Source organism: Lissotriton helveticus, chromosome 2_1 (genome assembly GCF_964261635.1).
Source record: "Lissotriton helveticus chromosome 2_1, aLisHel1.1, whole genome shotgun sequence".
NCBI classification, from domain to species: Eukaryota; Metazoa; Chordata; class Amphibia; order Caudata; family Salamandridae; genus Lissotriton; species Lissotriton helveticus.
The window spans coordinates 1462827000-1462899088 of NC_136059.1; positions in this window are offsets into that span (position 1 = coordinate 1462827000).

The window sequence follows — 72089 nt, forward strand, 5'->3', positions numbered from 1 at the left end:
GTTCACATATTTCCCATTACACCTCCCTCTTATTCTCTCACTTCTGTATCAGACAGGTTCTCGCTCTTCTTTCTCATTTCTCTGCACACCTTCCACTCTAATTTTGGTACAAAATTTGCCTCTTCCTTCCAGCTTCATCGCTCTAATTTGCTTGATTTCTCTCTCCTTATTTCACGTTCACCTACATCTTTCCCATTTTCCTTCCCAAGTCTACCTCTCTCATTATCACCATCATACCCTGCACTTTTAGACCAGCTATCTTGAGCTCACTCAGTTTGCTCTCATACAATCTCATTCTTATCTTCGACAACTAATTGTAGCTATCTCTTGATTCGCCCTCTCTCTAATCCTCTGATATGCCTCCCTCACTATCCCACCTACCTCAAACATTCTCTAATGGTTGGATGACTTAACAACGCATGCATTTTACAACATGTCTTTACCATGCTTCTATTACCATGCAATGCCTTTACCACACCGTCCCTGTACAACACAAACTTTTGCCATGCATATGCCTTTGCCATGAGTGCTGTTACAACACAAGGTAAGTGGTTAGAGCCTCCACACAACTTCTCACACCTGAGTGATTTATTGCCACGAAAAAGTACTGATTATGGGTTGAGTTGAGCAGACTTCCTGTATGGGATTCTTTCCACACAATTAAGAGTAGTCTGTTTTTACAACACCTGGATATACCACATGCATCAGACCATATTTTACCAAATAAAAAATTCTGCTGGTAAAATCGCATAAGGAAAGAACTGCATTGCAGTCTAGACCTATTTACCAGCTCAGCCTCACTCTCAAGCTAATTGTAGAAGAAACATGTAGTGATCTTCCACAAGCCAACATCTTCCATTGCCCCTTCCACCCTTCCCATCACGTTATCGCCCACACTGGAACCCCTGCACATATTTTCCAACTGCTCAGTGCAGTTGTTAAGTGTATGTGTTACACCTCTCTGAATAGGAAATACTGTGGATAATTATGCCTTGTAATTCAGGGAGTGCACAATTATTCTCCATTCCAAGGGGTTTAACACAGAATTGCATTGTGCGGGGGAGGTGTTATATCCGTATATCGGAATTTACGGGCGTAGAGTTTGCGCCCTAATAGTACCAAGCAACTCAGAGGTGGAGATATAGAGTCATATATAAGACCTGGAAATGTCACACAAATACACAATTAAGCAAACATAACACTTGGCAGTAAGGCTGGACTGGCCGTACCGGGCATCAGGCGATTCCCCAGGAGGCAGGGCAGGTGGGGGGTGGGGGCGTTTATTTAACTGGTAGCTGATTTTGTAGCAGAGCAGCAGTTTTAAAAGCACCAGCTGCAGAGTTCTTTGAATATATAGCAGTTTTCAGGCAACAATAAAAGTGTCAAGATAACTCTGGTGATTAATGTACCCGCTAGAGAGAGATCCAGTTGTCTAGAGGCAGTTTGGACTAATCTAATGAAGGGCAGAGGGTTAATATGCCTGCTGAAAATAACATGTACCATGCAGTTCACAGAACAGTATTTTATTTGCAAAGCTCAGTGGCTTACTGCTTTTGGCATAGAGATCCCTCTTTTACTGTGCAGTTCTTAAGTTACAATCGTAATCTAGAAAAGTGAGCTGTGAACTGCCATCAAAATGCTGCATGTAAGCTGCATGTCACATGTTAGACAGTTTTGTTTATTCCTAGTCTTTCATTATCCTAATGTTGCTAAAAAGGATGTGTTTGAATAGAAATAAGTGATAACACTACAGATGGACACAACACAGGTTTTATAAAAATAATTTTTCTTTATATAGACTTAACATAAGACCACAAACGACAAAAATCAACAATACTACACTTAAGGTTACTTAAAAGATGATTAAAGTCTCTTAGTTCAAGTTGATGGTAGATGCGACAAAGTTCTCAACAAAGTACCTGGATGCGTAACGCAAAGTAAACAAAAAGAGTCGCAGAAGGGAAGATGCGTCGGTTCCATGACCCGGGGGAACAGTTGCGTCCTTCCTCAGTGCTTGCACAGAGTAGGGGACTCGTCGTGAGCCTTACCGGTGCGGAGATGATGCTTAGATTCTCGGCCTGCGGGCGCTTTGCGGTGCGCAAGATGGCACTTTGAAGCGATGTGATGACGATGAGATGATTCAGTTGCGATGCGAGAAGATGGTGCCCTTGATGCGGTGATGCAATGACGGTGACGCCCTGGCAGCCTTGCAATGACTCTGTACTTTGGAGCTGCGACATGCGCTGCGACACCCTTCTCCGGCGATGCGATGGCGACTCTCTCGATGGGGTCACACTTCTCCGGCGATGCGACAGCAGACAGCTTCAATGAACACACGCTTCCAGGGAGATGCGTGGAAAGCTCTCCTCTCCGGCGTTGCGATGATTTCAGCTGCAGGCGGCGACACGCTTCTTCTCGATGTGTCGCACTTCCAGCTCCCAGCGGCACGCAAGTGTCTGGAGTCAGAATTCACAGCAAGGAAATTCAGGAGGGAGCTGGGGGTGAAGTCTTTTGGCCCTGAGACTTCAGCAGGAGGCAAGCACAGTTCAAGCCCTTGGAGAATATTCTGCAGATGAAAGTCCTTAAAAAGTTCAATTTCCTCCTTTCCCTTGGCAATGAAGCAACCACTGCAGGCCAACCCAGCAAACAGCACACTGGCAGGGAGGCAGTCCAACTCCTGCAGCTTCCTTGGTTCTTCTCCTTGGCAGAAAGGTTTCTTGTTCCAGAAGTGATCTAAAGTCTGTTGGACTGGGTCCCAATATTTATACCCCAAAATCCTTTGTTTTCTGAAGGCAGAGAGGCCTCTGCCTAGTTCAAACCAGTTCCTGAGCACTTTGTTGACATGACTCTCTTCTTCCTTTCACTGTGCAGGGCAGAGACATCAGCCGCCCCACAGGAGGTGGAGCCAGCACAGGGGAGGGAAGATACAGCTCTGGAGCACGCTGTTGACATGATTCCTCCTCTCCTTTCACAGTGCAGGGCAGGGACATCAGACAAGCCACAGGGGTTGGAGCCAGCATTGTAGAGGGAAGGCCCAGCCCTATTCAGGTCCCAGGTGCACTCCTCCCTCCCATCTGGATGTAAATCTCTCTATTCACCACTGGGCTGTCCCAGCCTGTCTCCTGGAATTTCCCCAGCCCTGTCACACACAAACCCAGACAAGGAATACACAACTCAGCAGAGGCGGGCTCAAATGGTTAAGCAAGCAAATACCTGCTTTCTAAAAGTGGTATTTGCAAACACAGAATATTAAAATCAACTTTACTAAAAGATGTACTTTATTATTCTGAGTTCAGGCATACTAAATTCAAATTTCTACCATGTTCCCTGAATCAGTTAGGATTGTAAGAATGTAACAACCTTAATAGCCCTTGCTGGCCTATGAGAACAGGTCGCATTCAATAGGGACAAACGAAAATGGCTGTAATTCACTATTAGAACATGCTACACACACCAGAGCATGTCCTACCTTATACTTACAAAGCACCCTTCCCTTGGGCCTACCATAGGGGTGTCTAATATGAAGCAAAGGGAACGTTTAGTGACTGGCAATTAGGTGCACTTGGCCAAGTCAACATGGCAGTGCTAGACTGCACACAGGCCTTGCAATGGCAGGCCTGAGACACACTTTACAAGCTGCTTCTGTGGGTGACACAACCAGTGCTGCAGGCCCACTAGCAGCATTTGATGCATAAGCCCTGGGCACACATGGTGCACTGTACTAGGGGCTGACAGTGAATCAAATAACCCAATCATGGAATAACGAATCAGTACATTATTTTAACATAGGGAGCACTTGCACTGTGGCACTGATTAGCACTGATTAGCAGTGGCACAGTGCCCAAAGCATAAATCCAGCAAAAACATATCAAAACAGAGGAGGCAATCTGTCAAAAAATGGAAGGGAGACTCACGCCAATGATGTCAGGTCTATCAAATTCTTAGACAAAGACAACCCTAAACCCTGTGTAACGTTCTGAATCATGAATTTGTGCTTCTCAAGGATCAAGAACTCCTAGAAAATGCCTACAAGTATGGATGACATGTGATTCCTACCCCTTGTTAGTCCCCTTAGTGTTATGTAACATTTTCTATACACTGATTTGCACTCATATGATTCATTATCTCTATAAAACAAATTAAATATTTGTGAGATAGGGGATATGGAGAAATGAGAAGCACTGTTGGAGGGTGATGGTGAGGTAATCATTCAAGAGCCCGAACAAAGATTGTTGTATCCTGGTGTACTGCAAGGTCATCATTTACTATACTGTACAAGCTAATACAACTCAATATATATTGAAAAATGTTCTGTAAAATGCACTATCTTTGCCATTTGTTCCCAAACTTTTTTTGGGGGGGGGCATGCCAAGCCCCATTTGTGGTGCTCAGGATCGCTCACTATGCACCATATGGGGTTGGTCTGAGAAAATTTGCTAGGGCTGCTTTGTGTTCCCAGTCCGGCCCTGCTTGGCCGATGTGTAATGCAGGAGAACAAACAAAATCACATATTGGTTTGCAAATATGAATCAAATCAAACAAAAAGTAAAATGAAACCACTTACTTAGACTACCATACTGTGATTCCTGGCAGGTTGCAAAAATGCTTAGTTTTGCAAAAGTGCAGGTGTAACATACCAGGAAGAAAGCTGGGATCCAGCAACATGAGGAACAATACATGCCACTCTAGAAGCACAGCAAAATCCACAGCCTGCAAGCCAAGCAAACTCATGCTTGGTGGAGGCTGGATGCCCCAGAAGGTGTTGCTAAGCAAGAACTTAGCTGTTCCCACAAGTTGAAGTATTTAAATGTTTCTATTTTGCTCTGTGCGCAGCAGCCTTCAGAAGCTGCTTTTTTAAAGAGAGATGAATGAAAATGCCTGTTCATCAATACCTGCTGGACAAGTTACTTGCTTTAAGTAACTCCTTATCTGGAAGAGACATGATCTAGCCATAGGTTCCTTACCTTTGAACTTCCAGGTGTCAGGCTTGATCCTGAAGATTTTTCTCAGCAGTACCCCTGGGCGCTGGTAGGTGGCGTCAGTCGACTCCCACGTGACGTTATCAGCATTGTGTTCGTCATCATCGTGACGTCCGCGAATACAGAAGCAATACCATTCCCTGAAGAGAGACTGTGAAAAGGTTTAGACCAGAAAATCCTGCAAAAGAAAGCAACGAAACAGGCCTTCTCTGCTAATCTGGGAATTCAGGGAGTAGTGTCTGTGAAACGTATTCAGCAATGTTCACGTGGCTGCTTGGCAGATATTGGAAACAGGAACACCACGCTGTAGAGCGGTGGTGGCCGCTTTTACCCTGGTGGAATGGGCCCTATGCCTTACAGTGGGATCTTTCTTTGCTAGGAAGTAGACATTTTTTATACAGAGGATAACCCAGCAGGATGTAGTCCTCTTTTGGACAGCACGCCCTTTCTTTCCACCCACCAACCCTATAAAGATTTGGTCATCCACCCGGAACTCTTTGGCTTGATCGGGCTAGAAGGATAATGCTCTTTTTAGGTCCAGACTATAGTGACACTCCTCTTCTTTGGAAGGGGGCAGTGGAGCAAAGAAGGTGGGAGGAGTTCCCGACTGTCCCATGTAAAAGGGTGTCACCACCTTAGGGAGAAAAGATGCCCTTTAGTGGAGCACCACTTTATCCAGGAAGACTGTCAGACAAGGAGGCTGTGATGACAGTGCCTGCAATTCGCCCACCTTCCTGGCATATGTTATTGCCACAAAGAAGGCTGTTTTGATAGTGAGCAGCTTTAGAGGGCAGTTGTGCAGTAGCTCAAAAGGAGCGCACATCAGAAAAATGAGAACCAAATAAAGGTCCCACTGTGGCATAATAAAAGTTGAAAGGTGAAACAAATGATATAACCCCTTCAAGAATATCTACACCAGAGGTGATTTGAACAGAGAAGGCGGATCAGGCTCTCGAAGAAAAGAGGAAAGGGCCTAAAGATAGCCCTTCAAGGTGCCAAGAGCAGATCCTTGCCTGGTCAAGGAAAGTATAAACAGGAGGACATCAGATAAGGATGCAGATAGAGGGTCATTAGACAGGTCTGTACAATATTTACAAAATGTCTTCCATCGGCATGCGTATACCGATTTTGTGGAGGGATGCCATGCTGCCAAAATGACTGCACAGACTTTGGGAGGGAGGTAAAAAGCTGGCAACTGTCGCCGGAGAGTGGACAGGTTTGGGTGGACAGAAGAAACTCCAACGATGCAACCTGACCGGATGACCAATGCTCATGTCTAGAAGCTTGGGATAACATATTCTCCGTGCCCAGTCCGGAGCCACAAGAATAACTAATGCTCATTCACTCCTGGGCCTCTTGATCACTCTGGGCAGGAGTGGTATGGGGAAAAGGCATATAGGAGGCCTGAACTCTACACTTGTACGAGCCTTCCCTTTATCGACGGCAAAAATGCTTTCAGCATCAGTCGGATTGCCCAAGGCTCCAACATATTGACTGGAATAGGGTTGCTGCGGTTGATAGCCCCTTCTGTAGCAACAAAAAGAGAAAAAAGTAGATCCACCCGGGGAGTTGTGGTGAGGCCCAAGGACTTGGCCGTGGCCCGTAAGTCCTTGAAATGCTCGGGCAACATCTGCCTTGTCTACAAAGTGATGGGAGTCACCTAAGGCATGTCCATGAGGTTAGCTTGGACATCCCTCAAAAATCCAGACGTTCTCAGCCAGACATGGTGACAAGCTGCCACTGTTGTGGAAATCCTTCTATCCAGAGTGTCTGTTGTGTCCAAGCTACATCTGATGGCAAACTTTGCTGCGTCTCTCCCGTTGGAAATTCCTTGGAAGAGTAGAAGCTGGTCCTCCTCCAAGACCCTGGGCAGCACCTGCACAACCGTGTCCCATATAAAATGGGTATATTGGCCCAAAAGGCAAGCCGTGTTCACCGACCACAATGCAAGAGTGTCAAAATAAAAATAAAAATATCTTTGAAATCCTCCAGTCTCTTGGACGTCCTGTCCAGGGGTGTAAGGGTGTAGAAGGGAACATGCTAATGGAAGTGGAAGCTTAGACCACCAAGCTTTATGGGGTGAGTTGGGTGGTGAGGAAAAGTGGGTCACCCAGCACTGGGGGATGGTGGCGGGCAATCATCCAATTTACAGGAGCCCCTTTGCTTTGCTTGGAACAGGTCCCTAAAAGGAAGTTGGTTAAGGCCTCATTAAAAGGCAGGAAGGGTTCCGAGCTGGAGACCCCAGGCTGCAGGACCTTTGTCAAGACTTTACTTTGATTGCTTGATTCCCACTGTAGGGAGCTACAGGTCCAGGACTTATGCCACCCAATGCACCACCATAGCAAATGATACCCCCTCCTTCACAGCCAGGGTAGGTGGAGACAGCATGCCAGCGGAGATGTCCAAACCACTTGCATCACCCGGTTCCTCATAATCAGTCCAGTGAATTTCTATGGGATCCTGCTCCCCCTCCCAATCCTCTTTACCCATCGGAGGATGACAGACTTGCCCTGTGTCATCGAGTAAGAGGATTAGAGAGGCGCCACCGGTGGACACTAGCGCCGCCGACCTTCCCCGGCGCTGCCTCCCGCACCGGGGAAGGTCACTGTGGAGGTGTGACCGGCGCCAGTCCGGACCCCAGAACGGGTCCAATCAGAGACCGTTGCTCTGGGCCAGGCCCGCTGGCACGGTACCCATGGGGACATCTCCATTATCCGAGCCTGCGGGCCTGAAGGAGTGCCAGCAGGGTCAGACCGCCCAAATATGGTGCCCATTGCATTATAAAAATCTTTTAGCAGGGTGGGGTCTCTCCCGGAAAGGCAGGGAAGTGTGCCGCCAACTCTGGTACCCACTCTGCGGAGCGGGGCCTTGAACGCCGAGGTTCCTTTGTCACGTCGTGAGACTGGCATGGTTAAGTCGTAGTACACTTTGACTTCTTGTATTTTTTGTGGTGCCTCTTACCTGACTTTGACGACATTGACAAAAAGGACTTGATTTACCGGAGCGATGCTCGGACCACCCTCTCAATCAAGACCGAAACCGGGGTCGAGACCGACGAGACGACCTCCACCATGCCTGGTGCTGGGCACGAGCAGCTTTAGGGACCGCTCCCTAAAAGCCTTCGGCACCATGGCCCTCCAGTCAGAGCACGACTTTGAGCCGTGTTCGATCTCAAGACACAAGAGACACACTAAGTAGTGGTCCATGACCGACATGGCGCAGTGACAGGCACCACAAGGCTTAAATCCCAAAGTCTCATTACTCGACATGACTCCTACACACCAAAAGAAGTCGACAAAAAGTTGAAAATGTCTGTCAAAAAATGACAAGGGGTAGTTCTCTTCAATGGATCGGCACTGGCTGGGGAGGAAAGAAAATAACTGATGTTAGTGTGCAGGAGTGGTGGTTATATTGACAACACGGATATCATGATGATGATGAACAAGATGCTTATGATGTCACACCGAGTCGAATGACACCACCTACTGGAGCGCAGGGGTATGCTAGGAAAAATCTTCTGGATTCAGCCTGACGCTCTAAGTTCAAAGGTACGGAATCTGTTGTTAAATGTCTTTACCAGATGCGTCCTATGCAGCCTCTGAGGCCAGGGGTCACAATGGAAGTGCTAGGGGTTGCAAGGGGCAAGGTAGGAGACACTAATATGACCTGTGGTGAGCCCTAAAGGATGTCCTTGTGTTCCTGTCTTTTTTCCTTGAAAAGAGCATTCATGTTGCCTGTGACTTGTTACTGCTTTAGGATCATTTATACCTTAACTTGCAGTTCTGAACACTATTACCACAGGTAAGCAACTTATTTATGACAATTCGCAAATCATGTAGCAAAATTAAGTATTCCTCTATAAAATATGAAGGATATAATTTCAACCTGAAACTTTTTTAATGCTTCATGCTGGGCTCAGTCTAAGCTGTTTCTGTAATTTGTTTGCCTCAAAGGGTTCATTCAGAGCTCTACCATACTCCCGCTCTTTGACGCGCCCATCAGTACCTGGTGAACAAAGGTATGTAATTAAGTAATTTTTCAATGTTCATGTTATGGTGTTATATATTGCTGGTGTAAGTCAATCTGTTCTTTCTTAGCAAACAGATGATAAAACTGCTATTCTGGTGTCATGTGCATTTGTAGTGTGTTTTTAAATAAAATCAGTATTATATCTGCCACTGATACTGTAGTAGCACAAATGAAACTTTTTTTTCTCCAATCAGGAGAAAATAATTATTGATTTTTCTTACCGGGGTTCTTACTTTTTTTCCACAACCACTACATTTATAGGGCTGAATGATAATTTTCAGACAGTTACTGGTCACTGCATTGATATGTTACATTTTGTCAAATTGCCCCACCATGGCAGGGTATGATGATATTTGTTTAAATGTGGCTTGATACCACAGCGATGTGCAATAACTATTGTTTCCAATAAACAGAGAGTGGGGTTAGGGTCAGCCCCTTTTAGCCATTAGCTTATTTAAGTCGGCCCTCTTTTGCCATTGCTTTTAAACTTTGGATACCACATTTTTGTCACCTCAAAGGAGTATGCATCTATGCATCTGTTTCACCTTGTGCTGTTGACTGTTAGGAGTTTCATTGAACATCCTAGAGAGTGTTTCATTTGCAGTACACAAAGGACTATTTTACATCTGAAAAGTACGCTCAATCACCACACATTCCATTCTTTTCCTCATAAATGCAATGTAAACAGAAAGCTATCTTCCTAATTCATATTCTTTTTGTATATACCCTTCCGGATTGAAAATGGCCTTCCCAACGTCTCGCTAGATCCTGGATTACGCTGTACCCAGACATCCTTGCCACTGTGGCTTCTGGAAGTCCCAGCTATTCTAGAGAGTGTTTGTTACTTTGTTATGATGTTGTCTTCTTTAAAGAGGGTGCCTTCATAGCTTTCTTAAAGTGGAGCAGGCTTGGGTATCCCTGTTTGTTAAAGGATTGTTTTTCCAGATCCTGACTAAATGCATGGGGAAGGACTATTGTCTTGTTTTTTCTTTTTTGCAAATCTTTGTTGAAAATGGCCCTATCTGCAGTGTTACCCCAAACCTTTATCTTCCTCCTCCTCTTTTGACCTTGTTTTTGTTTGTTTTAGGACTTTTTCACTGCTAAACAGTGCTAAAGTGTTTGTGCTTTCTCTTTCAAATGTGTTAACTTTGGCTTATCAACAATTGGCTTATTTAATTTACTTATAAGTCCCTGGTAACGTTCACTGCATGTGCCCAGGACCAGTGAATTAATTGCTACAAGTGGGTAGCTACATTGATTGTGCTACCCACTTCAGTACCCCTATAACATATCTCAGGCCTTTCGTCGTAGAACCTGTGCATGCAGTTTTACACTGCCATTTTGACATGGCAAGTTACCCTACTTACAAAAATTGAAGTATGCGGTGCACACCTAAACTTAATTGTTTAGACAACTGGTAAATTGCGATTAAACAGGGGATTGGGTGTATAAGTGTGTTTTCTCTGTGCTACACAGCTGCCTGTTCCACGTATCGCTAATCATCTAAAAATCAAGAGAGCTCTCACTTGAGTAACTGTGTGCACTACAATGTACTGTTTACATAAATTTAGACAGCCTATACAAGCTTATATGGAACTCATCCTGTTAGGCATGATTAAACACAAAACATTCCTTACACAAAGTTGTTATCCAATGAAGATTGTTTGTTATTGACACAATCAATATGTAAATGAGGACAACCTTAATGTACATCATTCAATAATATAACAAAAATCTTTACATTGTATCAATGAGCTGACATTCTGACTTTCCAATATTTGTACAGAGACGCAAAGCATTCCAGGGTGGCCCGATGCATTTCGGGACACCACATCCCTTCTTCAGGGGCCACTATAAAAGGAGGAAGTGGATAAATGCAAAGCTGAAATGCACGAGTGCAAACACTGGAAGAAGTCAGTTGATGCGTGTTCGAGCTTTGGGATCATACTTCTACTTTCAGCGTTCTCCGACTTGGTCGTAGCCTGTGTTTACAACAGTCCCTACCAGAACACGCATCAACTGACTTCTTCCAGTGTTTGCACTCGTGCATTTCAGCATTGCATTTATCGACTTCCTCGTGATATAGCCTAAAAACGTATTTGTTTAGGGGTTTGTGTTGGTCGTGGTTCCTGCCAGTGTAATGCCAAGGCGCCGAGATCCCCCTGGGGATGATTCGCTGCACCATATAAATATTAAATAAATAAATAAATGAATACATAAATGAAACATTTGCATGTCAAGTTTTACTTATTGGATTTTTGTCGTTTTTTTCTTGTTTTACTTAGATAAATAATCTTTATGTTTCTAAACTATTGGGGAGTTTTTTTGTGGTGTTTTCACTCTTATTATTGTAAATAAAAAGTTGCACAAATACTTTATACTTCATTTCTTAAGTTAAGCCTACCTGACTTATGTGAGCCAAGCTACCAGAGGCTGAGCACAGGTTAATGTAGGGTCTGCATCTGACTTACCCTGAATAGGATTGTGGTTCCTGCTTTAACAGGGTGCATACCTCTTCCAACCAGAAATTAGATAGTGACTTTGTCAGCCAGAGGGCAGTGATCCTTGTCATGATGGCTTTGGAGATGTTGCAGCTGCTTTTGGAGATGTGCTGACTGACAAGAGGGGTATGTGGAGTTCCATCATGGTGTAGGTGATGCAATCCTATTTCTTCAGGCATTTAATGAGGTGTTGTGTGGCATGTAAGGATGTCTTTAAGAGGGCCAGTATGGAGTCTGCGAGCTGTGAAGTAGGGCGTTGCTATCATCGAAATGGAAATGTACAAAGGCCTGGGTGACACTTACAAAGCCGCTTTCTTGGGTTAATGTCTCACTTTCTTAGTAATAAGAGCTGTCATCAGGCCATCCATCTTGGTTATCTTGTTAGTGCACTTCACAATTGTGTGGTTAGTGTTCCGGATTCATTTGAATAACATTTACTTTAATTAAATGTGGTGGTTAAATGTGTTTAGATTCACAGCATTGTGCGAGGTTTTGACTAACTTTTGTTGCAACCTCTCTCAGTCAAAAGCAAACTAACTAAGCAGGAAGATTGAGTGTGACACGCTTTTCCATCATGTCGGCGGCTGTTGGGTTGTGGCTTGGTTAAAAGGCACTGGGCAGGACAAAAGAAAGTTGTTTTCTTTTGATGTTTTGTTAGAGCTAGGACGTGGAGGAAAATTACTCTTCACTCTATAAGCACAAGAGGGTGGTTTTGGTGTTGAAATTTGGTGGTAATGTTGCCTCATTCAATTTTTCATGCTAAGATAGATATTGCTATATTTAATGTACCCAGGCAGTAATTGTATTGCTTTTAAAGCCTAATTGTTGTTCAGAGTGAAAAAACTTCCTTTACAACTAGGGTTTGTCCAGGGAACTAGCCACCAATATTCAATTTCTGTATCTCAGGGCTACCATTCTATTGATGTTAGTACTCTGAATTTGTTAGTGAGAAAACGTTGACAGTATTACTGTGACAGTGTCCCTGATTTACCTGAACAGGATAAGCATTAACCCAAACGTTTATCTGATCCAGCTCCTGTCATTTGTATAGTTATCGATCGTAAGTAGGGGAAAGTTGGGTTTTTCAACTATCAGTGTCGGGTGAATTCCTATCAGCCTGAAGTTTCACCGAAGGTTCATTGTCATGTTGAGGATGTCAGTGTAGGTCCAACACATTGGTGGTATTCACTGGAGAATAGCATTAAATGGGATGAATGAGCAATGCAATTGTTGCCAAAATTGTATCCCATGCAATATGTTGCTGGATCTGCCCACAGGAGTCACAAGTGTCTTTTTCAACTATTGTCTTCCAAGATGTCACGTTTTTCAAAATATTTGACTGACAGTCGTATGTTTTGACTTGTATCTCCAATCTTACATATATTTACTGACATGATATAGCTGCTTATAGAACACGCAATTACAAAATCTATTTGGTTGACTTTTTATATTACTGGTACTCCATGTGAACTACGACAGTATTGCAGCTCATGGCCTTTTCATATGACAAGCTAATACTTTCTCAGGGTTGAGGTTTTGGTATGCTTGAACTCCCCAACTATTTTCTTAGTGAACAAAAATATTTAAAATCTAACTCATAGTCTATGTAGCTGTGTTATTTCTCATTGAGCACTTTCTGCAATTTGCGCCGCCGGCACTGATTTTGCTACTTTGGTGTTTAGATGTTATGAAAATAATGTATCACCTTGGTATTGTACTCTGGGTGTAGTGTTGCACTTATTGATACACTACCACACCCATAGGGGATCAAGTACCAGTGGGTTTATTGATAAATCACCACACACATAAAGGATTAGGGACCAATGGGGGTGATCAATACACTACCACACCCATAGGGGATCAGGTACAAGTGTGGTTATTGATGCACTAACACACCCACAGGGCATCCGGTACCAGTGGGGTTATTGATACACCACCACTTCCACAGGGGATCAGGCACAAGTGGGGTTATTGATACACTAACACACCTGTAGGGGATCAGGGGCCAGTGGGGTTAACAATACACCACCACAAACCCATAGTGGATCAGGTACAAGTGGGGTTATTGATATACCACCACTTCCATAGGGGATCAGGTACCAGTGGAGTTATTGATACACCACCACTTCCATAGGGGATCAGGTACCAGTGGAGTTATTGATACATACCACACCCATAGGGAATCAGGGGCAAGTGGGGTTATTCATACACTACCACACTCATAGTGAATCAGGTACCAGTGGGATTATTGATACACCACCATTTCCATAGGAGATCAAGAACCAGTGGGGTAATTGATTCACTACCACACCCATAGGGGATCAGGTATCAGTGGGGTTATTGATACACCACCACTTCCACAGGGGATCAGGTACCAATGGAGTTATTGATGCACCAACACAGCCATAGTGGACCAGGTACCAGTGGGGCTTTTGATACACACCAAACCCATAGGAGATTAGGTACCAGTGGGGTGTCAGATCTTTGGCAAACATTTGATCCAGAGGAACATTGTGTATTTGTAGTAGAGTGAACAACATTACAAATCTTGGAATTTGCAGCAAGAGTTATGAACCATCGGGAACAATACGTTGTGCGTGAAGGCGATCCCTCCAATTTATCTGCAGATATTTAGACGAGGGGTGCTAGAATTAAAATGAGAAAACACAGCTGGGCTTCGAGGACGGTTTGAAATGTGCACAACTCCTTAATAAATTATAGTGCTTGGTACTGGGGTTTGGAAGAAAACCTACAACGATTTAATGAAATGTGTTAATGGAGTGCATCTACTGGATATATTAAAATGTATATGCCTGTTATTAATCGAGTCAAAGCGTTTCTAAAAGTGACATTTCATGCTCAACACCTTGTTTCTGTATTAATGTGATTGTTTAACTGTCTCTCGAGATTGCATACCAAATATCCATCCTGTAGTAGGACTTCAGGATATGCACTGCACAACTGTTTCACGTGCCAAAAAAAGGGGTAGATTCATTTGAACCTTGTGCAATATCTATGAATACAGGATGCAATATCTGTGCATAGCACAGCACATTAATATGTCCTGGGGATTTGTTGCTCAGCCATTGCAATGACCGTGCATATTGGATACTCCATCAACTGATATCCTGATGCATTTATGTCGATTGAGAGCATTCTCTAGAATCACTCTTTATCCTTAGTCAAACCATCCTTGCCAGGGGATGAAGTGCAATTCTTTAGAGTTACCAGGCACACGTGATCCCTGTCTGTACCATTTCAGATGATTAGTGAGGACTAATCAGCAACAGTGATATCTTCAGATAAAGATAGTTGAATTGAGAACATACTGACTGGGTTTCTTGAATGATGGCTCTTTTTCTTAATTGAGGAAAGGCTTCAGTTATAGAGGAAACTTTGTTTCAGTATGAAGGTTACAGATCCACACCATCCTTGGACTGTTTTTGTTTTGCTGGAAATTTGAAGGTCTTGATAAATTCTATAACAATTGGTCTTATTTTCTAAAGATTTGCAGGATTTCTAGAAAGTTACTATGATCTTCCTTTCATTATTCATCCTAAACTAGGCACTCATATTTTCCACAAAACGTCAATCTCATTTTTACAATCAGATTTCTAATTTCAAGGATACACTCTTTTCAATTTCAATTTCAATTTCAATTTCAATTTATTTATTTATGGTAACGGAACTCGATTGAGATCCACATAACAATTCTGTGAGAAACAACAAAATTTCATTAAAACAGATAAAAATATCAATATAATGCTAAGAAACATTTAAAGAAATAAAACAGTTTAAAACAAAACATTTCGTTTGGAGGGTTAAGCATTGCTGCGATAAAGTCAAAAGCAGTAAAAATACCCAATTGAAGGCACATAGGTTTTAACCATTTGCGCCTATATGCCATAAGGGCCGGACAAACAAAAACAACATGGTACATATCCTGGCAATTAGAATTACAAAAATCACAAATATCTGAACCACCATACCATTTGGACAAAAGACAGTTCAGAGGGAGTAAATTATGCCTTAGCAAAAGGGTAAATCGCCTAACTCCATGTGGGAGATTCCAACATAAGTATGGCTGGGGTTTTTTTATTTCACAAAATTTACCAATAGAGAGCATTCCTCTCTTTGCTTTACTTGTCCTACTATCTAATCTGAAACTCAGCTCCCAAGACGCAGTCTTTGAAGATAACTTTAATTGGGCTGTAGATAATCAAAAGAGGCTTTGTTCATCTAGCTGTAATAAAGTGTCAGCCTGTCGAAAATTCCTTACAATTGAAGAATAGGCATTAAAGGAACCCAACAGCTCATTTTTTATTAGGTACCTCAATGTGCCAGGCATTCCTCCAGCTATATTAAAAACCCAACGCACCACACTCGCAGCTGCCTGAGCCCTGGAACTACGCAGGCCAAATTCTTGTCTTAATGAAGACGTAGAATTTGCAGTATTTACAGAAGCTAGGTTACGTAGTGTTGGACAGGCCGCATGTTCAGGCGGTCCCCCCTCCCCGCAATGGGACCGGGACCCTGGCTCTCCCTGCATCCCCAGCCAGAGTCCCCAACCGACCACCCAAAGTACCCTGCAATCCCTCCACTACAAGACACCAGCTCCGGACCCAGCTGGCCCGGGTCACCATCCACACCACGACATCGACCCGGCCGCCATCTTGGGGCACTGCAGCACGAGGCCGCGTGGCCTCAACTCGACCCTAACCCTGGGCCCGGCCGGGCCCGCCACCGAGGCACCAACCTCCCCCCAGGAGGCAGAGTGACCACTTGGCGAGTCAATGGGAGAAGGAATCGTCAACGGCTCTCCTCCGCCAGGTGTCGATCACCCCAGGCCGCCCTGGGCACTGGCTCCACCCCCCTGCTGGGTGTCTGGACTCCCTCATCCCGGACCTCCCGGCCCCCAGGCGCGAGGGTCCGGACATCAAAGGGGACCAGACCTATAACTGGGGCAGTGCCAGACCAGGAAGGCAGTTGTATCCTGGAGTCGAGAGACCCGAGAAGAACTCATCCGTGACTGGCCTGCTGGCGCTGCCGCGGCCCTCTGCCTCGTAAAACCATCGTCTCGGCCTGCTGGCGCTGCCGCGGCCCTCTGCCTCGTGAAACCATCGACTTGGCCTGCTGGCGCTGCCGCGGCCCTCTGCCTCGTGAAACCATCGACTTGGCCTGCTGGCGCTGCCGCGGCCCTCTGCCTCGTGAAACCATCGGCTTGGCCTGCTGGCGCTGCCGCGGCCCTCTGCCTCGTGAAAACCATCGACTTGGCCTGCTGGCGCTGCCGCGGCCCTCTGCCTCGTGAAACCATCGACTTGGCCTGCTGGCGCTGCCGCGGCCCTCTGCCTCGTGAAACCATCGACTTGGCCTGCTGGCGCTGCCGCGGCCCGATCCACAGACACTCCAGCTCGAGGATTGTGAGCTCGCCTCTTACCCCTACCTGTACCTATCCGGTACCAAGACTGTCCCGCTACCCCCTTTCCCTACAGAGACTAGAAGTGAGAGGACCCCCGGGTCCGAGATATCCTGTATCGCTGATATCCTTGCCTGAAGAACCTTATATAAAGCATTGAGCTCGACTTGGTGTGGTGCCTGTTTGTGGGGAGGGAGGTAACTTGTCTGTACGATCGCCAGGAGACGGTCCCCCTCGGGGATCTCTTCCTCAGTATCCGGCCGACCCTCAGGGTCCCCGTCTAACATTGGTGGCCAGCGACGGGATCCGAACCTACGCATAATCGTACAGAAAGTCACCCGACCCACGACACACGACCACCATGACAACAGAGAGCGGAACAACGGAGAAATTCCAGATGGAAAAATTGGAAGACTACAACCACCGAGAACTGAAGCAATATTGCATGGAACTTGGTCTCCCAACCACGGGTCTGAGTACGAAGGAAGACTTCAAACGAGCCCTAGAAGCCTGGGCGGAAATGGGTACGGCCGTACCCCGAACACAAACAACCGAAACGAGCCCCGCACCAACTAAAGAAAGAGCGGGTCTCTCCCTGGAAGAGATCCGAGAAAGAGAAAACACCAGACTCCACAAATTAGAACTAGCCCGACTTCGCTTGGATGGAGAACTCAAGCTGGCAGAACAAAAAATAACCCTGGAACACTTACGGCTCAGGGAAGAGCGAGAAGACAAGCAAAGACAGAGAGAGCTAGAGGAAAAGAAACTAGAGTACGAACATGAGCGCAATCTCAAAGCACTGGAGATCCAGAAACAGAATAAAGACCTCGGGCTCCCCGAACGACCGACCCCGTCTGCCTCGACCGAACCCAAGGTTCACATCCCCAAAGATGTCATCCGGGAATACCACAAGAACGATGATATACAGCAGTGGTTTAAAGCCTATGAGGTGGCAATGACCTCCCACCGGATTCCCCGAAGCGATTGGGGAGCCGGATTATGGGGGAGGTTTGTCAACGAAGGGCGGGACGCCCTGCTGCAACTCCCGGACCAGCTGATGACCTCCTACGACCACATGAAGGCCGCCCTCCTCACTCGATACGGGCTCACACCCGAGATGTACCGCCAACGGTTCCGCGACTGCAAACGGATTCCGGGTACAACTTGGGTGGAGTACGTGAACTTTTTTAGCCGAGCCTTCGAGGGGTGGATCAAGGGCAACAAAGTAACCACCTACGAACAACTCTTTGACCTTATCGTATGGGAACACCTGTCGAGCAACTGCTTCGTGGAGCTCCGGCAACACCTCCTGGACAGTAAGCTAACCGACCCTCGACAACTCGCCGTCGAAGCTGACCGGTGGGAAAGCACCCGAGTTGGCCGGAACGCACCCAGCGAATTATCCAGACCGTATCGCCCCAGAGGGGGAGGAGGAAGTCAGGGTCGGGGGAGAGACCCCGGCCCCTCGTCACCCCCCAGAAACCCCTCGACCCCGGTTGGCCGAGGAAGCCCTGCCGTCCGGGCCGGTTTCCGGGCCAACATTACGTGCCACAGGTGCCAGCGACCCGGCCACTACGCCAGTGATCCCAACTGCCCAAAGAATCCGAACACTACCCCCCGCCAAGTTGCCGCGGCGGCCCTAGGGGAAGAACTAATCCCGGAAGACCAGGAAGAGTACGAGACCGATCCCTCTGAATGGGCACCCGCCGCCATGGCACTGGTCTGCTTAGGGGAGAGAGACATGATTCCGCGGGCCCCCCTTCCCGCCAACACACAGAAGTACGGTCAATGGGTCAACATTAATGGCCGCCGGGCGGAAGCCCTCCGCGACACCGGGGCCAGTGTAACGGCGGTCCGACGCCACCTCGTCACTCCAGACCAAATCTTGCCGAACATTCTTTGCCCTGTCCGATCAGCCGACAACTCCGAAAGCCTATGCCACATGGCCTGCGTCCCCTTCGAGTGGGGAGGAGTAACAGGGATGTTAAAAGTAACTGTCCGCGATGATGCCCCCGTGGACTGCCTCCTAGGAAACGACCTTGAAAGCTCTCCCTGGGCAGCTGTCGAACGGAGGGAGCACCTGGGGATGCTTGGCCTCCCCGAATGGGTCTGCGTCACGACCCGGTCCATGACCGCCCGCGCGGTCCCCAGTCTAGAAGAGCCCGAGTGGCCGGAACCTCCTCCCGCGCTCATCCCAGAGGAGGCCGCCCCAGAAGCCAGTCCCTCGACCCAAACCGAAGAAGGACCCGACCAGCTTCGGGACGTCCCTGACCTGGCACAATGGCGGCAGGAGGGAGGCCCCACTCAGGAACAATTCCGGGCCGAACAGAAAGCATGTCCCTCTCTTGAAGGACTCCGGCAGCAAGCCCTGGCCCAGAGCACCGGGGATACCTCGGGGGCCCACTGGATCTACTGGGACCAAGACCTGCTCTACAGCGAGCAGAAAATTGCAGAACTAGGAGCCAGTCGGGTGCTGGTGGTGCCCCTTCGCTTCCGAGACTTCCTCCTGAACTTAGCCCACGATGTCCCCCTTGCCGGACACCTGGGACAGGATAAAACCTACGACCGCCTGGTGACCCATTTTTTCTGGCCCCAAATGCGAAAGGATGTCACCAACCACTGCAAGGCCTGCCCCACCTGCCAGGCCAGCGGAAAAAGTGGCCGAAAAATCAAAGCACCTTTACAACCCTTTCCGGTCGTCACCACCCCGTTTGAACGAGTGGGAATAGACATTGTGGGGCCCCTCGACCCTCGAACAGCCCAAGGACACCGGTTCATCCTGGTCCTAGTAGACCACGCCACCCGCTATCCCGAGGCCATCCCTCTCCGGACTGTGACGGCCCCCGTGGTGGGCCGAGCTCTGATGGGGATCTTCTCCCGGGTGGGGTTCCCCCGGGAGGTCGTCAGTGACAGGGGCACGAACTTTATCTCCAAATATATGAAGTCTCTCTGGCAACAATGCGGGGTCACCTACAAATTCACGACCCCCTATCACCCGCAAGGAAACGGACTGGTTGAGAGGTTCAACCGCACCCTCAAAGGGATGATTATGGGCCTAGAAGAACCCCTTCGACGCCAGTGGGACGTGCTACTTCCATGCCTCCTGTTTGCCTATCGAGAGGTCCCGCAGAAATCCCTCGGCTTCAGCCCTTTCGAACTCCTGTACGGGCACCCCGTCCGGGGCCCCCTCAGCCTAGTCAAGGAAGGTTGGGAGCAGCCCCCCCAGAAAACTCCCCCGGACATCTACAGGTACCTCCTGGCTCTCCGCAACCAGACCCGGCGGTTCCGAGACACCGCCAAAGCCAATCTCGAGGCCAGCCAGGAGGACATGAAGAGGTGGTACGATCAGCACGCGTCCTCCATTGAGTTCGAACCGGGACAACAGGTCTGGGTGATGTCCCCGGTTGAACCCTGTGCACTCCAAGACAGATGGTCCGGGCCCTTCAAGGTGATCGAACGCAAGGGGCCCGTCACCTATTTAATCGACATGGAGACTGCCCGAAACCCCCTACGGGTCCTCCATGCCAACAGGCTCAAACCCCATTTTGTGCGATCCGAACTCAGCCTCCTGATGGCTACCGATAATGGGACAGAAGAAGACTCCGAACCCCTTCCGGACTTACTAAGGGTCCTCGAACGGGATGGCTCAGTGGAAGGGGTCCAGCTCTCCGAGGCCCTGTCCCCGGAGCAACGCCAAGACTGCCAAACGCTCCTAAGGCGGTTCGCCTCCCTGTTCTCCCTCACCCCCGGAGTCACCCCCTGGTGCCTTCACGATGTGGACACCGGGGACAGCCCTCCTATTCGACACCGGGCGTACCGCGTACCCGACCGGGTGCGCACCTGCATCCAGACCGAGGTGTCCAAAATGCTGACCCTGGGAGTGATCGAACCCTCAGACAGCCCCTGGGCGAGCCCAGTCGTCCTGGTCCCCAAAGCGGCCGCCCCGGGCGTTGCCCCTGAGCTCCGGTTCTGCGTGGACTATCGGGGGCTGAATGCAGTTACCAGGACCGACGCTCATCCCATCCCCCGGGCAGATGAGCTAATTGACCGGATGGGGGCCGCCCGCTACCTGAGCATCTTCGACCTAACAGCGGGCTACTGGCAGATCGCCCTCACCCCTAGGGCCCAAGAACGTTCCGCCTTCTCTACCCCGGACGGGCACTACCACTTTAAAGTAATGCCCTTCGGCATGAAAAACGCCCCGGCAACGTTCCAACGGCTGGTAAACCAGGTACTGGCGGGCCTGGAAGACTTCAGTGCCGCCTACCTGGACGACATTGCTGTGTACAGCCACCAGTGGACCGACCACCTCCGCCACCTGCGGGAGGTTCTACACGCCCTCCAGCAAGCCGGGCTCACCATCAAGGCCAGCAAGTGCCAGGTTGGCCAAGGGTCCGTGACCTACCTGGGACACCAAGTGGGAAGCGGGCTGGTGGCCCCTCTCCAACTCAAGATTGCTGCCATCCAGGCCTGGCAACCCCCTACGACCCAAACGGAGGTCCGGGCCTTCCTGGGGCTCACCGGATACTACCGGCGGTTCGTGAAGGACTATGGTAGCATCGTAGGGCCCCTCACAGAGCTCACCTCCAAGAAGGGCCCCAAAACCGTCAACTGGACCCCGGACTGCCAATCGGCCTTCGAGAAACTAAAGACCGCCATGTGCACGGCCCCCGTGCTCCAGGCTCCCGACTACAGCCGGGAATTCATTGTGCAGACGGACGCCTCCGATCATGGTGTGGGGGCCGTCCTCTCCCAACTCAACGCCGAAGGGGTCGACCATCCGGTGGTCTTCATCAGCAGACGCCTCTTGCCCCGAGAACAGCGCTGGAGCACCATTGAGAGAGAGGCCTTCGCCGTAGTCTGGGCACTCAAGAAGCTCCGGCCATACCTCTTCGGCACCCACTTCCGGGTGCAAACAGACCACCGACCCCTGCAATGGCTGATGCAAATGCGGGGGGAGAACCCGAAGCTGTTGCGCTGGTCCATCTCCCTGCAGGGGATGGACTTCACGGTGGAACATCGTCCAGGCCAGGACCACGCCAATGCCGACGGCCTGTCACGCTTTTTCCGCCTCAGCGAGGAGAGTCCCCAGGAGGATGGCTGACTCTCCCCGCCTTCAGCTGGGGGGGACGCATGTTGGACAAGGCCGCATGTTCAGGCGGTCCCCCCTCCCCGCAATGGGACCGGGACCCTGGCTCTCCCTGCATCCCCAGCCAGAGTCCCCAACCGACCACCCAAAGTACCCTGCAATCCCTCCACTACAAGACACCAGCTCCGGACCCAGCTGGCCCGGGTCACCATCCACACCACGACATCGACCCGGCCGCCATCTTGGGGCACTGCAGCACGAGGCCGCGTGGCCTCAACTCGACCCTAACCCTGGGCCCGGCCGGGCCCGCCACCGAGGCACCAACCTCCCCCCAGGAGGCAGAGTGACCACTTGGCGAGTCAATGGGAGAAGGAATCGTCAACGGCTCTCCTCCGCCAGGTGTCGATCACCCCAGGCCGCCCTGGGCACTGGCTCCACCCCCCTGCTGGGTGTCTGGACTCCTTCATCCCGGACCTCCCGGCCCCCAGGCGCGAGGGTCCGGACATCAAAGGGGACCAGACCTATAACTGGGGCAGTGCCAGACCAGGAAGGCAGTTGTATCCTGGAGTCGAGAGACCCGAGAAGAACTCATCCGTGACTGGCCTGCTGGCGCTGCCGCGGCCCTCTGCCTCGTAAAACCATCGTCTCGGCCTGCTGGCGCTGCCGCGGCCCTCTGCCTCGTGAAACCATTGACTTGGCCTGCTGGCGCTGCCGCGGCCCTCTGCCTCGTGAAACCATCGACTTGGCCTGCTGGCGCTGCCGCGGCCCTCTGCCTCGTGAAACCATCGGCTTGGCCTGCTGGCGCTGCCGCGGCCCTCTGCCTCGTGAAAACCATCGACTTGGCCTGCTGGCGCTGCCGCGGCCCTCTGCCTCGTGAAACCATCGACTTGGCCTGCTGGCGCTGCCGCGGCCCTCTGCCTCGTGAAACCATCGACTTGGCCTGCTGGCGCTGCCGCGGCCCGATCCACAGACACTCCAGCTCGAGGATTGTGAGCTCGCCTCTTACCCCTACCTGTACCTATCCGGTACCAAGACTGTCCCGCTACCCCCTTTCCCTACAGAGACTAGAAGTGAGAGGACCCCCGGGTCCGAGATATCCTGTATCGCTGATATCCTTGCCTGAAGAACCTTATATAAAGCATTGAGCTCGACTTGGTGTGGTGCCTGTTTGTGGGGAGGGAGGTAACTTGTCTGTACGATCGCCAGGAGACGGTCCCCCTCGGGGATCTCTTCCTCAGTATCCGGCCGACCCTCAGGGTCCCCGTCTAACACGTAGTATTTTTCCTTCGGTAGAGTCCAAAAAATTCCAGCATGCCATGTCTACTATTTCTAGTCCGTAGAATAGGGATGCGGGGATTTTTGCTCGGAAGACCTCGAGCAGTATGGAAAAGTGCCTTCTACCTGTCGCCTTGTAAAGTGAGATAAGACTCTTCCCTTGAGCAAGAGCTTTCCTGCTATTGTTCTCAGTGTGGGTTTTTCCATTTAAATTACTCGTCACTATCTTTCCAAGAAAGGGATAGGATTTGACTACTTCTAGTCTTTCACCCCCAACGGACCAGTAATAATTTTCATATTTGGATTTTCTCTTTCCCCGAAAGCACATTATTTTGCTTTTTAAAATATTTATTTTTAGAAAATGAGCCTCGGCGTAGAAGAACAGAGCTTGTAAGCGGCCATTCAAGCCTTTTGGGGTAAGGTCCAAAATTAAAATATCATCTGCGTACATTAAGCACGCTATTGGAGATCTCCCCAAAACAGGTGCAATACCATTACTAGATGATAATAGAGCCTTGGGGAGGTCAGCAATATATAAAGAGAATAACAGGGGAGCCAATAGGCAGCCCTGTTTAAGTCCATTATTTGTGGGTATAACCCTAGATAGTCCTCTCTCGCCACCCATTAATACTCTGCACCAAGTGTCTGTATGTAGTGCAATAACTAATTTTAATAAGCTGGGGGGCATCCCTAATTTAATTAACTTATTCCGCAGTAAAGATCTGTCCACCTTATCAAAGGCTGTACAGAAGTCAATGAATGCCCCATATACACCTCCTCTACGAACTGTGACATATTTCTCAACCAGGATTTGAAGAGCAGTAAGGTTGTCTAAAGTACCATGTTGTTTCCTAAATCCAGTCTGCTCTAATGGAAGTATTGCGGACACAGACATCCAGTCATTTAAAGAATTCAATAAACATTTAGTAAAAACCTTGCCTATGGCATCTAAGAGGGCTATTTGTCTATAATTTTGGGGTAGATCTCTAGCCCCCTTTTTGTATAGAGGGATTAACAAACTCCCTTTCCAAGAATAAGGAACAATGCCATTGGTATAACAAACTTTAAAGACTGGATAAAGGATTTTCCCCCATAAGGTACTATGTAATTTTAATACTGAAATCGGAATTTCATCTGGACCTAATGCGCCGGAAGAGCGCAGAGCTTTAATAGCAGCAACGATTTCCAATTCAGAGGGAGGATCATATGGAAACAAGTCTTCCTGCAGCTTACCGAAATCAAACTTCTCACCATTACTGCTATAAAGATGCTGGATAAAATCAACCCAAGTCTGCTCATTAATAGATATCGGAGAGTGTCTGGATCTTACCCCACATCCCTCACCAATTAATGACCAGAAGGTCTTTGAATGCACACTCTTAGATGCCTCCCGAAGTTTAATCCAAAGAGCATCTTCTTTCTCACGTTTTAATCTAGCCTTCATCCTTTTTCTCCTTCTACTTAAAAGGGATATTCTTTGTCTACGTTCAGGGATAAAGGAGAGATATTGGGCCCTAACCAATTTATTTATTTCTGTATTTAGGTGACGAAGATCAGAGGGGATTTTAGGTATTATCTTTCCTGAAGGAGGCTTTTGAACTTTAGATTTTAAGGTTTGTAGAAGGGACACAAAGCAAAGTAGCTCTCTACCTTCCCATAAAATTAAGTTCTCTGCTGTGTATTCTAATATATTGGTCAGACTTCTAATGGACCCTGAATTCCAATAGCATTTCCCTTTTTTATTATTGAAGTTCAATAAATCATCCCCAATATTCCAGAGGTCCCTTTGAGGAGATGTTACATTCAATTTTACAAATAAGACATTATGATCACTAAGATCAGTAACAAATACAGATAAGTCCTTCAGAGAGCTAAAAAAGGTACTGTCAACTATCACATAATCCAGGATCGAACCACCATTCCCTGATTTGTGTGTAAGATGAGCAGGACTATCCGAGGGAAGCCTTCCATTGATTATTATACAATCTGCTTCAGCTAAACTCTCCAAGATTAGTTTCCCTCTTTTATTTGTTTTAATATTCTCTGGAAATATAGCTTTAGGAATCAGGAACGTTTCCTCCTTTGCCTTATTCCTAAATAACTCTAAGGCACCATTAGATATTTTACCATTTAAGTCACCTAATAATAAAATGTGAGGGGGAAAGTAGATTCCTGAAGATTTAATATAAAAGAACAAATCATCTTAATTCCATAATTATAATTTGTGTCTGGAGGTAAATAGGCATTTATTATTACAATTGATTTCTTGGGGGCATCCTTAGCAAAATTTATTAAGGTTATTGCCTGAAATAATTTGTTCGGATCTAAATAATGAGTATAATTCCAATTGACTTTGTTTGACAAAAGACAAGCTAGCCCGCCCTTCGCACGGCCTCTTGTAGAGGGAGTAGCATTACTCGCCAATACATAATAGTCTTTTACAACCGGAAAATTCCCTACCAGCCAAGTTTCCTGCAAGCAGATGATGTCTGCCTCTAAAGAATGCAAAAATGGCAACTTTGCGGCGCTCTGGATTAATCCAGCAGTGTTCCACGATATTATTTTTAGGTTATCGTTAAAAATCTGAATTCATTCTAGGTGTAAAACCAGATTTATCTGACAGAATAGCGGGCAACCAACTCCACTCCAGATCGGCGTCCTTTACCCTAATTTGTTTTATAGATAGCGGATTATTTACTGTCACCTGTCGCTTATTTTTTGATATACGTATTTTTAACTCTTCAGTCGCTACAGGGAGACCGCCTGAAGAATAAGATTTTGTACCCTGGTAGATTAAAATTTTTTGGGATCTTTGGTTTTCTATTTTAACCGGAATAAAAGGATCGACATCGATTCCTCCTATTTGAAATTCTTCTGCTCATTGTAGGATGTGATTTATTACCAATTTGGAATACAATTTTACCCGTGCTATCTTTCCATTCTCCGAGTTTATTAATGTTACAACATCTATATCTGCAGATTGGATCAATTTTAAGCTCTCTATTTCATGAAAGCAGTTAACTTATGCAGATCTATTTAAAATAAGATCTGGATCGAAAATGGGTATAAAATCAAGAAAAAAAGTATCCACATTTTCTCTAATGTTAGACACTGTCTTAGATACATTTTCAGATGCAACTACTTCTGAGAATGGAGTAGCCAGGGGGTTAAGAATTAATTTTGGTTTAGAATCAGAAATTGGAATTAAGTTTTGATCATTCACCAATTTGATCTGATCATCAGAGTACTGTTGGTTTGTATGAGATAATAATTCTTGTTGTATCACTGTGGGAATCAGCTTTGGAGTTCCCACTTGCTCATAAGATGAATTAGAGTCCAAATCCACAGGATTGGAATTATCCAAAGAAGGCTCTTTTTCATATTCAAAAGTAATTTTCCTTTGCCTTTTTTTTATAGAATCTACGATTTGGTTTTCTTTTTTTGCATCGTTGTTTTTTTGATACTGTTATTTCGGATTTCTTCTCTTTTAACGGAGAAACTTTATCCGATGAAACAGGGAAGTTTAATGTTTCTTTATTTGTTTGGGAAATGAAAATAGGGAAAATAGGAGGTAAAGTATTAGTCAAGTTATCCTCCGTAGATGGTAATACCTCGATCTCCTGGCTAATAAGAGCTACACAATTATTATTAATTGGATTCTCATTCCTATATACGGAAGATTTAGCAGGGACTACAGTATCAGTGTTAGTTTTAACCAGGGGATCAGACGGAAAAGATACATCAAGAGTTGTTTTTTCCTTTACTTCCTTATTTCCTCCCTTACTTGAATTTTTAGATGGAGTAATTATCTTTGAATGGATGACACCTTCCAATCCTGTGTTGTGACTCAATAGTGCCTTTAAGATCAAGGTTACTGTATCAAATACGTTATCTGACCCATTAACTAATTTTTCCAAAAGCTGTAAAATAGATGAAATAAGCTGCTCTAAAGAGGTTAGAGAGTTGGATATTACATTATCTTCTCGCGTATAAAAGTTTAGGAGATCTTTATTTTGAATATGAGTGGGGCTAGGGAATAAGTTCATTTCAGGGGTGGAAAACTCAGAATTTTTTGAAGGGGTACTGCTAAAAAGATGTAGCCTAGGAGTAGCTACAATGTCCTGTGAGATAATAGAGTTCTGTGCTTTAATTAAACCTTTCTGGGACTCAAAGTTTATATCAGGAAGGGTATAGTCCTCTGGGGGGATATGCAGAGAGGTAGAGGTACCGGGATAGATTTTTTGATCAGCCTTTAGAGGAGGGGGAAGATTATGAACTGCAGCTATAACAGGAAAAACGGAGGAGTTACCTCGATCTACAACGTTTATAGCTATTTTTTGGGCTTCCGGATGATGAGGAAGGTCTTCCTCGTGGTTCTTATAAGATATATCTTCTAAATGGGGTAGGGCAATGATACCTAATAAGGTACTGTCACTTTTAGTAACAGAGGGGTCTCTCACCTGTTCTTTACTGCTGATATTAATATTTTCAGTGAGGGCCCCTTCCCGATCTACTTTATCTTTACCCTTATCCCATAAAGAATATAGTTGACATTTACTTTTTACTTGTAAGGCTGACCCATCTCTGTTTCGCAAGGGGTTGGATTTAGTTTTGGAACAAGCTCTACCGACTACAACTCTTCCAGATCTCAATTTCTTAGTAGTCATCTTGTCTAAAGGGGCAATAAACAATGGCACCCTACAACTAATCAGTTTGTATCAAGATATGAAAAGAAGGAAACACAATATAGTCCATTAGTTAGCAGAAAACATTAAATACTCTATCGGTTTTAAAAATGAGAGACTAAAGGGGAGTGGCCCAGCCCAGCCTCAATCGGTCTCTGTCGGTCACAGTCGGTCCCGCCCTTGTCCCGGGCTTTTCCCGGCGCCCTCCCGCGCGCTCCCGCGTAGCGGGACTCGGCAGCCGTAAATGAGCTAACTGGGATGTAGGGGGAGGAGCCTGCAGGGAGAGCGTCCCAGCTGGTGACAATTGGGGGTTGCGGGCGCTCCTGGGACTAGTAGTCCTGCGCCAGCAACGCGCTCGCAGCCCTGCACGACCAAGCTCCCACGACGATGTTCACGTGATGTCCTTCAAAGTCTGCCCCACACGAAGCGGGACCCGCGCAGCGGGTTCCGCGAGCAGTTTTCCAGAGATGCAGGGAAAAGTTCAGAGGCATAGCAGACCCAGCGTTTACACAGCTGCAAGGTAGAGGAATCCACAGATGAACCTGGGGCGAGGGTTTTTACCGCAAGGTTGAGCGAGGGAGGAGCCTGCAGGGAGAGCGTCCCAGCTGGTGACAATTGGGGGTTGCGGGCGCTCCTGGGACTAGTAGTCCTGCGCCAGCAATGCGCTCGCAGCCCTGCGGCCCTGCAGCCCTGCACGACCAAGCTCCCACGACGATGTTCACGTGATGTCCTTCAAAGTCTGCCCCACACGAAGCGGGACCCGCGCAGCGGGTTCTGTGATGTATTCCTATAGGTTCTGTATCGATCCCCCTATTCCTGACCCTGTTCTGGTTAACAAGTTAACTAGCAGCCATCCCATGATGCAGAAACCGTTATCTGATTAAGCCACACCACGGCACAGGAACGTGTTATCTGATTAGGTCATAACGCTTGCCATCTAATTAGACAAGCAATATTCCTCCAGCCCCTGATAAGGCATACGGAGTTCTCAAAACAAATCAAACCTATGACAACCTGGGAAAAACCCCGCGGCCATTGTTTTGATTTCACCGAGAACTTCAGCAAAAGAATGTGCTAACGACCAGTTCGTATGACATCCTTATTGACGTATCTATGTCCATCCTTACGTCAATCTCGGCACCTTACAGGTATAAATATTACCGGTATTGCCTTAAGCAAACACACGTGGTGGTGACGAGATCGGAGCAGCCAGAGCCCAGAGCAGAGCAGACCCCGCTGGCGCAGCCCCGCCTTCCTGACGCGCTGAGAACGAGGCGCTGCTTTCTCCTGCCGAGAAATCCAGCTCCGGCGCTTCCGGGCAGCCCTTGCAGGCAGCCTGGAATATCGAGACCAAAGACGAGAGATACCATCCCTCAACCATCCTAGATTCCAGGTACAGAACTGAATAACCCCTTGCAGAGAATTCTTGAGTCAGTCACTTGGCAAAACAAACTTAACTTAAACTGCTACTTTCTATTCCCGCCCACGTATTAGGCTTAGGTCAGGTACACTGGGGTAGGCGTAGTTAGAAACACCAGTTGAGTACGATTAGTCAAATGTATATGTGTATGTATCTATTTTATCCATTTTAAACCACCATATGGCTTAGAAACCATATAAATGTTTATACAGTATTATTTTATACTTCTGCTTTTATTGTATGCACTTTACTTAACCATAAGTATTGCGATAATATCGATCCATTTCTCTTGTATGAGAAAAGAGACTGATCAATAAATAACATCTTTTATTGAACATGCCCGTCTCTTCCTTTTCTCTACAATCTGGTGAAACTAAGAATGCACGTACTGACTGAGTAAAATAAGTTGTCTTTTGTTTTCACACGACTCTAGAGATACACTCTTGATTAGGGGAGAGCAAAGTTGTCATGTTCTATGGTTGTCAGAAACTAAATCCCTTCTTGTCTATCCAGGGAGGTTCAACTCCTCCTTGCCTATTCGAGAAAGTTTCTAGTGAACTCTGAGCTAGCTGGCAAACCCAAAACTTTAAGTCTAATATCGACAGTAGAAGACCTAGTTAACGTCTGGTCTAGGCCTATACTATTGAAGGTATTATTCCAATGCGCAGAGCCTATTGGGATAATAGGAACTACACTACATGGCGCCCAATCGTTTGGAAAGGCGATAAAACTAACGCAAGACATTAGAGTAACTCAGTCGTGCTTTTTCACTCAGACCCCTTTTTTCCCATAATACTCCAAAGACGTCTGGAGTGGGTGAAAGGACATATCCGCCAAACCTCGCAGGAGGAAACTCCTATGTATGGTTCTTGGTTTAGTCAACGTTGAAGGATACACTGTTCCAAAATATTGTGCATCTAATCTTTGTTTCCATAAGAAACCTGATCTGCAAACAAACAGAATAACCTTCTTGACAGTACAATGTCAGACAGTGAAGGAGAAAGAGAGGCAGCTAGATTAGCAGCTGAACTCGTAGCAGCTGATACTACTATGCAAGCAGCAGACCCGGAGATAATACTCATCCCGGTCAACATAATAAAATCTATAACTTTAAAACTTATAGAAAATGGACTGACACCGAGAGGTGGCACAGTCATATTCGTAATTGAGGCACACGAATATCGGCAGACAGAGGTATTCTATTCATGGATAAACTTTCCAGCAGCAAATGCTGTAACAAAGCACTTCCACTATTACAAAACAGAGGAACCTCCTAATGAGTACACTCCTTTCGAGGAGGTGGAAGTACCACTTAAATTTCAAGAGCACCTGCTCTTGTTTAATGGCGCCCTAAAACATAATAATCACATCACCAGGCTCGGTCCATTAGGTAGACCAGGAGCAACGTGGCCGGTCCTAGCCGGATACACACCACATCCAGACATCGAAATAATGTCTGCAGCAGATCTTTTAATACAACTAAAACAATTAATAAAAGTACATAGACAATTAGTCCAATATGTAATGCGGACTTCAACAATCCAACCAGCAATTAAAATTCCACAGCTGACCCCTCATCAGGGGAACACAAATAAAATTACACCACAGAACATACAGTCCTGCCTAGGTAAAGTACCAGCTAAACGGGAACAAATACCATTCTGGTTAGCACAAAAAATCACCCAAATAGAGGCGGTGTTTCCAGACACCACCCCGTTAGAAAAACACAGGATTCTGACTATCTGTCTTCCAATGGGAATCGCACCACACGTGGAGGACTGTGACACTTGGGGTACAGTCTTTGCTTCCATTTACACAAAAACGCATGGTGTTCCATCCATCTCGGTAATACCAGATGTGCTAAAACAAATTCAAGATGAATATGGTCCAGAGCCCGCTTTAACTCTTGGTATGAAATTACTAAAAGACTTCAAGCAGGTCTCGGCAATACTACTAGCCAACATAAAGGGAGAAGCAGCAAACGTGGCGATTCGCCAAAGGTTAAAAGAGACAGATTTAGCAGACCAACCAGCTGAAATTGCCAGAATTATAGAAAAGTCCTATGAGGAACTAGGTAGAGATAGTCTAGGTGGAATACCAGTAAAACCCCGACTGATTGAAAGTCCTGAAAAAGTATTTTTTAATAATAATTTAACATCACAAAAAAAGAGCTGGGATGGAAACAAACAATCCAATCCTAAAGAAAAGAAATTCCAGTCCAGAGGAAGGTCTCCTCGGCGGAGAGAAAGATCTCCGAACCAAGGACGCAGGTCTCCCCAAAGTGAGCCCTCTGGGAAAAAATACAACCTTAGAAATAGGGATAATATAAAGAAGCCTGATAGATATCAAGAAATTGATACACGCCCCTCTCAATCTTTTCAGACTTCCTCGCAGAAATCGGAAAGAAGAGGACGATCAGAAAAGAGAGAAGAGCACGTCAAGTCCAAAGACAAGGAACCTGCTCATCTAAAAAAGAAATTACAATTTCCAAAAAAGAAGGTAGCCAGTATTAAAGTAATTAACAATGCCGAGAATACTGAGGACACAACTGAAAAACGGAGAATGGGCTCAGACAATGCTAGACAGCGCAGCAGAAGTGAGCATAGCTCGCAAAGTCCTTATGAATCATCTGGAGACAGTGGACACGAATGAATACCTTCAAGTGGAAACTGCAGACACCAGAGTTAGCAAACCTCACAAAATATATGAAATAACTTTACGTATAGAAGGGGATAAGACTAGGAAAATAAGGGGCCTATTTTGGGATAATCTCTCCAAGGGCTATGACATCCTTCTAGCTGAAAAAGACTGGCCACCAGAGTTTGTCAGGGACTGCCCTCATGGCGAAGAAATAATTATGCCTGCCTTCTCAAATCATATCCCAATTCTTAAAAAATACACACTTGCTAGAAAGTGGGCAGTAGCTCAAGCTCCTGCTTTATATAAAAATCATGTAGGATGGGATGAGGACTCTCCTCCTCACAAAATCCAGTTAAAATCACAACCTACTGCACAAAGACAGTACCCAATTAAGCAAGAAGCTAAAAAACAGGTAAAAGAAATCCTAGATCAATTAGAATACCAGGGGGTGATTGAAACTTACACCTCACAAATGAACAACCCTTTGTTTCCTGTCTCCAAACCAGACAATTCATATCGTCTAGTTTTAGATTACAGACACCTTAACTCATGTTGCAAAACTTTTGCAGTGCAAAACTCGCATAGTGCTGCACTAATGAATAACATAGTGCGCAAAAAATACAAAACAACATTAGACATCTCTAATGGATTCTTTTGTCAAAATATAGCACCAGAGAGCAGATATTTGTCAGCGTCCTCAATAAATGGCGCTCAAAAACAATTCTGTCGGTTACCCCAGGGGTACAAGAACAGCCCAGGATTATTCTCAGCGAGAGTAACAGAGTTACTACAAACATATGATGACGAAGCATTATCTTATGTCGACGACATATACTTGACAGATGATGACTTGGATACTCACTTGAAGAGAGTGAACACCATAATACTTGGGTTCGCAGCAGAGGGTTACAAATTCAACTTTAAAAAATCTAGAATTGCCCATCTAACAGTCCTGTTCTTAGGATATGAATTATCAAGTGAAGGCAAAAGCCTGGCTGACAATTTCCTAGAGAAATGTGCCGTACTCCAAGCACCTGGAACACTAAAAAACCTACAGTCAATTCTAGGTTTCCTAAATTTCGGAAGAACATACATTGCAAATTACGCAGAAAGGGTCAAACCCCTTTATGATCTAATAAAACCAGATTTTAAAAGAACCAATTGGACTCAAATACACACAGAAATTCTGAGATCCTTACAAACAGACATGTTAATTAAAACAAAATTAGAAACACGTGATAACACACTCAATCTTGTGATTCGAGTCATCCCAGGAAGATGCGGATTCACATACCTGACCTCTAATGAGGGAGAAAAGGTACCAATTGCATTCAAATCACACTTGTACACAGAAGCTGAAAAGAAGTTCAGCATTAAAGAAAACATTGTTCATGCAGTTCAAACCGCAATAGCTAGAGAAAAAGATAAAGCTGACGGTAGACGTATCACAGTCAGAACAGCAGAATCAGCCTTTGAGGCATTAACAACACTGTGTAATTTACCAACAACAGCATTGAATCCGGAATGGGTACAATGGGTGAATTCAATTACAACGGACAGAGTAAAGTACTATTTTGATCCAGAATTAAAAGAATTGAAAAATCTAGAATATGAAAGAATATTCCCTCTGCCAATCGACATTCTGCCATTACGACAGTACACTTGTGTAATCTATACAGACGGACATGCTCAACCCTCCGTTTGGGGAGAACAAGCATACAACCCCACATGTGAGATTACAAAAGAAGTGTGGCGCGGAGGTAAACTAAGACCTCTATTAACAAAAACACACTCAGTAGAAACTAATTCAGAACAACAGACTGAAATAATAGCATTGAAAATGGCGCTAGATAATGCAGATCGCGAATTCCCGACACTTATAGTGTCCGATTCATATTACTGCGTCAAATCATATAACAACGATTTGCAGAAATGGATTCAAAACGGTTACAAAGATGACACAGGTGCAACAATACAGCAAAAACTGCTTTGGAAACAAATAGTTCTGTTACAGAAACAACTACCAAAGACTCACGTGATACACTCACTGAGTCATCAGCGTGATGGCGTTCACGTTGCAGGGAATTCATTGGCTGAGACAGCCACAACGGTAGCAATTAAATCGGCTTCCGTAGCTAGAAAAAAGCGTACAGTGAAATACATTGATGGTGAAACAGTGCTGGCGGTGAGAACGTCATCAAAAGGCGACTGCTCAGCGCTACCGATCAACTATCCACTCAATTATACATACATAATCGATGCAAACTCCGTTCCTTTTGCTCGAATCCCTGGAGTGGGGGATAGAGTAATTCCAAACATGGACAGGAGAACTTTGTTAATTGTAGACACACATATAGGTGAGGGTCTTAGTCATCTCAAACTAAAAGATTCTCTGGAAGAACTACAATCAGTGTACTGGTGGCCAGGCATGAGCCTGCAGCATCACATTTTAGTAAAAAAATGCCCAGACTGCAACAGAGATCGCAGCGGCGAGAGAAACGGTGTAATACCATGGCGTTTCACTCAAGAAGGGCTAAGCAATAATCAATAAGACCAGTGTGAATAAGGCGTCCTATTAACAAACAAAGACTAGTTTCCACTTATAATGTAGACCCCAGCACTCGGCTGACGTCGGGACTGTTATACAAAGATTTGCGAGTCTAAATGGCATATACGCTAGGAGCATGCTACGTTTGACCAATGTTCTCACTTTAGCCCTCAAGCCTGTGGGGAAGCATGGCCAAATGAGCATAGCACAGCGGGATTCTTCTCACTTCCTTCCTGAGGGATACGGGATGGTGTAAAGAAAAAACCAAGACATAAAGCAATCTATAACAGAAAGGATATTAGGTTCGGGAGCTGGGTGGGTCAAACATCTAATAAGTGTCCAACGTAGTCTAAACAACCTGCCAAGAAATTCTCTGAAGGGATTCAGTCCGTACGAATTATTGTTTGGAACTAGGATGCTAGTCTTAGATCTTGACAGTCAGACTTCAGTGGTGAAGGAAAAAAGCTTTGATATCAAAGATCGTTTGGCTATTTTGCAGGACTTAAACGAAACAAGAAAAGACCTGAGCAACATAAAGTTGAAACAGCAGCCAACAACCACTGAAGAACCACCACCTGTCCCAGCAAGACCTGTCTGGATTCCAAAAGTCGGGGATCTAGTCAGAGAAAAGATCGCGGTAAAGAAGGAATTTGGGCCTTCTTACAGAAAAGCAGTTCCTGTCTTGTCTATCAACGGGACAAGATCAGTTGTACTACCGCCGCTTGCTGGTAAAAAGGAGAACCGAGTTGTATCCATCGACCTGGTAAAACCACAATCATGTGGCCGATAACAAACAGTAGGCCAAGTGGACTCCCGATAAGTAGTAGAACACCAAGGTTTGCTACAAATGCAGAGGTCCTAACTAAGAGGCTAATCACATTCGAAACGCCTACAGAACAACAACAAGGACTATGCAACAATGCATTGGAACTCACACCTCTGAAAACCCAAATAAAAACATTTAGTAGAGACAAACCAACCTACAATGAAGTAACAAACGAATATGCAAGAAACAGTAATCCTGAAGCAATTGGAACAATTGACAGAACGGCATCCGGCTACTTCATAAACTTCGATGATTCCTCTGAAGACCTCAGTGAATCAAAGACACAGCCATCAACAAAAACCTTTAAAGATAAAGCTAAAGAACTTTTGAAACAACTGAAAGAAACCTATCTGATTTCTCCATGGATTGAATTTTGGGTGGCCTTTGGTGCATTTATCCTCATACTTTGGCTCATCATGGTACTAACTTTGGGACGCTTCATTGAGGGAAAATATGCTAAAATGGACACAGCAAGCCAGAAAATCAACTTGATCCTCAAGCCACACACGTCTTCACACGTCGAGAAAAGAGAACTTTCTTCAGTCAACTTCACAGCCAATCCCATACCGGGTGGGGTAGCATGGGACAACACTGACTATGAAATTTATGGTCCGGTTGAAATCCTGAAATATCCACACCAAACCAAGATCTCGTTGAGTGACTTTGTAAAACCAAGCTCATTTGCTGATGATTGGGACTTTGAAAGCGTTAATGATATGATGTCTGACCTAGTGATGTCTGCTAAATTTACCAAACATGATTATTTGCAGGGTTCGACTAATTATGATAGTATGTACTGTTACAACCACTATGGTAACCATTTTCTACATAAATCGGCACAACCTAGAAATGTTTTAAATTATAATCAATGGGAACATTGTGCAACCCCTCCAAAAGGAAGCTCAAGAACCTTTTATGACAAATATTCATACTTTTCAGGGTTCAACACAAGTAATGCTGAAACATTTTATTTCAAATTGTCAAATAAGACAGGGACAAAGACCATGCTTACAAATACGAAATTGATATATTCAGACTCATTTTTTGAACAAATGAATACTTTTGGTTTTGAGTATTGGGACAAACATGTTGAAGTAAAAAGTGTTTGGGGTACAAAAGAATGGCAAGTACAAGGGATAGAATCATTGTTTAGAGCCTGCATGATCCCAGAACAAATTATATTTTTGAATGACACTGTTCAACAAACTACCTGTCTTGGCCTAGCCAAAATCAAAGACTTAAATAAACCGTCTATTCCAAAGCCAACAATGAACAGCAATAGCTCTACAGATGAAGAGATAGACGTAAACTATGTATTAAACCAAAACAGAACACATCCTGATTGGAAGCAGTGGTTGATCTGGCCCACAGATACTAATAACTGTCAAGACAGATTCCTGAACAAAACACAGGGGTTCACATTGACCAGGCCAGAACCTTGATATTCCCAAAGACAACACCCAGGGATAATCATCACCTACAGTGTGGGCAAACTCTGCCTTCAATGGCTACAAACTTCCACACTGACAGAAATTAAGCAACACCTAACTTTACTTACTGATGGTGCTGACTTGCGTGATTTCATTATGGGACCACGCAAACAGCGTCAAAAACGCTTCATAGCAGCCTCTATATATGCAGCTTACAACGAGGCCTGGAAGGTTACTCAAATTGAGACAGCAGAAAGTATACGGGAAATTGACCGTATTAATTTGGAAAAATCACTTTCTGTAGTGGACAATGGGTTAATGACTCTGTCCTCCAGAATTTTTTCTTTGGACAGCATTGTGTCTTCAGCAATCGACATAATATCGCAAGACTTACTGTTGTTACAACACGGTCAGTCTCAATTGCGTTCTATTGTACAGCTTGGCTGGACGTTACAAAATCTGCGTTCAGGCTATGTGCCTTGGCGTTTAATCAACACAACGTCACTATTCAATATCTTTAACCTTACTGATAAACAAATCAGTATGGCACAGAAGGGTGCTGATTATACAATCCTGAGCATTGAGAAACTCGAGAGATTACCAGTGACAATGTCAGAACGACCTGTCAGTGAATGGATAATACATGGGATAATTAATATTCCAATATCAACCTTCAGGTTTCAATACTGCCAAAAATATATACAGGCTGGCATGTACGAAAAATTGGGAAAAGGGTACATTAAGTCAACATGGAACTTGCCCTATTCACATGCATGTGTCAGTAATAAAGGACAGAAAGTGTTTCTTAGTGGCAATAATTGTGCGATGTCACTAAGCGGTACACTTCTGTGTAATGGAATTAGTTTGCATGGAGCCTGTGAAGGGAACTCAAATAACCTTTCATGTCACCAGCTAGGCGCACCTGCAACAGAGATAGAACCATTCTTTAAAAGACTCTATAACGGGAGTTACATTCTAATTGTGGATCGCAGATGTTGTAGTCTTCTGCCCGGGATTCCTTATCTCATAACTACGACTGCGAAGGTCATGTGCTGTGGACGCTTATTGTTCCCCAGCTCCTTTCCAGACAGGGAGGCAAGGGCATGGCTTAACTTGAAAATTACTTCTATTCGAATAGATACTTTAAGCAGAATGAAAACAGTGCTTCTTCAGACGCCGACCAGGCTCACGTCATCAAAAGAAACGTATGATCTCCTGGTCGCAAGGACGACTGCAGAGATTCACTCATTGTTATCAACTAATTCCCCCATACATTTCGCAGAAATCCTGAATGAAATCTTCAATATTTCTGATACCAGTGGAGTCTCAAAAGTATTTAAGACAGTATTTTCGATGGCATTAACACCATTCAAAGCCATACTGGGTATTTTTCCAGATTTCGTCCATTCGATTTTTGGCGGACTTCCCCTCATTTTGGGACTAATTGCAGGAATCCTATTCTTGGTCCTTATATTTCGTTATGGCAAACCATGTCACAGACAAAACACCTGCGAGAAGGGAAGAAACAATCCGAGCCATTGGATACCGGGACCGGATATCAAAAATCCTGGGACTATCCCGGCTTAGAGACCTGAACATGACTTGGTTTCCTTCATTTCGACCACTGTGGCATCGATGTGTTTTACCTGTATTAAGGTGCTTGCTGTGCGGAGAAGAATGCGTGTTGGACACCTGTCTGACGCTACAATCGGATGCGCCAATGGATGCAGAAACATTGTTGGGTCCGGTAACGGCTCATGCTTTGTGCTGCCCTCAACGGCTGCCAATCCTGATGACGGCATTCGTGGAAACTTCACCACTACGATTAAGGGGTAGTGAAGTTCAAGATGAAAGCAGCATCGATCAGGTACGACCTTCTGTCAGCAATACTAATCAAAACGTCAATGGAGACAATCATGCACACGAATGCATGGTTACACCTTTTTCCGAGTTAGTGGAACTTTCACAGGAAGCTGTTGACAGCTTTTTCGACAGTCTCAATGATATGATGTTCTCACCAGAGCAGAAATAAAGCCTTTTGAGCAAGCTAGCACACCGCGTTCCCAACACCCTGAATTTGGCCTTCAACTTTAATAATAAAGTAGCATGAACAATTTTTCCTCCAGTCACGGACAGCAATTTTTTCAGCAGCCCCAAAATATTTTTACGATTTTTCGGGACACTTATCTTCTGCTTAAAGTAAGAACTATTCTTAGAGAACTAACATTTCTATTTTTAGAAACTTTATAGACATTAGCTGCCCGCTGGTATGTTCATAATTATTTTTATTCTGTGATGAAATGGTCTCGAACTTTTTCTTCTGTATTAAGAGCCATTTCATGTGTAATTCTCATATTCAAATAGTAATAATGTATACATATGCGTGATTACTTTAGCATTATTCTACAGCTTGAGTGCATATAGTATATATGACTGTTTTTTCCGTATATTACATAATTTCGAAATGCATTATATGTATTTTGGGGTGGTAAGGTATACACGATACTCTACAGTATGTTTTACTATGCCTAGATTCGTAAATATGGCCATAGTTAGCGTGGAGTGGGTGTGATGTATTCCTATAGGTTCTGTATCGATCCCCCTATTCCTGACCCTGTTCTGGTTAACAAGTTAACTAGCAGCCATCCCATGATGCAGAAACCGTTATCTGATTAAGCCACACCACGGCACAGGAACGTGTTATCTGATTAGGTCATAACGCTTGCCATCTAATTAGACAAGCAATATTCCTCCAGCCCCTGATAAGGCATACGGAGTTCTCAAAACAAATCAAACCTATGACAACCTGGGAAAAACCCCGCGGCCATTGTTTTGATTTCACCGAGAACTTCAGCAAAAGAATGTGCTAACGACCAGTTCGTATGACATCCTTATTGACGTATCTATGTCCATCCTTACGTCAATATCGGCACCTTAGAGGTATAAATATTACCGGTATTGCCTTAAGCAAACACACGCGGTGGTGACGAGATCGGAGCAGCCAGACTTGCCGAAGCCCAGAGCAGAGCAGACCCCGCTGGCGCAGCCCCGCCTTCCTGACGCGCTGAGAACGAGACGCTGCTTTTTCCTGCCGAGAAATCCAGCTCCGGCGCTTCCGGGCAGCCCTTGCAGGCAGCCTGGAATATCGAGACCAAAGATGAGAGATACCATCCCTCAACCATCCTAGATTCCAGGTACAGAACTGAATAACCCCTTGCAGAGAATTCTTGAGTCAGTCACTTGGCAAAACAAACTTAACTTAAACTGCTACTTTCTATTCCCGCCCACGTATTAGGCTTAGGTCAGGTACACTGGGGTAGGCGTAGTTAGAAACACCAGTTGAGTACGATTAGTCAAATGCATATGTGTATGTTTCTATTTTATCCATTTTAAACCACCATATGGCTTAGAAACCATATAAATGTTTTTACAGTATTATTTTTATACTTCTGCTTTTATTGTATGCACTTTACTTAACAATAAGTATTGCGATAATATCGATCCATTTCTCTTGTATGAGAAAAGAGACTGATCAATAAATAACATCTTTTATTGAACACGCCCGTCTCTTCCTTTTCTCTACAATCTGGTGAAACTAAGAATGCACGTACTGACTGAGTAAAATAAGTTGTCTTTTGTTTTCACACGACTCTAGAGATACACTCTTGATTAGGGGAGAGCAAAGTTGTCATGTTCTATGGTTGTCAGAAACTAAATCCCTTCTTGTCTATCCAGGGAGGTTCAACTCCTCCTTGCCTATTCGAGAAAGTTTCTAGTGAACTCTGAGCTAGCTGGCAAACCCAAAACTTTAAGTCTAATATCGACAGTAGAAGACCTAGTTAACGTCTGGTCTAGGCCTATACTATTGAAGGTATTATTCCAATACGTTGAGCCTATTGGGATAATAGGAACTACACTACAGTTCCGCAAGCAGTTTTCCAGAGATGCAGGGAAAAGTTCAGAGGCACAGCAGACCCAGCGTTTACACAGCAGCAAGGTAGAGGAATACACTCTTCAATTTCCCCTCTTTTTTGATTTGCACAGTTCAAGCAATCTTCTGCTGAGGATATAGTGTCAGTCATATGTCAGCATTCAAGAAGCCTATTATATTAAAATGTGTACATCACTGATGAACCTTGCTTACTTTAAGTTCTATAATACACTGGTAAATAAGTCTCAGATTTCAAATCTCATGAATTAAACAGCAACTGTCTCCACGTTTGCTAAATTCCAAGCAAAATGTGCAAAAAGGTGGCATTTCATGTTTCAGAGTAGGTTCACCACTGTCCTCATCATTTAAAAAAAAAAAATCCAACTGTCTATAAAAAAGCCGACGTTTGGAAGGTTGAAGTGCGAGGTACCGGAAGAACTGAGATAGTTTATCAGATTTTGGTTGTTGAAATGGAAGGTCAGCCAGTGCTAGAGCAGCTGTGTCCTCTGTGCTGCAATTACTCGAGACTGGTTGAATATTTAATATCGATGTTGATCTTTTCAACGTGCTGGTTCCAGCCACTACATCCAAAGCACCCTGACAGGGTCGTTGCCACTACTTCCTTTGTACAGAGATCATGAGTTCAATTCAAGATAAACTTTATTCGGTTTTTCACAATTAAAAACCATAAAAGTATTCTAAAACACAGCCCTACAGTACAAGTGTAATCATTAATGCATCATTTAAAAACGGGGAACATGTAATCGTTAGCAGCCCTACTACATAATGATTATACTCACATTGGTTATTTATAGATTTTAAAATCAGGACATGAATATAAAAACAATTAATTATAGCTGACCCTCGACTTGATTGCAGACTTTAGAAAACCAACAATAAAAGGGCACAGTCTTCCCTCGATAGCTGGAGAAACAAAAGAGCTGGCCGAGCCTGTATAAAATTCAGCTTTTTTAAAACAGGAATTAAAAAATGTTTCCAGGGGACATAATAGAACTCACATAAAAACATAAAGTGTAATATATCCTGTGGGGACATCCCGTCGCAACCACAGGGTGCTAGCTGTTGGCCTTTCTGCTGCCCCTTGGTACAGCAAGCAGGAGATGAAATAGATCTAATCGAAATCTGGTCAACAGGTAGCGTTCATAGTTCGTAAGGGCCCCCAATAAATATGGTTCAGCCCCTAGTGTGGTTTTCAACATTACAAATTTACACACACTAGGTTTCAAGAATTCAATCTCCTCCCTTTCCTGTGATTTCAGAGTAAGGAATGCTTCCTTAATTAATCATATATATTTTTTACAAATAATATCGAGATTACTGAAGTGATTTGGACGATTGAGTTTTCCCAGTATTGGTTTTATGTACTGAAACCACAGGATTCTCAGCATATTGTCAAGGTTCATACAGTCTTTTAGAATTTGTTGCATCATCAACAGTTGCTCGCTTGTCCAAATCTTTAACCAAAAAATAATAGGACGGAGGGCCAGGGTATCACACAGGAAGGGTATGCCTAGTTCTTCATGCACTATCAAGTTGGCTGTGCCTCCCGGCACTCCTAACACACGCTTTAAACATTTATTTTCCGTCACCTGCAATCTATCCAGACTACTATAGCCCCAAATTTCGCTCTCATAAGCAGCAGTTGCAACACTTCTGGCTTGATATATTTTCATTAGTCCCGCAATTGGTCTATTATCTAATTTCAATGCGAAATCAAATGTAGCACCATTCAGTCTCCTCAAGTCTCCTTCTTTTCTCTGTTTTAACGGGCCCCAATTAGGACCATGGCCAGGTACGAAAATACATCCATGCGTGGAATCCTAGCAGCTCCTGCTCTAAACCGAAAGCAGGATTTTTTTTATGATCCCCCAACTGCATAACAAATGATTTCGAATTATTGACTGTCAAATTCCGATCTCCCATAAATGTGATCATGAGTTGTTTCTGACTGTATGGAACAATTCCTCATCAGGGAAGGGAATTTTCTCTGTAATGCCCTCTAGTCTAAATTCCTCTGGGTGTTCACCTTTCTTGACTAAATATATGTTTGGGAGGGTGTCTTTAACTTGACTGAGCTAATCTGTATGTGAGGATTTCTATTTTTTTCAATCACCTCAAATTGCACATGCCACTTGGCATACTTTTGCACGAGGGAAAGGTACCAGAGTTGTATCCCTTATTTGTAGGGCATGCAATAATTATTTCAATTGCAAAGGCTTCTGTGAATCTCTTAGGGCTTTTGCAATTGTTCTGTAGCTATTTTACGGTTTGCTTATAAGTAATCATTTACAGAAATGACATTCTCTAATGTGAACATTGTCTTCTCTCGCGGCTAATTATTTCCTCAAGATGTAAAATAGTTTAGTGTTTTCTCTAAATACTAACTGAAAGTGAGAGAATCTATGAAGGCCTTAAGAACTCCTCTAAGAGTGAACAAAATTAAAGGTAAGACATTATTGCAATCGCTTCTACACACACCATCAGCTTTTCATAGCATCAACTTGATGGATCTGTTAAAATACTTGACCAAGACATCAGTCTGGGGATGAAAGCCGCATTTTGTAAGTGATGTATCTTTAGCTATTAACATAATTGAGCCATAAGTTCAGACGCAGCCAGTGCAGGTAAGAGCGGTGGGGTTGGGTGGGGGGATTTCGATAGACGATGACGAGTGAAAACTTTATTTAATTTTCCCTTGTGGTTGTCATTCGAATCGCCCCCCAACCCGGCCCCACCATCCCACCGCTCTTACCTGCACGGTCCGCGGCTGCATGAGTTTAGACATTTAATTGGTAGTCTGTCTGTTAGACGCTCTTCAGGCAGTTCTACTCTGGTTGTCAAAATATAGAATAAGACCACCTCATAACTTAGCAGGTGTTTCTCTTAGTGAAAAAGCTTTACTGTATCTTGTAGCATAATCTACTAATACTAATATGTGTTTACGACAACTGACACATTTTTCTAAAAGACCAATGAGATCCATTCCTATTCTCTGGGATTGTTTGGGGATAATGGGGTTAAGAAGTCGGTTTACTGGTTGAAGAGGATGAAGTCCTCCTCAGGCAGAAACTACAATCCTTGTCAGGCTGAAGTGACGCGCAAACCCCAAATTAACCTATGCTCAACTCCCTGGTAGCTTGGCACAAAGCAGTCATGCCTAACTTAGAGGCAATGTGTAAAGAATGTATGCAACACTTTAAACAGTAATAAAGTTAAAACACACCAAAAAAGGATCCCAAACCAGATTAGAAGAGTAGCTCTTTAATAAACAAAACCCCAATTAATAAACTGGAGATCTGCAATTTTAAAGATTTCATGGAAAATAGCTCAGGCAAGCTCAAACTGGCAACTGTGGAGATCTGGTCGTGCAGACCGGCCACGATGGAGCTTGGGCCAGATACAGGGACCCAATTGAACAAGAGTCCTTTAAATCCTGTTTGCCGAGTGCTGCGAGGTCCCCTGCCCAAGATGTGCTGTGCAGCAAGGTGATACATCAGTTCTGAGGAGCTGCAAAGCGATGATACGAGGTCCTGCATTGTCATCGAGGATCCGGTTGACAAGGGTTTGCGATGCAAAGTTCGGCATCGAGGATGTTGGAGTGATGCATTGGGTCTAAGAAACTGTGAGACTGCAAAGTAAGACCTTGCATCCTCGTCGAGGTTACTGTCGATGAGATATTTGTGATGTGAGGGCCTTCGTTAAGAAAGCTTCACACAGGCGGTGGTTCCAGTACAGGCTGCAAGGTTATTGTGAAGTCCTTGCATTGAGAGAACTCCTGCAGCAGAGGCAATGCGTTGGTTCTGCTTGGGATTGTGCTGCACAGCAGAAGAGATGCATCAGTTCTGCTGGGTCCATAGATGGGCTGACAAACGAGCTTCAGGCCCAATTCCAAAGGGCCTGAACTGAGGTAGCACCACTTGGCAGGGTAGGGCTCACAGATGTCAGAGTCCAAGTGTTGGTTTCAAGGTTGTTGGAGCATCTGTCCCTGAGGCTCTAGTCAAGAGGCCTGCCAACTACCCCCTGGAGTCATTGTAGGGTATTGGATTCAACAGATGCATGTCCAGTCTTTCTCACCCAGGCAAGAGGGCAGCAGGTCAGCACAGCAGGGCAGCAGTCCTTTCGAGCAACAGCCTAGCAGAGTGGCACTCCTTTCAGCAGCACAGCAGTTCTTCTTCCTGTCAGAATATCCATATTTCCAAAAGTGCACTGAAGTTGGTGTTTGAGGTCCAATATATATCCCTGGGCCTTCCTTTGAAGTGAAGAGAAGCTTCTAGAGGTGTCCCTTTAAGTCCTCATTCTTACTGTATTTCGTGCCCTGGGACCACACTAACTACAGGGTGTATGCAGCCCTTTGTGTGGCGGCAGAACACAGCCTATTCAAGTGTAAGTAGGGCTGTGCCTAGCTCCGCCCTCCCATCTTGCCAGTGATGGCTCATCCAGTCACACCTAAGCTCTCCATTGTGTGTAGCAGTGTAGGAGGAACACACAAAGCCCAACTGTTAGCAACACCTTCATGTGACTCAGAGACAGGCTACAGGCACTAAGGGCCATATGTATGAAATTTCCATTTTTCATTTTCTAAATATTGAATCCTAAGAAATTGCTATTTAGTAAATGCAAAATGGAATGTAGATAAATTGTGATTTCTTAATAGCCACTTCCTATGAAGTCGCAATTGTTATCAGGAAATTGCAATTTAGAAAATGCAAAACCATTAATACTTTAGGGCCTAAGATCCATAGGCATGAATGGGTTTCCATTTCCGAAATTACGATTTCTTAATAGGAAATTGCAAACACCACTTTAAAAAAAACCTTTAGGGGTGCCTTTTTAATTTGCACATGGCTATCAGTGCATTGGATCCAATAGTAATAGCATGTCCTAAATGCTTTGTACATGTGCCTAAGAAATAAAAAGTAGGAAATCCCTATTTGCCATCTCTTATTTTGGTACTCGCAATTTACAATTTCTTGGGGGTAGAAGTCACATTTGGGACCGCATATATGCCTTAGGAATAGAAGTAAAGTATTTCTTAACGACCCAAATTTGCGATTTGGTCTATTAAGAAATTCTACATTCTTTCTTCCATATGGCCTTAATGGCTAAGGCAGGAAAATGCAAAATTTCTAAAAGTGCCATTTTCAAAATTGTAATTTAACGTCCGACTTAAAAGAGGATTTTTCATTACAATTCCAAAGACATCAAACACGACTAGGTTACCTGTTCCCATTTGGAAAATGCAGCTTATTAAATGTAATAAGTTAACTCAAGTGTTATGCTAGGGTAGAGGTAGGCCTGCAGTAGTGAAGAGTTTTTAACTATCCGGACAAGTAAATCTAAAATTTACAAGTCCAATCTTGTAAAAATACTGCTCCCTGCCCTCCAGGCTGTTCAGGGCCTACCCTAGAAGTGACATACATGCATTACAAGGAAAGTTTGGGCGTGGCAAAAGGTTTATTTATCCTGGCCAAATATGCAGTTTAAAACTGCACAAAGAGGCTACAATGGCAGACCTGAGACATGTTTGGAGTGCTAATTAAGTAGGTGGCATAATCAGTGCTGCAGGCCCACTTGTACTATGTAATTTACAGGCCCTGGGCACTTGTAGTACCACTTTACCAGAGGCTTACAAGTAAATGTATTTTGCCAGTGGGTATCAGGCCAATGTTCCAATGAATAAGGAATGAGCACCTAGACTTTATCATTGGTTAGCAGTGGTAAAGTGGACAGTCTTAATCCCAGCAAAAACAAGTACAGCAAACAGAAGAGGGGTGATGGCAAAACATTTGGGGAAAGACCACCCTACAACTCATGAGTGTAAACATGGGGAAATGTTGTAATGGAGCATTTGGTATACTCTTGTTTACTGTACCTGTCCGTTTGCGGATAGTCACCCACATAAAGAAATCTATGCAGAATGGCTTGCTGAATCTTATCTGGTCCCATTTGTCCCCCACAAATATGGCTATAGATCACACTTCCATATATTTTTATTAATTCTTTATTGTTTGATTATTTAAAATCTTACAATATTACCAATTCCAAACATATACTATAATGTTAAAACCGTTAAAAACAATTACACCATAAAATTAATTACAACTTATTCAGCCTCATAATTTTACAACTTAGTCTCCCAAGTTTGCTTTAGCTATCAGTAAAAACCTTACTTAAGGCAGTGTTCATACGTATATCATTAGAGTGCAGACTCCTTATCAGTGCGTGCCTACATGTCCTTATTCCTCGTATGTTAAAAGGTAGTTTAACCCCTTCCATGCTATTGACGGAACCGTTCTGTCATGCCCCTCGGGTGGGCTGTGCTCATGACGGAACGGTTCCGTCACGGCCCGGACACAGCGCCTGCGCGGCGGGTTTCATTAAGCGGGCGAGGCCGTGACGGAACTGTTCCGTCACAAGCACAGCTCACCCGTGAGCCATGATGGAACGGTTCTGTCACCAGCGCGGGAGCCCATGCGACCGTTAGCGCTGCGGCGGAATAGCCGCCGCAGCAAAGGTGCTAAGTAACGTTTTTCTTTCAATCTGAAGTCCAGGACAAATACACAGCAAGTGAACAATATTCTCCCCTCCATTTTTACACAGTCTGTATAGTGTACAACTCTCCATTTTATTCCATGGGGGAAGATGACTAAGGCCCGGGAGTATTCCAAATCTTGCTTCAACAAGTACTTGCTTATTTTTTTCTGACCAGGGTATTTCCAAATATTCTTGTACCTTCTTTTTTGTACATCCATTTACTATTGACCATGCATGTTTTCTTTTTGCCAGCGTAAATTTATAATTTACAAGCAACAGTTGATTCGTTGTTCGGTTAATTAATTTTTTTAAATGATGCCTTACTTATTGTGTTGTTTCAGATTGGCATTACAGCAAACTCTTCTATCGCTTTTTTAAGATAATTCCATGCAGGTGACTTTACATTGTTATTTATTTACTACCATAATAACTGTGACAACTGATTATCATGGTCATTTTTTATCCAATTCCATGTTTTGATAAATTGGCCCTTTCTTGCATAGTACTGGTTATTTAATCCAAATTCTAATCTAATTTGTGCCGGTGAGGCATTGTTTGGGAGATAGAAAAGAGATTTGAATGTTTTGGGTAGAGCATTATTTATTATTTACCAATCTTTCCCAATTAATGCCACGCTACCATATGTGATAGTAGGAAGAAGTTTTGCCGCTATAATCTTTAAGAGGGGACGATATGTGAGGTTACCGATGGATTTCTGTAGGATCCTGAATGCTGCCGTCAGAGCATTTGCCTTCCTTTGTATGTCTATTTTTTGTGGATGATAACTTCCCTTTTCGTCGAATAATACACCCAAATAACTATATACTTCGACTTGTTCAAGTTGGGTGTTCTCCATATACCATTTGCTTTTATATCTTGATTTTACATTTTTAGTGACCACAATGATTTTAGATTTGTTTTCATTTATCACAATTCCTTTTTCCTTTGCGTATATAGTTGTTCGATTAATTAGACGCTGTAATCCAAATTTAGTTTGGCTTAAAAGGATGGCATCATCTGCATATAGTAGATTAGAAATTTTTTCCAGGCTAGTTTCGGCGGATGTACGTTTATTTCATCCAGGGACACTGTTAGATCTGCCAGGAACAAATTAAAAAGTCAGGGGACCAATACGCATCCCTGCTTAAGACCTTCAGTTGTTGGGATTTCTTTTGTTAATGTTTGGCCATCCCCCATCCTCACTCTGATCCAGGTTTTACTGTAGAGAAGTTGAATCAGTTTTAATAATTCAGTTGGAATATTTTTTTGCTAGAGCTTCTTCCATAATAGGTTTCTTTGGACACAATCAAAGGCAGATTTGAAATCTACAAAACATAAGTACAGTGGCTGTTTGGCTCTAATTTATTTATCGATTAGTAGAGATAATGATAAGATGTTTGTTGTCGTTCCGAGTCCTCTAATGAAGCCAGTCTGGTTCGGAGGCAGTACCTTATTTTCTGTTGCCCATTCATTTAAGTAGGTAAGCAAAATCCCTGCAAACAACTTAGCGTCTGAGTCTTATAGAGTGATAAGCCTATAATTTTCCGGAAGAGCCCAGTTTCATTTTTTAAAGATTGGCGAAATTATAGACCCTCGCCATGATTCAGGAATAACACCTGTCTGTACTATTTCTTTAAATACTTTTACAAGATATCCTGACCACAGATCCGGATTTTCTTTATAGAACGTAAACGGAATTCCATTTGGTCCTGGTGCCCCATCTTTTTGTTTCTTAATTAATTTCGTTAGTTGAGCTTGTGATATGTCAATTTGTTCTTCAATCTCGTACTCTAGGCTATTTGTAGGCTGTGTTTCGTCCTTTGTTATTATTTTTCCTTTTCGATTTCCCATTCTTGCTCCGTTAGAGTTGATGATACCACCAATTTATTTGGTCGCACTAGACCATTTATGATTTCCCAGAATTCTCTTGAGTTTGCTTGTTTGCTTGCATAGAATAGTTTTGACCATAATACTTGTTTTGCTTGATTTTTTTCATTCCATATTAGTTTCTTCAAGTTTTTAAGTTACTCAGTATTTCTTCATTGTCGGTGGGATTTGTAATTTGTCTTCTTAACTTATTACGAGTTCTTTTAAGTTTCGTTATAGTAAATGGAAGATTTATATATGTTTTCACTTTTCATTTCATCTCCTTGCTTGTTTTGGTTCTTCTTATTTAATCGTGTTTGAGCTTGAGGTTTGACCAGCTTCCGGGTAAAGTTTACTTACTGTTCAATCGGCGACTCCAATGTTCTATCATTGAAACAATTCTCTATAAGTTTCTGCACTTGACCATTCATCTCATCCTTGTTCTGGATAGTCCAAATAAGTTTCTTATAATTTATCATTCCGAGGTGCCCCGGCACAGTTTGGTATAGTTGGTATGTATTACTCCTGATATTTGTAGTTATTATCTGTTGGCAATGGCCACTATCTGAAACCTTCTCCAGGTGATGTGAAGAGATATTACGAAAGATGTTAAGTGATGCCAATGTATAATCAATCCTAGTCTTTGCATTGTGCGAAATGTACGTATATTCTGGAGGGGTATCTGCTTTAAATCTCCCATTAAGAATCCGAAGACCCATTGATTCTATATCCTTGACAAAATATGTACCGATTTTGTTTCGTAAAGGGTTTGTCTCCATTCCTAAGTCCTGGTGGGGGATTGACCATTGATGATCTTGTGATTGGGTAGTGCCATCTCTTATAAAAGGTGCTAAGAAATTCAGGTTAAAATCCCTGTCATCATGTAGTCTGCTAATGGGTCATCCAGCATTTGTTCCAGCAAAAAGTTATTAAGTGTTGCACACGATGATTCTCTACTACTTCGTGTTGGATGTATATATATATTAAACAAAATTAAGGCCTTTGTTTTCTGATTACTTTTTTTATTTCAACTGGACTATCAGAATGTCAGGGCTAATTGAGTCCAATGGCTCATGTACAGCCCATAGGTTACTAGAAATAAATATTGCTAGCCCCCCACTTGGACGGCCATATTTATGAGTTTTATTTGTGTATTCAAAGTAACCTATATAGCCCTGTAACATAAATGGACTAGTTTCCCATGTTTCCTGCAATTGGACAATCTGGCATGGGTGTGGAATAGAATTTATGTGAGCGTTATAAATCTTAGTTCCTACTCCATTCATGTTCCATGAACACATGATATTTTTTCCGAGATCTCTTTTGTTTTTTGCCGGGAAAGTGATTCTATTCCAGAATTTTTTTCTATTTTCCTTTGCGGCGATGTTGCTCCTATATTATGGGCAGATCCGCCCCGGGCATTTTTTAGTACGGTACAGATTTGCATGTTACACTTTACCTTCTGTGCCTGATCTATCTCACTAATGAGTGGTGTCGGATAGACCTTTGGAGCTGGCTTACTAATTACTATGCCCCAGGCGTTGAATGTTTTCCGTTCATTTGTAATTTGATCTGCTATTAACATTACATTTAGTGTAATTAATGTTGGTGCCTGGAGACTATCCTTATTAGTCATAAATTTGATGGAGTTGATATCTTCACTCGCAATTTTAGCTAAAGACGGGATGATTTAAATAGTCGAAGAATATTCCCTCTATTTAATATATCTTGTTTGCCTCTCAATTCAAATTCTGGTTTAAAAATAAGTTGTACCTTCTCATTAGATAGATGGTTGTCCTGTCTATCTGTTTTCATAGCTTGTTTAGCTTTGTAATTAATTTGCTTTACCCCATCCCGATTTTCAATAATAAGTTGATCCCAGTCCGGTAATTTTGTTTTTGTCTTTACTGTTTTTAATATATTTCATCTGGCCTCTTCATTTGCATTGGATTTCATATATGTTTCTATTTTTTTGTCAACATATTGATTTTGTTGTTGACTTGTTTTTATAGTTACCTTTAAAGGAGTGCTATTGTTCCATCTCTGAGAACTATAGATGGTCGGGCATGTATCGTGTTCAACTTCATCTTTTTCTAGTAACTTGTCTTAAATTTCCAGTGGGCTTGCTGTAATCCTTTGTTCCACTGATTCTTCTAATTTTCACCTTTTTATGAACACCGGCGCCTGCTCTATATTGGGCCCTTTACCAGATGCTTTCATTTTTCTCAGGTTGTTACTTTCCTCCATTTTGTTCTGTTCCTTCTCCATTTGGCTCATTTTAGCTATCGTAATAGCTATATTCTTTTGGGCACTCATTTTCTCCATTGATGGTTCTTTCTCAAATATGGCAAACTATTTATTGTTCCCACTCTTAATTATTGGTGAGGTCTTTTTTCTTCTCTTGGTAATTCATTACGTGGTTCATATCCTTGCGTGTCTATAGTTGTTATCAACTCTTCATCTGGTTGTATTACTACGCAATTTTGGGGTTTCGCCTTTTTTCTCGCTTTACGTAGTTTTTTCCTATGACGTTTTGTAATGGTAAAACCGTGAGTATCATGGTCTTTAATTTCTTGACTTGCCCTTGTTTCCATACTGGTTATCTCATCCATTGCCTGGTCCAATGTTTGTACGTCTATTGATGTTATTCTTTCATCATGTGTTTTTGAGTTTGTCTGCGACTTTCTTACTGATGTTTGTTCTAGCTCATCGATACTTTAAACACAACTGTTATATTCCTTATCAGTCTTCATAATGAATTTGTTTTTTTCTTTCATTTTTTCATTATCGTTTTCTTTTTCCTTTTGAAGGGTCTTTTTGGTATCTTCTATTTTGATATACAAAACCTCCGGTATTGTTGCTAGCTTGTCTATAATAGGTATACAAATGCAGTCTGTGACCATTTTTGAGCTCTAACTATCAGGCCATTAAGCTGGGCTAGTTTTTTGTCAATCCCCGCGACTGTATTTGCCATCATTTTGAGGAGATCTATTTGAATGTCCATTTTGTTAGATTGATACTTTAGTGCTTCTAACGTCAAGTAGAGGTTTGGTAAAAAATATCCCAACTCATCCCCATATCTTGTTCTTTTATTCCTATTTGATTATCTTGTGTTGCTTTTCCATTTTGATCTTCACTGGTTAATGAAGTTTAAAATTCCTTCATGGCCATGTCATTTATTTTTGAGTCAGTATCTTCATTTATTTTATTTCCTGAACCGTCCCCCCCATTTAGTTTATACTGCTTTGTTCCATGAAGATCATCATCTTCCTGTATGACACTCCCTGCATTGCAGTTTTGATTAATCAATTGTCTAGGCATTCTTTCCTCAGTAATTGTCTAATATCTTTTCTTAATTTCTATGTTTACTTCTATAGGAGCCATTGGCCTAGGTGGCAGATTTTCTTCATTCGTAGCGCTCTGATTTACATGATTAACATCGGTATAATTAACATCAGTATGACTTGTATAGCGAATTATATCATTATAAAGTACACCTGATACATCCATTTCTTTTAGATTATCGTGATTATTTGCATTGAAAGTTGAAGTTACGCTTGATCTATTCCGATCTGTAAGTTGGAAATCATTATCCTTAATTAGTGAGTTGCACATTTCTTCTTTTTGAATGTTTTATGTGACTTGCATGTTGGGTTTCTCACTACTAATAGGTTTGATTGGTGTTTGTAATTTAATTTTGTCTGCATATATTTGCATTGTCATCAAAACTCCAGTTGGATCTTTCATAAATTTAAATTTATCCGGCACTTTTCCCGATTTCTCAAACATCTTGCTATCGGAGATATTAGAGACTGATTCACTCCTACGGTGTTAGCTTTCACCTTTTTTTAACACTTTCAGCATTTGTATTTTCTTTGTATGTCTTGCAATTGGTCCTGACACCCTCTCTATACCTGAGTGCATAGTTCCCCCTCTATTCCTTACTGCTGATCCCTTTTCGTCTTTTCGTACCTTGATCGTTACCCGTGGTTTTTAGGTTTTGAGTTTTTAAATTTTGATTCCCCCGCAATCAGTCCCTCCGGATTTCATATTAGAGGGTAATTAGGGTATTTGCGGTAATTCCACTTATAGCTCTACACAGACTAACTGTTCAGTTGGGTGGTAGGCTCTCCAGCTAGTTTCCAGCTAGTTTTTATGCTATACACACCCCCTCTGTTCTCCTCCACTCCCTCACTCAGACCACTGCTCAAAGGCTCAAGGGCTCAGTGGCTCAGGGGCCTCAGGAGGCCAAAGAAATAACGCTCTCCTCCCGTAATGCTCTCCGCCACTGTTCAGCAAGCCACTTGTCCCAGAAGCTACAAATTCTGCTTGGGTATAATGTATTTATAATGTTCCACAAAAAATAACACTCCCCCCGTGGTGCTCACCGCCAGCGTTCGCCTGTCCCAGCAGCGGCAAGAGCCACTTGGATGTAATACTCCAGTCTCCAGTCCCCTTTGCAGTGCCCCCTGAGGCTCCACAAAGGCTCCACGGTGAGTTGGAGCTCCTTGGTCTAAGCAACAAATCAGCTGCTCAGCTGCTCAGTGCTCACAGTTTTTTTCCCTTAATCCTGGTGCGGGCTCTCAGCTCACATGCTCTGCCCATCAACGTTCGCAGAATCGCAAAACGCTTTACCATCTTGCCAACTTTTTTAAGTTATTCACTAGATTTGATCAAAGTTTTAACAGCAACTTTACCTTTACCTTTAGAGCTGTAGAAATATCTGCCACGTTAATTACTTCTGCGGCTACTACTGCATTGTACACCGCTGCATTACACTCTGCTGCTGCATCTGCCGTTTGAGTGCTGTCGCAGGTGCAGTGCAGAGGGCTCGGAGGTGTTCCCCTCTGGCGAGGGGGAGGGATGGCTCCGGTTGCGGCTCGGCGGCCTCCATATCTGTGCTGTGGCTCAGCTGCTCCGATCTCTTCCACGTTCTCCACTGCTCCCACTCCAGCCGCTCACAACCGTCTCAGCTCTGTTCGGTATCTCCGCTTTTTGCCAGGCGTGACCTTGTTGTCCTTGTTTTGTTTTGCTCCACCTCGACTTCCGGTTCACGGGAGCACAGTTCTTAGCCCCCGCTGCCAAGCTACCACTTGCCGCTTCGCAGGAGCACAATTTTCGCAGTTCGCGATCCGCGGATCAGCTGCTTGCTGCTTGCTGCTGCTCTCGCTCCCGCGCTCACACTGGGTCCCTCACAAGACCCGAAATGGCTTCCATATAGGGCTTTGTAATTAAAACTTGTTTAAGTTGTTGTTCATTTTGCTGTGGCGCCATTCTGTATGTCGGTGGTATTGTGTTTTAATCTTGCGTAATTTCCAACATGGGTGGAACACTCCTAGCAACACCCATTGCACTCCTCTTTGCCACAGAGGACGGCGGCAGAACGGAGCATGTTTACAAGCTGGCATTAAGCCATGCAAAGTGGATTGATACCACATTCTGACTATGGAAAATGGAGCAATGCCACCGGAGAGTAGAAAAAGGTGATGCTTCAGTGGCGCTGAGGGCTTTTAAATATGCCCCCATGTTTGCCTTGGTATTTGTTGGTTTCTGAACACTACATGGACTTCCTTCTGAGGAAGCAATGCAATCCTATCTTTCCTTGTGATGTGGAGACCCAACAGTCTCGCCTCTGCTCCTTTCCACCAAGAATCTCTCAGTATGGTGAATGCACTTTGGGGCTTTGCATTATTTTGTCTTGGCTCTGGGTGTCGAGGCTCAATATTTTGATCCTCAAACCTAATTTAATAGAAGAGATATCATTGATACCTGTTGTATGATTCTTGTCCAACCCAATCTGTTGTATCATCTGAATACCTTGCACTTTTCCTGGTGCTTTATTTTTAATCTAGAATGTCTATTATCACCACATGTACTTTCTAACAGTTTTTACATGTTTTTTGCCACAGGTAAGTACTAAGCTGCTCTGTTTTTCTCCATGAATCAATGCTAAGGGCCTGATATAGAGTTTCATAGGAGTAAAGGCAGTAAGGGGGACAAAAGACTTAACGTCCACCACCCTACCTATACTCTGTCTGCCCAGTTTAGACTTTGCAGCTGACTCTGAGGTTAACTTTGTGGGTGTGTATGTCCTGCAGTGACAGCAGTTCAAACAGAGCCATTCAAAAGTTTAGTGTGAATCTGTGATTGAAGACAAACGCTTACATCAAACTTTAAACATTTTTACTTTTACTTTTAACTTGTCTAAGAACAAACTCCCATCCTAGCATGGGATTTTGTTTTAGGAAAAGTAAATAGTAATGGGCCAAGCACCAAGTGAGAATGAGGGTAATTCTTGTTTTATTTTTTAATGTCCGTCACTGCCAGGATATTCAGGGCAGTGACATACAATCAAAAAATAACACCTGACTGCCCACTATAAAAAGGGATGACAATCGAATGGCTTACCTCTGATGTCCTGTATTTCTTCAGACCGGAAAAAGGCTACACCACAGAGGACATTTTCCCCTGTCAATGTACACATGATGGCCTACCCACCTTAAAATTGGGTGGGTTGGTGGGTGGAGAGTTTGGCAGACAGGGTACTCCAGCACGGTTGCAGCAGAATACCCTGTTTACCAAACTCTCAACCAGGCTCTAGGTTTCTTCAATTTTTCTTACAAGAGAGTCAACAGTGTTCATTGCACCTGGCTGTAACTACCTGTAAGTACACCTACCAATAACTAGCTATGAAAGGGCCCATTTCTTTAATCATCGTTGAGTATTTGTTCACCTGCTTTGCTTACTATATACATACACAACAGTGATGGACAGAATGTGGATCAATGTCACACATTCACCCCAGTCCAAAGATCTGGGCCCAAATCCATCGTTTTTCCACTCCACACCACCCTGGGTTAGACAATGGCGATATGCAAATCAGCGCTGACCCTGTGCCCCATGGGAACAGTCCAGTCCGAACTACAAAAGCCATGTCCTTCCCAGAACGGAATCAAGCATCCGAGGAACGGCCCGGTTTCGAGGTAACACCTCTCATCAGTCCGGCTAGCTTGACTCCAGTGGTGTGGAGTGCCTGGGACTCACGTCTGAGCATCCCCAGTACACTTAGAGCGGTAATTACAAACACAACAGTGATGGACAGAATGTGGATCAATGTCACACATTCACCCCAGTCCAAAGATCTGGGCCCAAATCCATAGTTTTTCCACTCCACACCACCCTGGGTTAGACAATGGCGATATGCAAATCAGCGCTGACCCTGTGCCCCATGGGAACAGTCCAGTCCGAACTACAAAAGCCATGTCCTTCCCAGAACGGAATCAAGCATCCGAGGACCGGCCCGGTTTCGAGGTAACACCTCTCATCAGCCCGGCTAGCTTGACTCCAGTGGTGTGGAGTGCCTGGGACTCACGTCTGAGCATCCCCAGTACACTTAGAGTGGTAATTACAAACACAACAGTGATGGACAGAATGTGGATCAATGTCACACATTCACCCCAGTCCAAAGATCTGGGCCCAAATCCATTGTTTTTCCACTCCACACCACCCTGGGTTAGACAATGGCGATATGCAAATCAGCGCTGACCCTGTGCCCCATGGGAACAGTCCAGTCCGAACTACAAAAGCCATGTCCTTCCCAGAACGGAATCAAGCATCCGAGGACCGGCCCGGTTTCGAGGTAACACCTCTCATCAGCCCGGCTAGCTTGACTCCAGTGGTGTGGAGTGCCTGGGACTCACGTCTGAGCATCCCCAGTACACTTAGAGCGGTAATTACAAACAGGCCCAGATCCTTGTACTGGGGTGAATGTACGACATTGTTCTACATTCTGTCCATCAACTGTGTTTTTTGTAATTTTCACCCCGAGTGGGCTGGGTATGCTCAGACGTGAGTCCCAGGCTCTCCACACCACTGGAGTTAAGCTATCCAGGCTGAATGAAGGCTGATAGCCAGAAACCGGTCCTTGGATGCTTGATTCCGGTCTGGCAAAGACATGGCTTGGTAGTTCGGACTGGACTTTTCCCATGAGGCAAAGGGTCAGAGCTGATTTGCATATAGCCAGTGTCTAACCCAGGGTGGTGTGGAGTGAAAAAAACGATGGATTTAGGCCCAGATCCTTGTACTGGGGTGAATGTACGACATTGTTCTACATTCTCTCCATCAACTGTGTTTTTTGTAATTTTCACCCCGAGTGGGCTGGGTATGCTCAGACGTGAGTCCCAGGCTCTCCACACCACTGGAGTCAAGCTATCCAGGCTGAATGAAGGCTGATAGCCAGAAACCGGTCCTTGGATGCTTGATTCCGGTCTGGCAAAGACATGGCTTGGTAGTTCGGACTGGACTTTTCCCATGAGGCAAAGGGTCAGAGCTGATTTGCATATAGCCAGTGTCTAACCCAGGGTGGTGTGGAGTGAAAAAAACGATGGATTTAGGCCCAGATCCTTGTACTGGGGTGAATGTACGACATTGTTCTACATTCTGTCCATCAACTGTGTTTTTTGTAATTTGCTTAATATATAAACACAGATCTTGACTATCTGCATGACCTTTTGTACCAGATGTCTCTCATATAATGATGTCAGCATAATGGCCTCTTAGGTTTCTTGTTCTTTACAAGAATTTGAGCTCCCATAAATGTTAAGGTTTTAGCCTCCTGCAAAATCTAATAAACGTTCACACTCCCCGGAACTCTTGCAGAAACTGGGATTATGTCTTTCATGGCTTGTGACTTTTAGTGGGACGATGTGGAGAAACATGGCCCACCGCCAATGGTGCACCTTGGCACACCTGCAGCCAGGACATCATCGAACTGGGGATGAAGAGAAACCAAAACATCAATGCTTTTCTATTTATACAGCTCAGATCAAGCATGATGTCCCTAAATTCATAAGGACAAACTCAACATTGTTTCAGTTTAAGAAAGAGCTGAATGCGCACCTCTATCAAGAACATCAAATCACTATGAATTAACAGCCCATTTCTGCTTTCAGAACCCAGCTTCCCCTCAAACCACTCCCTGTGTTTGACTTGAAAAGCTTTGTGCTGCGTTTTGGCTAAGTCTGTTGTATACATAAAACACATACAAATATATATACATAAAACCGTTTCATTGTATCCAGCACTTTGTGAGCAGAGAAGCAAATGGTACCTTTTTGAGGCTTGGTAGAAGCTTACCTCTGTTCCAAAGAGGACTTTCCTCAGTATTGGCCCAAATAGGGTGGTAAAACCACAACCCTAACTCCTTGCCCAGCACACATGGTGGGCTCAATATTTTATACATTAGACTTTAGCCTACATAGGACATCATGTATTTCTATAGATAAAGCACAACATAAATATTATCAGGACTCCAACTGTTACACAAATTAACAAAGATTGAATACACTAAAAGCATATCACAAGAAAAGGGCGTTTTGGGTTAAAGGGTGTCCTGAACTCATTTTCACTTACTCTGGCTGCTGGGATATTGCCAGTAAGCCTGGTGTTCTGGTTTACTTGTAACAAAATAAAATTGGTTTAAAATGATTGAGAGTTTGGTAAACAGGGTATTCTGCTGCAACCGTGCTGGAGTACCCTGTCTGCCAACCCATTTGGCAAACTGGGTATGTTCCAAAAAATGCCATCACCAAAATGACAGGCTGTCATAGTCCACCCACTCTATTTAGTGTTAGGCAGACAGTCAAGCTAGCGCTGGATGAGCACCCCGTCGGCTCTTCCAAAGGAAACCTTACACTGATGCCCTGATAGACTAGGGGCTATTAGTGTAAGTACCTCAGACCATCCTCAATATCTAGGTCTACATACTGAGGACATTTTTCTTTTGGGACTGGCGGGTATGGCGCGGTGGTGCTGACCAGAAAAATATAAAAATCCCTCCTCCCCCACAGACCCTGGGAGAAAGCTCCCATGGCTTCAATGCCCGTAGTTCTTTGTTTTTTGTTTTTCTTTTAACCCCTTCGGTGCTCATGACGGAACGGTTCTGTCATGAGCGTCAGTTGGCCTGTGCTCATGACGGAACCGTTCCGTCATGAGTCCATAGGTTCTTTAGAACCTTCAGCACCGCAGCGGAATTCGCGCAGCGCTGAAGGGGTTAAAAAAACAATGTTTACTGAGAACTACGTGAAATATGCTAGCCACTCAGCAAACTTGTGGTGTCTTCAGAGAAGTGACCATGACAGTTTCTCCTCTGAAGGTATAGACACCACTTCCAGGGAGGTGGTGATTTCTAAATATGATGGGCTGCAGACCTACAGGACATTGAAGTATATGCCTCTGCTGCCCTGGTGAAATGGAGTACATCCCAACAGGGTCTAAGTACCCCCTTTTGTTTTCTTCTTTGTGAGCCTCATAAATAACAGGCCAAGGGAATATCAATGCAGAGGTGTGAGGGATGGCTGACAAAGAAGCCACGTACAGTGACATCAGCAGAGAAGTTACATAAATGGAAGCAAGTGGGGTAAAGAACGTGAGAGAGAAATCATAGAAAGAAAAGGTAAGGAGGAATAGGACTAAAGGAAAATGAAGAATAAATAGGCGAAGAAACTGGGACAATTCGGGAGCCCAAAGTAAGAATAACAGGAGAGAAGAAAGAAGGAGAGAGAGTAAGAAGGAAGGAGAATGAAACAACAAAGGAAAGCAAAGCAAAAAGAAGACAACAAAAGGAAGAATAAATAAGGTGAGAAAGAAAGAACAGAGGGAAGTAAAATAAAAACATAAGAAAGAAGGAGAACAAGAAGGAACGAAAGAAGAAAATACAGAAAAGATGATGGAAAAAAGAGAGTTGAAGAAGGGAAAAATAAGGTAAGGGTGAAAAGATAAATAATGAGAAAGAACAAATTTGTAGAAGTCTGTAAAAGGAAAAGAGGGTTGAGAGAAGAGAAGATTAAAGGAAGGAAGGTAAATTGAGAAGTAATATGCTCTAAAGAATGAAAGCAAGTAAGAATCAAAGATAAGAAAGGAAAGAAAATGAAGGAAAGAGTGAAAACAAAAACAAAAATAATGAATAAGTGTAGACAAAAAGTAAAGAGAAAGAAAAAGGAGAACAAAAGAGAAACATTGATAAAGAGGAAAGGATGAGCAGTAGAAAGTTAAATAATGCATGGTTTTGGAGAAAAGAATGAAGGGTAACATAAAGGCATTAAAAGAATATATTTGGACTAACACAGGTTCGGAGAAGAGGTAAGAGAAGAAAGGTTGAAAGGTAAAGAGTATAGCCATCCAAAGAAAGGAGGAAGATTGAAATAAGGAAGTAAGAAAAAGCATACTGCAAAAGAAGATGATAGCAGCAAAGCAGAAAAAGTAGCAAGGGTGGTTAAGGCAAGAGAAAAGGTAAAGAGAGGTAAGAGATAAAGGTAGAGATTCAGACAAAAGAGAAGCTGAGGAAATGGTGTAAGGAAAACTGCTAAATAAAAATAATGTTATGAGTGAGAGGTAGGGAAGCAAATGATGCATGAGATTCAGGTGACAGTGACACCGGTACAGACCATTGGGCATTCTAATCATTGAGATCATCCTCTTTTGGCATAGTCATGCCATATGGCTAGACTTTTCTGCAGTTGGGCTTAAAAACTGTTTCAATAACCTGCCTTCTTACTGCACAATAAATGTACTAGAAATAGATCCAGGAAAAACGAAAATCATCAACTTCACAAGCATTTGCAAGCAATTTCCGAGGAAATGTAGGGAGCACACAATTGATAAGGCCAATTCAGTCAGTCAGTCAAATATCTTTATTTCGGTTGATTAAAACCATAAAAGAAATGCAAAAAACCATACACATACAGGAGTAAAATTACAATTAAACAAATATACAACTGATTGCAGATCCCAATTAAAAGAAGCAGTTTAAAAAAACGATACATTTAAAAAGATACAGAGGATAGATACTAGATGCCATAGTATCACATAAGGCGGCAATTCCCAATATACTTGGCGCATTTCCCCAGGACTTGGTTGACAGAATATCAATTTTGAAAATTATTTAACTGGGAACATTTTGTTTTATTTAAACGCGCTGCAGCGACCAAAAAACTAGCTACAGCATATGTAACCTGCACAGAATTAAGCATTTGCAGGTGTAAAAGTGCAGGCCTCACCTGGACAAAATTTAGTTCTTTCAAGATGGGAAACAGGAATTTTTTACGGGCCACCAAATAGTGATCACACAGCATCACTAGATGAAGCGTGTCCTGTGTAGAAAAGCTGTCACAGGTACAGGGTGGACTGTTTTCTGGGATCCCCCACTTTGTATAGGTTCCAAGCACAAGATGAATAAGATTAAACCTAAACCTTAGTAAAAGGAAACGATGATATGGTTTGGTTACAAATTTCAAATACGGTTCCATCGCTACAGAGGTTGAAAGTTGGTATATTGACCTCACCAGAGGTTTACTGAGTTCGACCTGTTCTCTCTCTACCTCCAACACATTTCGGAAATGCGACTTGACCCACCCTACATCCTCTTTCATAAGGCCCTGGGGTGAAGAATACATGTCCGGGCGCCCTAGCCTCGCGCATGCCGCTCTAACATACGCCAACCAGGGTATACTGTCCGCTTTATCCAGGGCCATACAGTCTTTAAGTATGCAGTGATTCAGCGTGATCTCCTCGTTTGTCCAAGTTTTAACCCAGCATAACAGCGGGGACATTTTTAGGAGATCAGTGATGTAGCCCAAGCCCACTTCACTATGGATTGAATAAATGGGGGATGATTTTGGAAGTGACAACAAAGCTTGTATGAAATTGTTCTCCACAATTTGGATACCTGGGGATGAAACATAGCCCCAGATGTCCGCCCCGTAAGATGCAATTGCAACACATTTAGATTTATAAATACGGATCATGGCCTCCATGGGTCTTGAACCAAGTTTTTTAGAAACATTCATGAGAGCCATGGTAGATCTAGTCACTACATTTTCTTTCAGTTTCATCTGTGTACCCCAGGTTCCTCTTTCGTCAAAAGTGACGCCTAAGTAGCAAAAGAAAGGTACCCTAGAAATTGATGATTCGTTACAGGTGAAGGTTTTAAGCTTCATGTTTTTCTTGCGTGAACCAGTTACCATGACATGAGATTTTGCAGTATTGATCTTTAGATCCAAGGCTTCCATAAAGGATCCAAAGTGATCTAACAGCCTTTGTAGGCCCATGCCTGTACGAGCTATGAGGACAGCTTCGTCGGCGTATAGGAGTACCGGTATAGGTGACCCTCCCATACGCGGCACGTCCAAGGTAGCAAGATTCAGGGATTTACCCAGGGAATTGATGTAGAGTGTGAATAGGAGAGGGGCCAGGATACAACCTTGTCTGACCCCTCTCCCTGATCTAAATGTTTCAGTACACCTACCTTCCCTTGTTACCCTGACAGAGGCAAACAAATCCTGGTGAAGATAACCCAAAAAATTAACCAAAGTAGTGTCCAAACCCAAGTCACGCAAAATAATCCAAAGTTTTGAACGATTAACAAAATCAAAAGTGGAGGACAAATCCATGAAACCTAAATATAAATGCCCCTCCTTCACCACGGTGTATTTACTGATGATAAGATGGAGATTTAAGCATTGATCCATGGTCCCCCTATGTGCTCTAAAACCATACTGCAGGTCAGAGAGAACCCCACTCTCCTCAAGCCAGTCTCCAAGTCTTTGTAAAATGACTCTGCCCAGGATCTTAACAGCAGAGTCCAACAAGGAGATTGGCCTGTAGCAGGCAGGCCCCCCCCTGTTTCCCTTTTTGAAGATGGGGACAATAATAGAGGTGGACCAGGAAGATGGAAAGCCGGCCGAAGGTATCGCATTAAAGACATTTGTTAATATTTTTTACCAAAATTGCGGATACTGAATATAGAGATCGGCGGGGACCCCATCAGGACCAGGGGCCTTGCGTTTACTTGTGTTTTTAATCGCCCTTTCCACCTCAAGGTTGTTAAATTCCATGTTCATGTTGTATGGAGCAGGGACCCTAATTGGGGCAGTAGAATCAGTGGTTTCATAGATTTGCTTAAAATGGAGAAGCCAAGTATCATCATCGATCACACAGTCCATGTCTGTTTTCCCATCCTCGGTGAAAAAAGGCTGATTAACAATTGCCCAAAATTTTTTGCTGTCTCTCAGTACATCTGAGGCTAATAAACTGTCCCAAGCTTCCTCCTTAATTTGCATCTTACACTTGGCAAGTGCAGATTTGTAATCCTTTCGGAGGTTTGCCACTAATGTCCTATCTCTGGGTCTGCGTTGGAGGGCTTTCAACAGGGCACTATGCGTTTGGGAGCATTCCTTGTCGAACCATTTGTGAGTATTCTTAATGCCTTGCACCCCACTCCTAGACTCCAGGTTCTTAGAGATCCTTACACATATCTCGCAATAGGCGGACACGACATTGGTGCCCAAGGAAGTGGGATCTAGACAGACTGCCATGCTTGACTCAGTTTCCTGTGCCAATTTTTGGAAAAAATATTCAGGGACAATCTTCTCCCACTTAATCCGCCTGCCCTGATCCTTGGTTGACAAATCTCTAGGGGCTACCACACCTGTCTCTCTCCCATGCAGGAAACAATCTAGGACCACCGTTAGTAGGACGGGGTTGTGGTCGCTAAAGATGGAGGTCACGACCCTATATTCCCTTGCCTTTGCTAATACCCCCGCTGAAACGAAGATATAGTCAATGATGGTATTTGCGTCTCTCCCAAAAAAATGGGCACTCTAGTCTCATTATTTCCATGGCCTAATTCAAGTAAGTTTAAATTGGCAAGAAAAGTCTCAAGCCCCTCACCCTCCTTGGTATGTTCAAAGTGGGGAATGCCCTCCACTGGTGATCCCCCGTATCTATCATTAAAACAATCCCCCTCACAGGGGTGAATGTTAAAATCCCCCAGGATAACCATCTCTGGGACGGAAGTGCAATCGCGTCTGTAGACTGACAAAAAATCTAACAAAGAAGTCAAGTGCTCATTCACAGAAGAACTCTCCCTAGAATTATAAAAATTAATAAACAAAAAGGTATGAGAGTCCGAAATAACCCACTCAATTATTAAAGTATTCATGGGTGCTGGTTCTATTTTTCTAAAGACCCCCGCCAGATTCAGAGAAAACAGGGTGAGTAGGCCGCCCTTAGCTCTCCCTCTTGCACCCGCAACTGCTGGGGTAAAAAAACTATGAAAACCGTCCAATGAAAAACTAGTTGATGTATCCCAAGTTTCTTGGAAGGCCAAAATGTCATATTGTTTGACGAAACCCTGCCAGATGGGATCTAATGCCTTGGCAGTTAGTCCCGCCACGTTCCAAGTGAGGATTTTACAGGTTAGCTTGTTGGGTTTAGGCAAGCAATGCATATTCTGTATCCCCCTGCTCTCAACGACTGCAGAACCCTTATCCGGGATTAGAGTTAGATTTATCTTCTGCAAGTCTGAAGTACTAGTTTCCTTTAACAGTTTGGTGGGGGCAATACAGTGCCTCTGTCCATTTGGCGTGTCCTGTGTTTGTCAATCAACCCAGTCCGTGGATGAGAGATATTCATAGCGATTGGCAGTTGGAAAGTTGTAAAAGTTATCTTGACCATTCGTAGACTGGTGAAAAAACTGGGGGTGAGTATTTAGTGGCCCTGTAGGGAAACCTCCTTGGCTCGGTCTACCTCTTCTTCTCCTGACTAGATTCCATTCCGCATCCCCCCCCCTCCTCCCAACCAATGGGTTGCGTTTCCCAAGGGGGGTTAAATCTCTGTCTTGGTTTTGGGTCTTGGGGTCCCTTTAACCAACTCCATCTGTTGTCTACTTGATTTCCCGGTAGGTAGAAATAGGAGAGAGGCCTAGCAGTCACAGGACTTGCTCGATATCTAGGTGCTCTACTGCTACATATATGACCTACAACTTCGGTGTTCTCAAAAGTGACCACAACACAGTCCCCTTGTAGATTTTTCCTGTTTCCTCCCACCCACGGTGTTCTCTCCACCATTAAGATATTACTTGGAATGTTAGGAGGTAAGGGGTGATTTTTAGACAGCCAGTGGCATACTTTGTTCTTTAATGCCTGGTAAGATTCTACTTCCAGTGGAGAGATTTCAGTAACTCCAGTGAGGATAACTACATGAGGACAGGCGTCAGGAGGGAGATGGATATTTCTGCGAGGCGCTTCCTTAGCTCTTGGAGCTACATCGGGTTTCAAAATTGGGGGGGTTGGATCCTTAGATGTGACTTGAAGGGTTGGTTTAGTTTGGATTGTGTTGTCAACTTGACCTAATTTAGGGGAATTCACTTGGGTGCCACCCTGGTTTGGAGTGTTACTTGATTTCTTGGGCACATTATTTTTCGCCACAGTGACACTTTTATCAGCCAGGGGTGGATTATTGGCTGTGGTAACTGTTTTGGCGACATGGAGTGACTTAGAAATCGTATTGAAACTAGGGGCACTTATGTCCTTATGTATATCATTAGGATAGTTTCCAAACAACGAAGTCTAACCTCTATGGGTTCGAGCAAGGCTTTCAATGTATTAAGAATGTTAATGTTGTCCATGCTTGATCCATTCCCCACCTGAGGTTGTTGAGCTAAATTAACGAATTCCCCGCTCGGCTCCAGAATTTTCTCCAGACTGTGATCAATGATTGTATCGTCTGGGAGGCTCAGTGGTAAGCCATTTATAATCGGGTGCAATCCCCCTATATCATTAGAGGAGGCGACCAAGTTATTGTTCTCAGTAACTGGGTCGGGAATGGCGTTATCTTGGTTATGGGCAGTTTGAGCTTTCTTCCCTTTAAGGGAAGCCGATTTGTCAGCCTTTTGTTTTTGTTTAGGTATTGCCCCTTCTTTCAGACCCCTTTCGTTTATAGCAGTTGACAAGACAGAATGATTTGGCTCATTTCCATATGTTCCAATGTCTGTCAGGAGGTTAAGATTAGGAGAAGAGAAGAGAAAAAACACACTCTATGGCAGGGCTAGAGGGATGTTTAAAGACCAAGCCTAAGTATTATCCCCCACTGGAAACAACTAATCAACAACAAACTTAGGGGTCTAGTTAAGAATCCAATAGTGATCCTATGCTTTTGTAGCCATGTCAGTAGTACAAGGGAACAATAACAGTGAAACTAACAAACCAAATCACAAGATGTGAAGCACCAGTAAACGTAAGTCACCCCTGGTTGAGGATTCCCATCAAAGGTCTTGTATGAATCAATATTATCATTTGGTAATCCTTATCGGGTATTGTGTCTCTTGATCATTGAGACCAGCATACCCAGATAGCCAGTTCGGGGTAGCGACCCACAATCACTCGGTACTACCACATGATGTTGATATGATGGGAAGTGCAGTGCAAAAAAGATAAGTGGTGATTAAAAAAGGATAGGGAGCTTAACCAAAACTAATTTTAATAAACGTTAGCCCCTTCCCCATTAAAAACAAGAACGGTGTAACATCGTCATCGCAGTCCACACAAATAGCTGCGAGGAGACCAACATGTTTCAGCCACCACGGGTTAATTCCTCAGGCTTTCGTCAGGGTCTCTGTTCTATGAATATGCTACTGCTTATACGTGAATAAGGTGTGAAAAATTATTCAAAAAAACACACAAGTGAAAACCAGTAAAGGATATAATGTTCCTTCAACTGTGTCAACTCCTCTCTTCGGCACCTGGTTGACTTAATACCAGAGTGTCCGGGGAGTGGACCTCACCTCTTCCTGGACCTGGCTCAGGATATGTGAGACCCCGCTCTGTCCGTCGTTGTCTCAGGCAGTGACTGAGTCAGCCTCCAGGTCCAATTGTGAGTGAGAAGCATCAAGTTCCCCAGTAACCCCAATGTTATGTACTATTGCACGAGTATTTGGGCGTGAGTCGATGTTAGGCGTCTTTGCCTGGGCGATGAGGCCCAAAGAAGATCTCTTGGCCCTAGCTAGATCTTGGGATACTCTCCTGTCCATTAATGTTATTCCCTCATCGATTAGTGCATTAGTGCGGACGATGAAATCATCCAGGGTCCCGGTAAGTTTTTTAGCTCCTGCTACTGCCATACTTCGAGTTTCCCGACAATTCATGATGACCCTACACTAAATAAGAATGAGCTAAAAGCTTACGCTGTGGGATATAGAGCGTGGGGCTGATGGAGTTCGACCAGGGTTAATTGCCCAGGCCAGGCTCCTCAGGCCTCTGAGGGCCACAGAGGGCCCGCCCTTTGCCCGGGCTTCGCTCGGCGTCCCGCTCGCGTCCCGCTGAGCGGATATCCGTTGTTTTACAAAGGGCGAATGCGGCCGGGGCGTGTCTTGCTGGGGGCGCGGCCGTGCACACCTGTGCAGCGCAGGGACTCCTGGTCTTGAGACTCCCTGCAGCACGCGCCCTCAGTTTGCTCCGGTGTTCCCTCCTCCTATTGATGGCAGACAGCACTCCTGCAGCCTCGACCCCACGCCTTGCACCGCGCAGCGGCACCCGCGAAGCGGGTGCTGCAAGCTGTTGTCACGCGGTGAGGCGGTCAATCCCTCCCGGGATACAGGGAGGCAAGCAGGATAGCCAGGGAAAAATAGCGTTATGAATTGCGGCCAGCCGGTGAGTTTCTTCAGCGCACAGGCCAATTCATGTAAGTATCTAGGCATTGAGTATTAGGCTTTGGAACATCAGCCACTCATCTGGAAGGTCTGCAAAAACAGGCCACAGGGATAGTGGCTGGTCTCTGCAAACTTTTTAACCACATCACAGGCCCCTCGTTATTACCATTACTACATGACAAGTTTGCCTTCATTACCTCATGTCCTTGAAATATTACCTGACAAATTTGGGGGCTGAATAAATAAGCAGCAATCAAGACTCTCCAAATATTCTGAATTCCAATTGTAAATTCGAATATCTTATAAGGCTTGAATTCAGTCTCACAGAACAAACAGCGCGAAGGATGCCTTGTTGAAATGTTGGTTTAAACTAAAGAAAGCTGTAGATGTGAGCTTCAGATTCCACCTATGCAAAGATTTGTTTAAGCCGCCGACACCCCCCTTACAGGATGCAGTTCAGAAATTACTGGATGGCCTACAAACACGCCAGCCATGTGATCAGAACATGTCATAGGGAGCAGACAAAGCCCTTTTACAAAAGGCAGTAAAACACTGTCAGTGAAGGAAGATCTCTGGGCCCTATTGCTTTTAAGGGAATAATTGACACGTAGTTGCAACCTACACCAAAATGAAGCCCCAACCTTATTTTATTCTACCTCTGGCAAGAACGTTCAAGCTCAAGTTCTTAAGGTCACGGATGGGCGTCTTTGATGTCAGGGAAGCGGTCCAGAGATGGAAACTTGCACGTAAAGATATCATGTTGTTTTTGTCTTTTCCCGAATGAATCTTTGGCCCATGTCCCAAGCACTTACCCCTCTTTTGAATGGGAAATATGATTTTGGTGAAAGCCTCGATTTAGAGCACTGCAGGCGAGGAGCTGTCAAGAGGCAGTTAAACAATACATTCAGGGCAAGGACAGCAGGCTTCACTCCACTCTATGTGAAATTCATGGACAAGTTTGTTTGAAGCGAGTATTGAAGGCCAAAGAACTCGAATTTTTCTCAGCAGTTCAACCGTATAAAGTTATCTAGTACAGATGCTTCAGGAGCAATCACATTAAAGATGCATAAGGTCACTGGAGACATTTCCTCTGCATCGTTTACACAGCTGTAGTGTAGTAGATGCAATATACATTTACCCAATGATCTAGCACTAACTAGCCAGTAGAACGTACTCCAGTTGGGTAGAGGTGTTAACCAGACAATATCATCTTCTTGGATAAATACGCTGGACAGGATTCACTCTGGCATGATGCTCATTTTGAAGGAAATTAAACCTCAACGGAAAGCCAGACATAAGCAAAGCAGGTGCCCACGTCGAAGCGCCACTTCTGTAAAGTACTAAACATCCTAACTTCATACACATGACCAAGGCAAAGAAAGTGGGTTTTCTCTGAATTTCCACTGAACAGTTGTCTGTATGCGATTATGGAGGTGTTTGCATCCATGCTTTTCTTGAGTGCAATATTTCAAGTAGTGTCTGTCCCAAGGAGGTTCTTTCTTGTCATCTGCTGCTGAGACGATAGATAGTGTTCTAAACTTTCAAAAAACTAGAAGTATGTAAACATGCCTAGAAGCCCCACCCATTTGGTCCAACCCCATATACATTAGCGGTATGCAATGTCTTCCTGCTCTTTTCCCAGGATGATGGACAGCTTTCTAAAAGGCCCCCCAAGGGAGTATCCAACCGATTTTGGAGCCGGAGTCTTGATGCCTAGGAATATGATCGCATCTCCACTAAAGAAAGTACTTACTTCAGTGAAGTACAAACCATTCAGGTGTGTTTTCTTTGCAGTTCTACCACATAAAATGATCTATTGAAGACGCTCAAGCAACAATCTCATTGGCAAAGTTACAGACACACAAGGTCACTGGAGACATTTCCTCAGGGTTCTTTACACAGCTGTAGTGTAGGAAATGCAATGTACATTTACCCAGCAGGGTATCACTTACTAAGGAGCCAATAGAATACTCCAATTGGGTAGAGGTGTTAAACAAAATGGCGGCCTCTTCTTGGAGAAATACCCAGGACAGGATTCATTCCTGCACGATGCTCATTTTACTGAAATTAAACCTTAACAGGTTACAGTTAGGAAATAAAAAAAATGTAAAGTTGGAATTCACTGACAAAACCAAAGGTTATGGGGACATCATAGTTAGGCAATAGGGTTAAAAAAAAACTTAGAAATTCACTGAAAACAATAAAGGTTACAGAGACGTTATAGTTAGGCTCACATTTCACTCGTACAAACTAGTGAGATTCAGCAGATATAGTAACCTTAGATAACTGTAGCCTACGCCCCTGCAATGCACTTCTTATGAACTGACTTATTACTTCACTTATTACATGGTCAGTGGCATCACTGATTACATCTCAAATGACATCACTAATGATATCATCCACAGAAGCACTCACACATCCACTCATACACCTACTCACACATCCACACAGCAACTCATGTACATATTCACAGACCCATTCAAGTACTCACACTACCACTCCCTCATCCATCGAGCCACTCAGATACTCACTCGCTCACTCATACAGGCACTCATACAACCATCCACTCACCCATACGCCTTTTCATACAGCCATTCACTTTCAAATCCAGACACTCACAGAGTCACACACTCACCCAAACAACTACTCACACATCTGCTTGTTCACCTATATATCCCCTCATACACCCACTCACTCACCCATACACACCCAACACAGCCACTCATTCAACCATTAAAGCACTCACAGTCACTTACACACCCACACAACCACTTACATTCCCGTTCACCCATCTATACAAGCACACACACATTTGCTCACTCACCCATTCACACAGACACTTAATTTACAATACAGCCACTCATACACCAACTCACTTAAACAAACGGCCACTCAAACAGCCACACACTCACCCATACAGCCACTTACACAGCCAGTCACTTACTCATACAGCCATTCAGACTCCCACGCCCCCATAGTCACTTGCATACCCACTCACCCACCCATAAAGCCACTCACTCTCCCAAACTGCCATTTACACACGCACTCACTCACCAACTTAGTCACTCACACACCCACTCTCTCATTCCCCCACACAGCTACTCACATACCTACTTATATATCCATACAGCAACTCATACACCCATACCTACACTCAGACACCCAACCACACAAGGATATACAAAGTCACACAGACACTCACATTCTATAGGTCAGCAAAAGTACCACTCATTAGTAATACAGAATGTATACTATTTTTAGCTTTGTAATACCTTATGTTTAACTCTCATAAATGTTTAGAAAACACGCACACTAACTGGTTGATGTCATCAGTGATGGCAATTGAAATGTTATCAGTGATGTCACTGGCCATTTCATGAGTGATGTAATATGTGAGGTTGTAAGCAGTGCATTGCGAGGCCCTAAGCTATAGTTATAGTTTGCTCAGGTAAATATATCTGCTAAATTTTACTGGTTTTATACGAGTGAAATGTGTGCCTGACTATATAATCTCTGGAACCTTTGTTTTTTTAAGTGACTTTCTAAGGGTTTTTTTTTTTTAAATTAAATTTCCGAACTATAACGTCCCTGTAACATTTGGGTTTTTTTCAGTGACTTTCTACGTTTTTTTTATTTATTGCCTAACTATAAGGTCCCTGTAACCTTTGATTTTGTCAGTGAATATATTATATATATGTCAAAAGTTTACAGAAGGTCGTAACATATTGCATTCTCATATTATTTAATTTGTTGGGCTATTTTTCTAAATATTGTTATTAAAATTGGACCACAATTTGTGCCATTTTGTCCTCTGTTTTTATTAAAGTTGCCTTGGGGGCTGGGATCATGACCCCCATATTATCCTGAAGGTAAATAAGTGTTTCCTGTTATACGAGTTGAATATTTTGTCATTTCCTGTTCAGAAATATGAGACAATCAAGATTTTGGTTAATTTATTTAAAACAAATATTCAGTAATATGCTGAATTTGGCCTCCCAACTCTCCCTAGGAACCTCAGGAGGAAATAAATGATTTTATGTTAATATTTTGACTGCCTCTACAGACCTGCCTAGAAAACATTTCACCCTGGTCAGGTTTTGAAAGGGCCCTGTTAGACGTTGCTTTTTCAGCGAGTTTACCCCCAGATTTTTTGCTTTTTGGCCTCCTTTTTTTGACCCTGTTTTATTTGACTTTAGGACTCTGGGCACTTTACCACTGCTATTCAGTGCCAAAAGTGCATATGCTCTCCAGATAAATTATGTTATGAATTGGTGTTTCCATGATTGGCATATTTGATTTACTGGTAAGTCACTAGTACAGTGCACTGAGAGTGCCAGGGCCTGTAAATTAAATGCTACTAGTGGGCCTGCAGTCTGCACTCATATTGTAAACTGGCATGTTGACTTGGCAAGTGC